This window comes from Lethenteron reissneri, chromosome 8, assembly GCF_015708825.2.
Source record: "Lethenteron reissneri isolate LAM-NWPU_2019-01 chromosome 8, ASM1570882v1, whole genome shotgun sequence".
NCBI lineage: Eukaryota > Metazoa > Chordata > Hyperoartia > Petromyzontiformes > Petromyzontidae > Lethenteron > Lethenteron reissneri.
In genome coordinates, this window is record NC_083786.1 from 6,087,528 (window position 1) to 6,158,347 (window position 70,820).

Genomic DNA, 70,820 nt, shown 5'->3' on the forward strand with positions numbered 1-70,820 from the left:
AGGTATACAAAAGAAAAACGTCTAATTATAGTTTGCAGCCGGGACACGAAAATAATGGGACATCTTTCTCAAAAAGAAAATGGGCATGCAGCCCGACTGATCATAGAATGACATCTCCCTACTAATAGGTATATCATATTATTGGTTCTTTCGGTAAAGTCACATAGAAGGGAAATAATAAAATAATAAAAATTCAACAATATTATTTCCCTTCTACGTGACTTTACTGAAAGAACCAAGAACATGAATCCCTGCAGTCACGAAAGCTTTAAATAAAAAAAATAGGTATATGATTGATTCCAAGTAAAATGTTTCCTTTGCCAAGTTCAATGCACTGCTCGATGTAAGTTTGTCAAGTGTCAATGTTGTTGGCACGAACACGAATCTATCTCACTTGTTTGTGTTCTTTATTTATGTTACGTCCTTTAACAAAAGTCACGGTTAAAGAAATTCCATAACCAAAAAGCAAACAGCTCTCAACTGGGCCTTCCTAGTGTCCCACACCAGCTGAAAATCTTGTAATGTGATCAACTCCTCCATGTCAACCTTGCACTGCTTACCAGATCCAAGTTAAACTGGATTATTTCTCGCACAATGGATAAATCACAGAGTTCAGTAATTCAACAACTCACTCCTCCAGTCGCTTCTCATTAAAAACTTTAATTGCTCCATGATGGAGTTCACCATCGCCACCGGCTGCACACATTGTTCATGATGGCAGGGGTACGAGGACGAGGATCACGGTCATTTAAATCGGCGTTGTTCAACCGGTTGTGTTAATGCGGCAAGCGAATGAACATTTCTCACATTGTATGGCGGGTTACGTAAGACTAAACAAAACATTGGGCATAATGCTACCAGCCTGCAATGATTGCAAGAAAAAATCTTCCCAATTTGAATCCGGATGCTCAATTTTGGGCTCTGGCAGAGCTGTGCGACTCTTCATGCGAGGCACCACCGACCTGCGGGAAGCGGATATCTGAGCTACCCGACGCACTTTCCAACCCGCCCTGCCACCGATAGTAACGTTCATTTCACGACGGTCAAATTGATAGTTTTCCGAGCTTGAATTTAGTAAAAGTAAAATGCAAAACCGGATTTAATAATGGGCTTTTTGAATGTAATAATTGTTTACCGAGCAGCAACTCGGTACACTTGATGAAGCCAAATTAATCACCGCGGCATCACCAAGGTTGAAGGACACCGATGCAAACGAGCCCGATGCACACGCGATGCCGAAGATGAATAGATTCTGGAATGACCGAGTCAGCAGTGCCGCTCTCGTATCCCATTAACTTAGTCGCGCCGCGTTGAATGCGCATTCCAATTCGCGTTTCATGTGAGCACCTCGCATCAGCGTAAACACTGTACCCCACGAGCTCAGTGTTTTTTTATATATATAAAGAAACTTTCCATCAACGAGAAAAGAAAATAAAAACTCCTTGGGATAAAACTCGGCATGCAGGTGATGTATCACAGAGTGGCTCGAGCAGACACGTGGCTGTGTACCTCGCCATCGATCGCATAACCCCAGCTTCCACCACCCCCCTCTCCATTACACTCGCTTATATTTACCCTTCTGAGGTTGCCACCTGTCCCGGTTTTCCCAGGACATGCCTTTTTTGTTGGTCGCTGTCCTGCGAATATCTCCGAGGCTTCCCACATTGACATTAAATGTCCCGGTTTTTGTCACTCGCATAAAAAAAACCACCGTTTTAGACGATGCATCTCCGTGTAGTTCTCCACTATTCTGACACAACACGATATTCTTATTCCTGCGAGTTCTGGCTATTTTGTCATTCAGGAGGTGCCAACCGTAGAGGTCCCTGCTCTCCCTCACACCCCGCTTCCCACAACGAACGCCGCCCCCTCTGCCCAAGCCATGGAAGACGTGACCTCTGTTGACTCTGGTGGGGGGAGGAGACGTTTTGTCGCCACTTGTGAAAAAAGCGTCAGCTGAAAATAACCTCAAAAAAATATCTCAAAACTCAGCACAAATTTCTTTTTTAAAGCCCCAATTTTTTTAAAGGTAAAACTTGGGAGTAGTGATCAGTGCAGCACGGAGAAATTTCGATAGTCACATGGGCAGCCAGATTCACAAACCCATGCAATTATTAGATAGGGTTGTGTGTAGGGTGTGCGTATGTGGTGTTTAGTGGGGTGTATTGAGATATGTGCAGGTGCAAGGGAATGTATGTGTGTGTGTTAAACAAATTATCTGGATCTTGATTGAGGTCTGCCCCGAGACCTCCTACCGTTGAGCCATGGGACACAATTCACATGGCCTCAAAGTGCAACGAGCCAATACCAAGCGCTGTGGTCATGTCACCGTCACTGAGTGTCGAATGGCGGCCGTTGTTGTTGTTGTGGATGGGTACGCGTGTGGGATATACAGAGGTGTAGACAGCATGTGTAGACGTAATGTGTAGAGCCTGTCGGTGAATGTGAGTATATTCACGTTTGTGGATATGTGTGTGTGGGCCCTGCGTTGTATATGTGGGTATCATGATGTGTGCGGGTTTGTTGGGACTGAATGGGGTTGTAACGTGGAGTACGGCTGGACAGGGTGCGTTAAGACTCGAGAGACAAAAAAGCAGTCCTCACTAACGCTTGGTCATAATCAGCACAGCAGATGGAACCAACCCTGAAAAACACAGCACACACACAGAAACATGTCACTTAGGAACTGCTCCAACAAGACGTTCACATTATTTATTTTAAATATACACTAAGTCTGTGTAATTCATCCTACCTACGGACAGAATACTCTGGGCTTTAGTCATCCTAATTTAACTGGGATAAGCAACGGACAACAACTGCCTCTGCTCAGAATTTGCCAGGTCCCACTTACACAAAAGAAAGATCCCATCTCGACAGCATTTTAAGTAAAAAAAATTCCCCATTAAGAATGATCGCTGCCAAACGTTGACACGCGCGGTGTGGCGCGGGGACACAACGTATGTGTGTGGGCCCTGTGGGGTATATCTGGCGTCGTGGTGACGTCACCGCCACTTAGTGGCGAATGGCGGTTGTTGTTGTTGTATATCTGGGTGTAACACGTGTGGCAGCGCGTATTACCAAGCTCGGAGAGGGGCTTCTCCATGTCTTCGTCGCCGAACAGCCTCCGCGGGAAATTGGTGAGCAGCACGAAGGGGGTCGCCTCGTCCTGACGGTGCAGCTCCACAAAGAGCCGCACCGCCGCCAGCGTCTCCTTGGCCGCGAACGACTGCATCAGCTGGCTGCCGTCCGGCATGCGAACCTGGGCATCGCGCGGGCCGCGGGGGACAGGGCAGGACCATGGTGGGGGAGGGGGGGGGGGTGGCTCACGGTCAGGAGAGGACTAACCAGTCGGGCAACCGGGTGCAGAACAAACGCCGAAAAAGGAGCCCGCGTGGAAATCAAGCGTTGTAATTATTGTGTTTGACAATTAAAACATAGTCAGGAAAAAAAATACATGCAATGTTTAGTAAAACGGACTACGCGAATATCGTGGACCAATACTGTACAACGCATGGTAGCATCACCATATCGTGGTTACTGCAGTAAGCACCTGTATGCGGCACTGATCGTAGTCACGCTTGGGGGGGGAGGTGGTGGCGGTGGTCGAGGTGGGTGGCTCGCTGGTGGCAGGGGGCGCTGCAGTCCCCGCAGCGGGGACCGCCTCCGCTCCAGTCGTCTCTCCGAACTGCGCGGCGACAGCGACGGTGTCAACGTTTACGCAGCGCACTCGAGAGCCAACGAGAGCCAACGATCGACAACCACCCTGTAGACTCCTACATTTCCTTGCCTTCCTCTCTCGAAGCTCACCTATTCTCTGTTGCCTATTCTCTTCCTCTTCCCTCCCCTCCTTTCCGTCCCTCCACTACCCCTTTGTGATCCCCAAGTACTTGTGGGTAGTTTTAGGGAGTGGTGGCACAGCGGTTGGTGTGCTGCGCTATGAACCTGACAGAACGAGTTTCATTCCCGCCCATGGCCAGCACCAGTGACAATTATCTGAACTGGTCTTGGGCCTCCCCGAGGTCGACTCAGCCTCAAACGAGTAGCTAGTACGGTGTGTCAACATCGCCACTCGGGTGACGTGCTGGTCTTCATAGGTGTTCGCTAATAGCACTTGCCCCTACAGTCTAAGGGGATCTTTGTCTTTGTACAGTCTGTTCTCCTATAATGTGGTAGTTTTGTTCCTGAACGCTGCGTTATTGTAAAATCGCGTTCAAATAAATAATAAATAGGGTAAAGCACAGTCTGCGATAACACGAGATGTGTATGCAGGCTGAAGATAGACTGAAGCGCATGGGTAGCATCTAGAAGCATCCAGCAGCACCTCGCCTCGTGTGATGCTACACCGAGGCAGCCGTACAACCGCTTGATCCTACTCGCGCGACATAGTTACGTTTACTCAATCGCGTTTTATCCAATTTGCATCCGAGTTGTAAAAATGTATTCCCTAATACATTCGTCGCGTGAAATACAATTCGCGTTATAAAAACATGCTTCATAGGAGAACAGACTGTATGTGTGTGTGCATATGTAATTCTATTCGCCAAAATCAAGTCCTACGAAGATGCCGCCACCGCAGAACTCACCTTCCTAGCTCTCTCTTCCCTGTCGCGAGCGATCTTCTCCCGCACTCGCTCCCTAACAAAACACAGCAGCAGCGATCTCATCATCAGCAAACAAGCAGCGACGCACTCGCCGCTCTCACGGATAGGCAGGTGGCATAGTAAAGGCAACACAGGTACACGGTGAAGGGAAAAAAGAAACATATAAACTCAGGTTTAAATCTCCCAGCTTCAATGGGCGAGTAAAAATAACAATAATGATTTGCAGGCTTTGTCAATCCATTGCTAGATAAAGAGGGCTGTTTAATCATACTTCACCACGCTGGTCAGTGCGGTTGGTGAAGGCGGGGAGCATATGCATGAGAACAACAATGGATTTTGCGACAATGCCCTCTGACTAATTTAAGAGTGACCTTTGAACCTGGTAAGCAGCTGCCCTACACAGCGATGACCGCGGCACGCTGGGCATGTGCGTGTGCTCGCGTGTATCTGGGTACACTGGGGAGCCAGCCATCTCAGCCAGTCAGCCCACAACACCTGGGTCTGTCCCGTTCCATCCCTACCAGCCGCGAGGCTTCCACACTTCACACAAAAGCTTTCAAGTGAATCTGTCCTGGGACAAGCGCTGTGATGACACCGCCATCACTTCGTGGTGAATGGTGGCCATTGCCATTGTGTGCGGGCACATCTGTGTGTGCGCACTTGTGTGTGCACGTGTGAGTGTGTGCACGCGTGAGTGTGTGCGTGCGTGTGGTAGTTAGCGCACTGTGCTACGAAACCGGTGAACCGAGTTCGATTCCCGCTCATGGCCAACACCAATGACGATTATCTGAACAAGTCCTGGGCCTCCCCCAAGTCGACTTAGCCTCAAATGAGTACCAAATGCAGTGTGCAAAATCATCGCCACGGGGGAGACAACAGCGGCCGAGCATGGTTCTGGCCACTCACCCCCTCGTGGGACATGCCGGCCTAACACCACTTGCCCCAACAGTCTATTAAGGCTATACGGAGGATCTTTGTCTTTTTGTGCACGTGTGTGTGCACGTGTGTGTGCACGTGTGTGTGCACGTGTGTGTGCACGTGTGTGTGCACGTGTGTGTGCACGTGTGTGTGCACGTGTGTGTCTGTGTGCACGAGGGCCGCTCTCACTTCGCCATCCTCTCCTCGTCCTTCTCGCGCTTTCGCTCCTCCACCAGCTTGCGCATCTCCTCCTCCTGCATGCGCGTGCGGATGCTCGCCAGCTCCTGGCCGTGCTTGCGCCGCTGCTTCTCGCGCTCGATCTCCTCCTGCCGCTCCTTCTCCTCGCGCTCCAGACGCTTCTGCCGCAGCTTCTCTTCGAGTCTGTGGCGTGGTGGCATTACGGATGTCAACGTACGTGCGTGGCGCTCAAGGCGTGTCACAATTACCCCCCCCCCCCCAACCCCCTGGCAATCTGATACTATCCTCACGATTCAGGGTTGCGATTCCCTTTAATAATTAGTTTTTGTCTCCAAAATACTTCCTAGTTTGCTTCGTGTCAGTTTTGCTGTCTCAGTTATACAGCCTCAATCGCTTCACTTCGTTAAATGTAGCAGCAGCAAATCATGTACACACGTTTGCATAAATCGCAAATACTAAATTTTCCACGTGCACTAATATTAATGAAAAGCGTGTACCGTGAGCTCAAGAACCTGAACTTCCTTTTTAAGTTCAAATTGTTCGAGCGTTGAAATCGCTGCTGCACATAGAGAGATGCCGCCATCTACAGCTACCTCCTCCATAAGTGGAGAGTCAAGGTGTCTCCTTGGACCGAGGTGAATGCAACCACCACTCACTGTCCACTGCTCAACACGCACACTGGGACTCCACAAAGCAACATCACTCCCGACTGGCAGGCTGTCCGTCTGGGAAACATACGCCTTCATAATTGCACTACGCGATAAGAATTGTAAAAATGTACTCAATTATAATTATTATAAACTCATTGTCGTTTTTAAAATGCCACACGAAAGCAGAACACCACCTCTGCAGCTGCTGCTGGCGCTCCTCCTCGGTGAGCATCTTCTTAGGCTCCTGTCCCTCGGCACCGTCCTCGGACTCTGTGGTTCAGGCATATTCACCACACCGTGGGGACGCTGCGAGACATTGCACCGGCACCGCGCTTGGACTGCACCGCACGGTGCAGCCGGGCAGCTCAGGGGTTTAGACCAGCACCGCCAAGACGATTAGAATCGAATCCGGTCGAGGCAAGGACCCGATCTCGTGCACCCTGCTGCACCGTGCGCCGATTTGGCGAGTGCAGCGTTTCTCAACTCTAGTCTGCTCAACTCCCCCCCCCCGCCATCCACCGTTTCGTGACGACCAATCTTCTGTTCTTATATTCAACCTGGCATTGTCCCCACTGATGTGGCAGGTCTACCTTCCCAACCCTCTTCCTGCACTCCCTCCCATCCTGCGATCATCCCCATGTCCACTCCACAGTTGTTCACATCTCAGTGCCGAAACTTCCCGGGTAGGACTGGAGGAGTCACGGCGCGATTCACCCTCGTCTACCGGTGAACCATAAAATATTGGGCAAGAAATTAAGCCCCGGTAAATGATGGAAAGCTTCACCGTGGGGAATCCCAAGAGGGAGTCGTTAAAGGGGCTCATTAGAGGGCTCGTTAGAGGGCTCGTTAGAGGGCTCGTTAGAGGTGGTCATTCGAGGGCTCATGAAGAGGGGATCCTTAGATGGTTCGTGCGAGTGCTCGTTAGAGTCGTGGTCAATACCTCCGGGATCCCCGTCCCCCTCTTGGCGCTGGGCGGCGAGTGCCGACTCGGTGGACAGGCTGAGTGTGGGCGGCGTGGCCGCCGCCGCGGGGTCCACGACATTCCCCTGGGGCGGAACGTACGGCTCGTCGATGTCCGCGTCCTCCGAGTGCTCAAACAGCCTTGGGGGGAAACGAGCGCGGTAAAGGTGCAGCCCTGCAACTGCTCGCTCGCGCCACTGCTAGTGGAAGGTCCTCTAGCGATTCCCCTCTTGGGGGTTATTGGCCTGCTTTTCCATGCTAGAAGAGTAGCTCGTCTTGGAAGAAGTGCGAGTCCCACAGTTTACTCCACCACACACGACCTGCCGATTGACTGCGGTGAACCAATCTACACTGTTGGGTGGACAAAGGGCAGAGCATTTAAGAAACTTGCGTCATTGTTTCTACTGCCGCGCCGGGAGATCAAACCGGCAACGTCCGGATTGAAAATAAACTCGCGCGGAGAGAAGGGGGGGGGGGCCCTCCGCCTGTGTATATCCCTTCAAGTCCAGTATGCTAACCAACACACCACGGCAGCCTCCTGGGGAACGCACAAAGACAAATATCCTCCATAAAGCACTCAATAGACAAATTGGGCAAATAGTGCTGGTTGTCTTCTTTCCTCTTCCAAGCCACGCATACCCAATTATTGCAAGAAGCACAGAATACAGGAACATGGCCCCAGGTGTGGTTAAACAAATGTGACAAACCGCTGGAACAACAGCAGTGGAGTTTGTGCTGTGTTTCGGTGTTGTTTGGCACGCTGTTAGACACCGTGCCGAACTGTCAGAATCTTTATTTATGCTGGAGGAATCCGATGACCTATGAAGCTCTTTTTCTCAGATGTCCAGCAGGGGCTTGTCAGCAAGTTACAACAACAGCAAACAATACAACAACACGTGTGGAAAACCAGAAAACACATCAGAGGGCTACTCGGCACAACCGCGAAAACCCATGCAGCAGCATTACAGCAGTGGATTACTCGTGGCTGATGATGACAGTGGTTTTGCGCGACGTACCAGTCCATGGCGAGATTCACTCCTTGGTTTCCGGTCACCGCCAGCGCTTTCTCTCTGCACAAACATCGACAAGTCGTTATCCCAGATTGTCGTCCTCTTCTCTGCGGTCACAGCACTCCACTGGCAAGCCAACAGGCTCACGAACAAATCCAGAGCGCGGGTCGACTCGGCCCAGTATTCATTCGGGTCTGATAAAATAGCTACCACTTTAAAGGAAGTCACCAGCAAAATCACGAAGCACAACACCAATTTAAAATGGAAGTGGCCAATAACACACAGAGCAAAGTCTATGGGTCTCCATGCGAGTCTCTATTTGAGTCTCTGGGGCACTATGCAAGTCAATTGGTCTCTATGCGAGTCTGTCCGTCTCTATGTTGGTAAATGAGTCTCGTGCGAGTCCGTGAGTCAATATGTGAGTGTACGGATCTCTGTGTGATTCTACGGATCCCTACGTGTGTCAATATAATGCAATGTGGATTTATAGAGCGTATAAATGTGACCACACCTCGAGACGCTGTACAGGAGCATTGTTATTTTGTACAGAGAAGCAGGGGAATAATTGGGGAGGTCTTAAATTTGGACTTCAACGGGGGATTGGAGTCCACAGCTCGGAGGGCGTGGGGACATTAATTTAAAACCTCAATTTAAAGCTTTCGCGACTGCAGGGATTCATCTTCTTGGTTCTTTCGGTAAAGTCACGTAGAAGGGAAATAATAAAATAATAAAAATGAAACATAATAACGGCTGCTTGCGTTGTGGCCGAAACGTCGTGAGAATTATTTTATTATGTTTATTTTTATTATTTTATTATTTCCCTTCCACGTGACTTTACCGAAAGAACCAAGAAGATAATTTAAAACCTGATCACGCGGCCGGGTTCGTGAGGGGGAGATTTGCCAGGAGATGAGTTTCCACTGCCTGCAGGGTGCCCAGGTGAAACAAAAACTAAACGACAGTATATTTTTTATTTACCAGCTGAGAACCACTGATATATACAGCTGTTTCAGAAGCGACCTGTTCACAATTGATAGCTCAACGAAAGTGGCTTATCATGTGGAAATCTATAGCAGTCAAACACTCTAAAAGCACGCTGATTCTAAATTTAGGACAAACCAAAAGAACCAGAGAAACATCCACATGACCACGGGGAGAACATGCAAACTCAAAATATACAGCAGGCGTCAGGGGTCGGGATCGAAACCACGACCCCCTGTATACCAGGCGTGGGATTTAACATTTCTTCTTTGGTTCTTTCGGTTAAGTCACGTCTAAAGATAAAATAATAAATTAAATAATAGCATATTACGACGTTTCGATTGCAACACAAGCAATCATCATCAGGCATAAAAGAAATAGCAACAAAAATCTAACTAGAAAACTATAGACAGACATTTAAAGCTTTCGTGACTGCAGGGATTCATCTTCTTGGTTCTTTCGGTAAAGTCACTTCCCTTCTACGTGACTTTACCGAAAGAACCAAGAAGATATAGACAGACATACAAGCTCCAAATTTCAGATTTAACATTTCGCCACCAGGTGAGTGGAGGGTGTGGGGGGAGGCTCACGCGCGGTTCCTGGGGAACCCCATCTCCATGAGGCTGTCGAGGGACGTGGTGTCACACATGGTGCCGGGATCTCAGCGCCCACCCCGGGGGGCGGGGGTGCAGTCCAACACGCTGCTAGGCCCTGCTGGTGAAAGCGACACGGGGACATGGAGCAGCGTCAAACAATTTGTCATATTCTGAGCAGTGATATGCGAGAGGGTTAAGAGGCCCGGCCTTGCAATGACTTGCCACTGCGGGTACAAGGGGCCTCCGCTAAAGGAGGTTCTAGAAAGCCCTCCCGTCCCCCCTCTCGAGGGTACTTGGTCTACTCTTCAACATTGGCCAAACGAACTGGAAGAGGTACCCACACGTGTATCTTACCAGGCGCGACCTGGCGATCGAGTGTGGTGAACCCATTCACACTGCTGGCTGGACATGAGCGGGTGGGGAGATTAAAGAAACGCAACCAAAGGATCGAACAAACGACCTCTGGATCGCGAGCCGAGTGTGCCCCGACTATGGCACCGCTGTGGCAGCATCCCCCGGGTCACCACCAATATACGAGCTGGTTTCGAGGCATTAACAACACAGCAATCCACTCGGCGACGGCCTACAAGCCAGAGCCGCTTTCACCGTTCCATCTCCACGGTGGACGTATCCACCACAGTACACGTGTCTCACTCCTCGGCTGCTCACACCATTGTTGTTATTATTATGATTGACTCTTGACCATCCAAGGCATCACCGCTTCCCGGCCTAACCCCGCTCATCTTCTCGAGAGAGTTTAAACAACTGCAGTGCACGTGGCGGCATGAAGCTTCTGTTCCATTTTCCTCGTGGACTCTCAATACCCTGAGACCGATCGGACGGAACTTAAACTCGCGCGGGGAGAAGAAGGGGACGAGGGGGGGGGGGGGGGACGAGGCCTTCATGTGAAGTGGCGAACAAGAGTTCGGGCGGCGGTGACAATTCCACGTTTATATGGCAAGAACCAGTCCATCCATAAGGCCAACACGTCACCTCCACACCTGGTGTCCCGGGAAACCCCCCGGCGCGTCTTGCTCACCTCACTGCGGTATCCTCCTCGTCGTCGTCGTCGCCGTCGTCACGAACGATGACAACAGACGAGGTGGTACCGACCCTGCTGATGATCCCACAGATGACGATGAACAATGACGGTGATGAGGAGAGGCGCGAGGTCGGAACACGAAGAGCCCGGTGCTCGGTTCCGCACGCGTTTCCAGCCGGATGGGGAAGCGCGGAGGACCCGCGGGGGAGTGGGGGGGGGAAAGATCTCGCGAGACTCCGCGCGAGACGACGCAGTCGCGTTTCGTGACGTCATTGGTGTAACCAGAGGATGCAATGACGTCAGTGTAATCAGAGGCGCATTTATGACGTCACGTTCCGCCATGACGTCACCCCCCGTGTTCGGTCCCGCCTGCGACACCGCACAATGACGATGGTCAACGTGACGTCATCGCTGGATGGCGCGTCCGTCAAAATATTCAACATGATGCTTCAAAAAAATGTTAACACTTACATGGGACTATCGTTTTTAATGTATAAATAACGTATTATAATACACTATAACATGATAACAAATTTATGTTAATAGTTTCAAAGAATCTCCCACTTACATTTTTATTTAAAGCTTTCGTGACTGCAGGGATTCATATTATTGGTTCTTTTGGTAAAGTCAAGCAGAAGGGAAATAATAAAATAATAAAAATATAAAAAATAAAATTCTCACAAATATTTATTTTATTTTATTGTTTCCCTTCTACGTGACTTTACCGAAAGAGCCAAGAATATAAGTCTCCCACTTGTTCACCATCAGCAGCACATTTCTCGTGGTATTGTTGCAAAATTCTCAGAAGTGTTAACTTCTGAAGCACCATGCACAGCCAACAATGCTTTCTCTATATTCTTTGGGTCTTTCGGTAAAGTCACGGAGATGGTTCAAAGAAAATAACAAAAAAAACTCCTTTTAAAAAGTTTTTTTTTAAACAACGATTTTATTTTAAAGTGCACTAAAAAGTAAATAACTCGATTGGACAAGGGGGGAGTGGGCGACATCTTGGGTACAAGCCAGAGGTCGCAATCGGGTACCCGATACCCGCACCCTACCCGATACCCGTACCCTACCCGATACCCGTACCCTACCCGATACCCGTACCCTACCCGATACCCGTACCCTACCCGATACCCGTACCCTACCCGATACCCGGCTACCCGTACCCGGCCGGGTACGGGTACCCGTTTGCGACCCTGGTGCGGCCGGGTACGGGTAGGCCGTGAGTCACTGGTGAGTCACCGTTTATAAATGAAATAGCAACAAAATCTAACCAGACAACTATAGACAGACATATAAGCAGACAGATATCACCAAGATACGTAGAGAGAGAGCAACACATAGGCACACATATTGCTTGTGTTGCAATCGAAACGTCGTATGCTATTATTTAATGTATTATTTTATCTTTATACGTGACTTTACCGAAAGAACCAAAGAGTAATTCCTGCAATCACGAAAGCTCCAAATTAAGATTGAGCAAACCGTTTGTCACTCATTTCCCAACGTCTTGTCTCTTCTCACAATTCAAGTTCCTAGAATCAACCCACCCGCGCCTGCAACATGGCTTCATCCCAGAGGTCGCAATCAGATACCCGATACCCGTACCCTACCCGTACCCGGCCGAGAACGGGTAGGGTACGGGTACGGCCGGGTACGGGTAGCCCGTTTGCGACCCTGGTGCGGCCGGGTACGGGTAAGGAATCAAAACCCGTTTGCGACCTCTGTTACAAGTGACCCTCGCTCTGGTGAGGGATGGTGAGTGTTGGAAGCCTCCCCTTTGCCACGTGGAGGCGCCACATAGTCGGGCAAGGAGGAGACACAGACCACAGCGTGGGGGGAGGGGGGTGAGAGCCGTGACGCTAACGTCGGTGGCAAGTGATAGCTGGGCCTCCCCTAGGTCGACTTAGCTATAAATGAGTACCTCGTGCAATGAATAAAACTTCAGCACTGGGGAGACAAAAATGCGGCCGTTCGTTGTTTTCCGGCCACACCACCCTCTCGTGCGCCGTCCCTACTTTCAGCCGACAGCACTTGTCCCCAACAGTCAATTGCAGGCTACATGGGGGGACTTTGTCTTTTGTGCCATGCTAGTAAATGTGTCAATGTGTTATAATAATTTATAATTATTCTACTTGTTTATCTAGGAGAGCATCATTGAGTCTCAAGACTCTTTTTTTGCAGGAGGGTCCCGCCAAGTTTTTTCACAGTAGGGAGCGATGGTGCCGCGTGTGCGATCCCAATTGAGTGATTTGTGGGGTGTAAATGTTTCATAATTGGGAATGTTTTGGCAGTACCAGTTCCACTGTGTGTGTCTGTGTGGGTTTAACTATAACGATAATCCGCGTGTGGATACTGACCCCGAGCAATGCAATTATCAGGATCTGGAGAGAAACAAACATTAAAGAATCGACATTTTGCTGTCTCTATTGTACAGTTTTGTTCGCCCCATCACCCTAAGTGGAACAGAATGTGATCCGCATATCACCATCACATTCGGCCGTGATCCATCCACTGCTGGATGAAGGCCTCCTCCCCAAGCCACCGCCATCTCTCACGGTGCCGGTGCGATGTAACGATCCACCAAGCACCAAGCTGAACATGAGCGGATTTCATCGCTCCATCTTCCTCGGTGGATGGCCTCATGGGCAGCCTCTCGTCGAGATATATCCTCCTGCCAGAGCGCACTCTTCCTAGATGTCTCACCTGTATATGCTCTCTAAATCCACGTCTTCAAAAGAGATTCCGGGGATGTCGCTCTCTATGACCTCCTCGCGCACCGTCACATCTTTTGTTCCATTTTCTAATTTAAGTGTCCGTGTTTCTGACACATCATCGGACGTATGCACTGATTACAATCTTTGCCGTGCATAAATAAATTTACACCTCCCGTCTCCCAGTTCACTCCCCTCTCGGCTCACCCACCCGCTCAGCTCACTCCGCACACCTCACTGAAGTGAGCAAGTTGTGGTTTTTCAAATTTGTTCTTTCCGAGACCGCCGCAAATTGGCAAAACAATCCAAATTAGCTGCTCCGCCTGCAGGAAAGTGCGTGCCCGCGCGCGCGTGTGTGTGTGCGGTGGGTGAGCATGGTCGTGTAAAGTCACCAAAATGCGTGGTCCGATTCTAATAAGTTTATTTTCAGGAACATTTTTTTGCAGAACTTGTTATGACGCCGCGACCACCTGCGGAAATGTTTCTCGTTCGCGTGGAAATGTTTAACAGCGCCTGGACGGAGAGACAGTCTCATGCGAGCTTCGAGTCTCTGACTCTTAAGAGGGATTTGAGTCTGGATGGGGCTTGGATGGTGAATCGCGTGTGTTTTCTGTGGGTGTTCAATTGTCCTTCTGCCACGTGTACACTAAACATTCATCATACATTGGCCGAAAAACATTTAAAAATAAACACCCGCATCGAAGTCTGGACCGCACCGCCCTAATCACTAAACCACCGCTCCCTCGAACGTACACACATACACGTGCGCACTGCGCGCAGTGACGCAATCGCAACGCGGATTTTTCCAGGAGATCCGAGACTCGTCGGGCGATTGGTCACTTTTACGGAAGAGACTCTGACTCTACGGAACACAGTCGACATCACCCCCCACCCCGCACTCCACATGAACGGTCCCCATAGGCAGACTTCAGCAGTGACTATCCTGTACTACTGATGAGTCATAATGACGACAAAACCGCTCCACAGTTATCCGGCTCCAACAAATGCTGCCTGTCAGTCGGTCACATTTGTAAGAATGTATGTTTATGGTGACTTGAGGCAAGAGGATAACAATCCAGTTCTTCAGGAATCGCTGACGGCTTCTTGGTTCTTTCGGTAAAGTCACGTAGAAGGGAAGTAATAAAATAATAAAAATATAATAAAATAATTCTCACGATGAAAATTATTTTATTATATTTTTATTATTTTAAAACTTCCCTTCTACGGTGAGAATTATTTTATTATGTTTTATTTTCATCATTTTATTACTTCCCTTCTACGTGACTTTACCGAAAGAACCAAGAAGATGAATCCCTGCAGTCACGAAAGCTTTAAATCGAAATTTGAATCGCTGACGATTGTGTTGTTTGCATAATGCCCCAAGGCTGAGTGCAGTTCGCACGGTGTCGAGCACCAGCAGCCTCAGGAGTCGCAGCTATCAGAATCAGATTCTTTATTTAGACTTGAGAAGGAATCCGATGAGCTATGAAGCTCTTTTTCACAGATGTCCAGTAGGGACAGCTGAGCAAGTTACAACAACAAACAGTACAATACGGACAGCAAGTGGCTCATTCAACAGCAGCTGCTCTAGCGGGACGGAGCCATCGCCTCCGCCGAGACGCGAGCTCCAAAGTCCACATCGGCCGCTTCTGGGCAACAATTAAAGTCACCCGCTCAGTCCCTTTAGTCCAGGCCAGGTGTAGAACCCACTGCGTGTGGGAAGGGGGGGCGGAGTGATTAGCGCGCTCCGCTATGAACCCAGCGACCGTGCTTCTGAGTTCGAGTAAGTGGCGAGTAAATTATGAAGCTATGCTACTCTTGCCTTGCGTGATGATGATGCTGGCAGCAGCAGCGGTGTTGTGGTTCAGGAGCTCGATGTCAACAATGTCGAAGTCTGCTGCTACTGCTGGCCACGACGGGAGGGCTTCAGCAGAGAGAGTGTTCGTGTCGTTTTGCTTTTCCTCCTCCTCCTCAGTGTTTTTGTGAAGCTCTGAACAAGAATTCCCCCCTCCGCGAACAACAGCAACAAAAAGCCAAACAAATAACCCTGGACAGATGCTTGAGGCAAGGCTTCGGTGGTACGGCCATGTGATGCGAAGTGAAGAGTCATCAGTGGCCAAGACTGCCGTGTGTATTGAGCCAGAGGGCCGCCGTCCACACGGACGTCCGAAGAAGCGATGGATGGATCGAATAAAGGAAGACATGAAGATGGTCAACGCATCCCCTGAAGATGCCCTGGACCGAGCCAAATGGAGAAGACAATGCCGAAAAGCGGACCCTGCGCCACAGCGGGAACAACGCTCGGAAGAAGAAGAAGAGATGCGCCTGTCATCTGGCGCTTTGGAGGCGAGGGTTGGTGGATCAAGCAGAGATTTGTGAAACTCCCCAAACCTCGCCGGGCTGCGAGATGGCCAGAAGAAGTACAGTACAACAGCTGCATTGATTGAATCCATCTGTGCGGATATCTCGAGTGTGTTCCCCTCGTATCTGCAGTGAGGTGTTCTCTATGACAGGGCTCTCGCGATGAACGAAGCTCGCCCGTTATTGTATCGGGCTCGTCGAAGGGCATCGCTCTTCCAATATCGTTGCCGTTGAAATTCCGCGCAGAGAACGCAGCGAGGTCGGAGATGTCTCGACGTGTCGAGCGCGTCTCAGCCGAGAGCCAGACGAGACGCGCATACGAGGCGACGTCACCGATGAATGAATCACCCCCCCCCCCCCCCCCCACATTGACGCAGGCGCTCGGAGGCCCCGGGGCGCGCCAACTCGCTCACTAATCTCCTTGTCCCGCACGCAGCAAAAAAGCTAATTCAACACGGACTCATTCATCAACAAGCTCAACAGCCTTCATCATCAGCAGCAGCATTGCATTGATTATAATGGAACGCCATAGGCTTCATCATAATCGTCCAGACCACCACCTTCATCATCACCCACGCCACCACTTCATCATCAAAGACAAAAATCCCCCGTATAGCCATTTAAATGACTCTTGGAGCTAACGCTGTTGGCGAGCACCTATGAAGGCCGGGAGGGTACACCACGCCCGGCCGCCTTTGCCTCCCCAGTGGGCATGTTTACACACCACACCAGGTATTCATTTGAGCCTGAGCCGACCTAGGGGAAGGCCCAAGAACGGATCAAATAATCGTCACTGGTGTTGTCCGTGAGCGGGAATCAAACTCGGGTTGCTGGGTGGGGGGGGAAATGGAACTATCGCTCCCGACATCATCATCATCAACCTCACCACAACGCACAACCTCCATCACAGCAGACACCACCATCACGCCGCTGCCCACTACATGTTCTCTCGCCGCTATCACCGCGCGCCAGGGGTCACGACGGCATAGGGGTGGGGGCGGGGGGGGGGCACGGGGAGGTGGGGAGGGGTAGGAAAGAGAGGAGGGGTGGATGTGGAACAAGGGGGGAGGGGGGGGGAGAGGGGGGGGAGAAGCAGTGGCGGGGGGGGGGGGGCACGGAGCAGTACAGAGGAAGGGGAGAGAGCGGTGGTTGGGAGGGCCCCGGTAATCCCCGGGGGTCGCTGCCCCACATCGCTCCCAGAGGATTAAAGCGGTGGGGGGGGGGGGGTGCAGCCGGGCATGGAATGGCAGTCCAGGGGAGGGGAGGGCAGCGCAAGGCAGGGGAGGGTACAGGAGGGCAGTGCGGAGGAGGGCAGCAGGGTCCGCGTCTTGGAAATGCGGCCAAGTGTTGCGGGAAATGACGCAACATCGGCGTCTTTCCATCACACCCACATCACCACCCACATCACTCCCATCACCCTCATCACTTACATCACCCACATCACCCACCACCCACATCACCAACGACCCCCATCATCACCCATCACCCCCCATCACCCACCATGTCCATCACGCGCATCACCCACCACCCCCATCACCCACCACCCCCATCATCCCCATCACCCACCATCCCCATCATCCCCACCACCGCCTCGCCCATCCAGCGTTTCCACGCCGCGAACTCAGGCACCCCCTCCTCCGCACAAAAGTTCCCCGCCTCATGTCAACCATCCCCCACCCTCACCCCCCACCCTCACCCACCCACCCTGACACTCCTACCCTCACTCCCCCCCACCCTCACCCCACCCCCACCCTCACCCCACCACCCTGACACTCCCACCCTCACTCCCCCCACCCTCACCAACTCCCTACTCACCCACCCCCTACTCACCCCCACCCCCCAACACTAACACCCCCACTCCCCCACCCTCAAACCCCCGCCCACCCCGTACTCACCCCCCACCCTCACCCCCCACCCTCACCCCACCCCCTACTCACCCCCCACCCTCACCCCACCACCCTGACACTCCCACCCTCACTCCCCCCACCCTCACCCCACCCTCACCCCACCCCCACCCTCACCCCACCACCCTGACACTCCCACCCTCACTCCCCCCACCCTCACCCCACCCCCTACTCACCCCACCACCCTCACCAACTCCCTACTCACCCACCCCCTACTCACCCTCACCCCCCAACACTAACACCCCCACTCCCCCACCCTCAAACCCCCGCCCACCCCGTACTCACCCCCCAACCTCACCCCCCACCCTCACTCCTCACCCCCACCCACCCACCCCACGCCTTCCTCCCCCGCCCCCTCCTCCCCGTACACGAGCACGTGATGTTCCCTTGTGCGTGAGCGCACGCCAACAGCAAACACGCGCGCGTACGTACACACACAGAGACACACACACACAGACACCCACACAGAGACACACACACAGACACACGCACAGAGACACACATAAAGACACACACACACAGACGACACACACATAGACACATATACAGACACACACACAAAGACACACGCACAGACACACACACAGACACACACACAGACACACGCACAGACACACACACAGACACACACACACAGACACACACACAGACACACACATAAAGACAAAGACCCCACCCCCCGCCGTGTAGCCTTTAACAGATTGTTGCGGCAAGTGCTGTTAGCGACCACCTTTATGAAGGCCAAGACGGGCACACGAGGGAATGCGTTGCCAAAAGTACCACGCCATGCCGCCTTTCTCTCTCACTTGATACAGTAAATCTGGCTGTGACGGTCCCACCTGATGACGGAGACTTGTGTTGCCTCCGAAAAGTCGTGATTTATTATTTTATTTTTATTATTACTTTTATTCATTTTAATTTAATTATTTTTTTACCTACGTGACTTTACCGAAAAAAACCTAAGAGTTTTTCTCTCTCCAGTTTCTGAAGTTTACTCGCCGTACCAGGTACTCATTTAAGGCTGAGTCGAACTAGGGCAGGCCCAGGGACCGGTTAAAGATATTCGTCACCGATGTCAGCCACGCACACATAGACGCACATACAGACATAGAGACATTCGGACAGACACGCACACCGAATTAAACACACGGACACACTCAGATACGAACAGACACACGGAGACACACACACACAACAATCGTTTAGACATTTGAGCGCAAGTGCTGTTAACGAGCACCCATAAAGGTCGGAATGGCGCACTAGGGTCTGGTGTGACCAGCTCCCCCACGCCGGATCAAGTGCTGTTAGTGAACACCTTTGAAGACCGCCACGGCACATGAGCGCGTGGGTGGCCAGCATCACACCCGGCCGCCTTTGTCTCCCCAGTGGCGATGTTTACACACATCAGATGCTCATTTGAGGCTGAGCGGACCTAGGAGAGGTCCAAGACCGTCTTAGATAATCCCCCTTGGTGCTGGCCGCGAATGTGAAAAGCTCGGGTCGCCGGGTTCGTAGCGCAGCGCGCTAATCGTTGCTCTACCGCTCCCGGCACAACGCACTCATCCAATCACACAATTCGCATTCACGGACGGTAACACACAATGGCACACACACATGACGTCCGGGTCAAGGTGGTCAACGTCGCTCACGACTCCTCCCCCATCACCCTCACCCAGTTGCTGCGGCGCCGACACCGCCCCAAGAACAAAACACAAACGTTGAGCCACCAGCTGGCCCCTGACTTGCTCCGCTTCCAACAATTCGACTTTAAACTTTCGTGACTGCAAGAATTCATATTATTTTGTTCTTTCGGTGAAGTCACGTAGATAGAAAAGATAATGTAAATTTTTTTTAAACTTTTTTTTTATTTTTTTTTTCATTATTTTTTCTATCTACGTGTCTTTACCGAAAGAACCAAATAATATGAATTCGACTCTTAATTCGCCCGGCGCCTATATGGCGTCCACCTCGCTGCCCCCACGCACCCCCTGTGCAGGGGAAACTTTCTCTTTCCCCTCCACTCGCCCCGCTTACGGGAACCCCCTAACGGGGCAAGAGGGCGGGTGGGTGGGTGGGGGGGTCGTGAGAGTTTATTATGGTGATCAAGTCTCCAGATTCTCCTCCTTGCTACGCAACCCCCTCCACCCCCCCACCCTCTCCGTTTCCACCGGGGTAGAGAATCCAAACGCACACTCAACGGTGCCTTATGTCTGCGCGATATTTTACGATGTACCGCGTTGACGCAGTTGTTTTTGTGCTGATTTATATTCGCTTCATTGCTGTAGTTTATTTGTTTTGATTTTTGTCATTTTGGGTGACCCAGGTCACCGTTTGCAATCGAGACTCCTCTATCCCTGGTCTCGTGAGTTCTCACCCTGGGTCAACAAAGGAAACCTGAAATCTGGAACAAACCTCCACTCGGCCTCCGCCTCCCATCACCAAATGAACTGTTAACCGCCTCGCCTGGTATGCAGGAGGTCGTGGATTCAATCCCGACCTGATGCCTGCGTAATGACGACTTGATACACTTCTCTTGAGATAGCACACTGCAACACCCCAGAGTCTCCCGTGTATCTCCCTTATATATAAACCGAGCCCACGAACCCCCTTCTCGATCATTCTCGCCGACTCCGGTCGCTTGCTCCACCGGAAGACTCCACCGTCGTCTTCCGTCACCTGACCACGCTCCCTTCTCAATCATTCCCGTAGCCACCAGTCCCTTCGCACTCACAACTAATACCCCTGCCATTACCTCCCGTGGCCACGAGTGCATTCGTATTGTCGGCTGGCATCCCTGTCATTAGCTCCCGTGGCCACTAGTCCCCTCGCTCCGCATGCAGGCTCTCCTGTCATTACACCTGTATATTTGGAGTTTGCATGTTCTCCCCGTGGTCAAGTGGATTTTTCTCCGGGTCCTCCGGTTTTTTGTCCCTGCTATAAATTTGCACGTGATAAGCCAGTTCGTTGAGCTATCATTTGTGGCCAAGTCGCTTCTGAAAAAGTAGCCTTTGCTGGTAAAAAAAAAACAATAAAAGTTTTTTTTAACTCTTTTAGCGCGTGATGGTAACAGCAATATGTTCAGGAACTCGACGAGGTCTGCTCGCCATGACGAGAGGGCTTCATGAGAGAGAGAGAGCGCGTAATTTTACTGCTCCTCCTCCGTTGAAGCAGCGCAGACCACAGTGGTTTATTTACTCTATGGTCCAAAGTTTGGGTTGCACGGCCCACACTGTTGTTGTGCCATTAATTTTCCATTGATGACGGGATGTGTGGTGTAGCATCGGGCTGCTGGTGTTCTCGTGAGGCTGATGGTTACAACAGTGTCTTTGAAGAGGAGGAATGTCAAAGCCACGAGGTTGCGGCGATGTTTGGGTCTCGAATGAGGAGGGGTTTATTATTATCGACGTCCGCGTTGGTGTTCCACTCTGTTTACGCAGCAGCAGCAGCGTTCTTCCGGATCTGGGTGGTGAGATTCTCGGATGGTGACAGCAGCAGCAGCAGCGGCGGCGCAATCCCAGAAGGGTATGGGATCTGGACTTGAGTAGCCGGTGACGAGGTGGCATTGTTGAGGTCTTGGTTGATGGTGAGGTGGTTGTCATTGGCAAGTAACCGTGTGTACTTCCGCGCGGTATCAGACTAGCTAGAACCCTATGGAGGATACATTTTGGCGCGGTAAAGTTAATGATTGCCCAGAACCGACCCCTCCCCCGCGGGTAGGGGGGTCTTACACGCAAACAGAACTGTGACCATTAACCCCGCGAGATTGGGGCTCACGCGGGCCTCAAACTGACACCTTGCAGCACGAGTTACGATGCCGTGATAGACGCCCACGACTCTGCTGGGTGTCCGCCACTGACGCAGCAGCAGCTGAAGCAGCAGTAGCTGCAGCCGTAGCTGCAGCAGGTCCACGCGTGTGAATATGTCGGCTTATGCTACAGCTGGGGGATGGAGGGCTTCATCTAGTAGTGGATTGACAATGGCTGCTGATGACGACCCATATACTCATACAGAGACCCATAGACCCACACAGAGACTCATAGACTCACAAAAACCCCATATACTGACACAGATACCCATAGACACTCCGGGCATGTATCTTTGTTCATGTCACACACACCTAAAATCCCATCTCTTCACAAAGTTTTGGAGTTACTCTCCCATCTCAAGCACAATGTGATGCTGAGCAGCCGGTTCTTTACGATAACTTCACTTGCGATTACACTTGACTCGTGTGTCCCTTGTTTGTTTACATATTCGGACTATAGTCGCCCTATTTCTGGTTAATGTCCAATGTTTCTGTGGCTTGGCCCGGTAACTTGTGCCGAGTTCAACCTGGAGGTCATCTACCCGAGTCGAAATGCACTGCAGGGAATTCGTGTCTGTACACTCGTCTCAATTCCTCATCGTGTAGCGCAGCAGCAGCAGTAGTTGTGTTTTGTTCGGATTTTTTCATTAGTTTTTTTGCTGTAGTCATTGTTGGTGACCCGGGTCACTCCCGCAAACGAGACTCATCTCCTGGTCTCTTGAGTTCTCACCTGGTTCAACAAACGGCTCTTGATACTTGAACTCACCCACCACTCAGTCCCTCATCCACCCAATCACTCACCTGCATGCCCACTTACCCACTCACCAACTCACCAACCCACTCATCAACTCAGAGCACTTGAACCCTCACGGAAAAGAGTCTTGAACCTCGGTAAGCATTTTCTGGACAATACGTGGCATTATAAACTACTTTTGTATAAAATAGCAGCACGAAAATAGTTGTGGAACATAAAAAAAAATCTTGATTTGAAGCTTTCGTGACTGCAGGAATCCATACTCTTTGGTTCTTTCGGTGAGTCACTCACTCCCACCTGAAGACGGTTGCTTGTGTGGCGATCGAAACGTCGTGATCTATTATTATTTTTCTACCTACGTGACCTTACCGAAAGAACCGAAGAGTACATTATATTAAAGTTAACGATTCGTTAGGTGACCCAGGAAAGCCATCCTGAGTATCAAGACACAGGAGGTTCCTGTTCGTCTTGCCCGGTCACGTGCTGATTGCCTCCCCACGTGGCTGGGGTGGCCAGTCATTTCTTTGTGGATCGATACATCGCAGAATCTCGAAAGATGGCAGCGGCTTGGGGAGGCTTTGAATCGAGCAATGGATTGATCATTGTTGATGGCGATCGTGATGATTTGAATATTTCGAACACGTGGCCAGAGAAAACTCACACGCACGCATGGGTGGGGTCATAACTCCACTTTTGTAATCGGTGCTGCATGGTGGCGGTGGGTGGTGGCGGTGGTGGTGGTGATCATACTTTTCCAATGGGACAGACGCACATGCATTGCTGCGTACACGGTCCGTGACCAATCAGGAAATGTCACAGTCCAGGTGGCTACGGACGTGGCTGAACGTCATTCGTGGCGCGTGACCTGCCCCCCCGCCACCTGCGTTTCTAATGACCATGGCCGTAACCTCTAGAGAGGACGGGGTCACGAGTCATATGCAGCGGCAGCTGACTCGTCACGGATATTTGGCATTTTTGCCGCCCACCCCCCAGCACTTCAAATGTCATTCCACTCGCGCTATCGGCCTCGTGTGTCACGAGAGGAAGTCAGGAAGTAGCATTCGGACCTATCGCGTCACCCTGCTTCAGGGAACGGCCCGCGGAAGCAGATATTACAGAACTACTTCGGAGATTCCTCCCAGTGACCTCTTATCTGTCCACACTGAGAGATGGTCATCATGTTTAAACGGAAATGTTTTATTATTATTTTTTTGCAACAGTTACACACGAGTTACATCTCGCGAAAGGGAAACATTTCATGCCGTGCTGGTTTTGTGCAGTCACTGGCGGCCGGGCGGAGACCGTGAACTCACTGCGGTCGAGTCACGTGCGACCCAAACGCGGGGTCGAACCCACGTCTTCAGAGTTGCCGGCTCACTGCTCATACCGCTGAGCCACCCAGCCTCCTGGCGTTTGTTGTTTACTCGTCATCAGCAGACATGATCTATCCACTGCTGGACGAAAGCCTCCCCGAGCCGCTACCATCTCTCACGGCCATGCGTTAATAGACGCGATTGGAATGAAGATCGATATCTCATGTGTTCCGTGTACGTACGTGTACACGTGTCCCACGTGACGCCTGCAGCGTTAATCGCTCAGCACGCCACGCAGGACGTCTTTAACAATTATCGTGCAGCGTGAAACGAGTTAATTTTGTATTTGAATGGGGAGGAGAAAATTGGTAAACGCAGAGAGACCTGGTTGCGTGGTGGTAGGCCCCGATGCCTTGAGTTTGGGGGGGGGGGTACTCTGCCCCATTGGCTCTCTGGACCCCCCAATATTACCTTCCTCATGCCCCACAAGAAGAATATATTATCGATTAACCATTAGCATTTGTTCCGAGCGAGCGACGTCAAAGTTGGCTCTATTTCTTCACGAGCACAGACTTTGCCAACGTCGTTCCTAATTCCGTGGGTCTAAACATAGTCTCGCTCTCATTCCGGAGTGGGAGCTACATCTGGAGGATGTTATCTGCAGCAAAAACAACCGCGCACGCGGCGCACACGAGCCTCGTTTGATCCATAATAGAGGTTTTGGTTGTTGTTGTTGCGCGTGTGTTATTTGTGAGGAAACTATTTAAATGAGCATTCTTGCTGTGTGACGAGCCTTCTAATTTAGTTACTCGTTCTCGATATAGCCCGGCCAGAGCACAAACAGCCGAAGCACCGCCCCCCCCCCTCGCTATTTATGTCCCCGAGCGAGGCGGGGAGGGTGCACAGTGCCAGTCTGGCCCCAACGCACGGGCCTCTCACTGCGCCCATTCATCCCCTCGCTCCCTTCGCTGCCCAAATTAACCCCCTTCTTTCTTTTTCCCTGCGAACGTGACTCACAGCCCAATGTTATTTGTCCCAATTATTAATTACGTATGTTTCATAATCACCACTATCATCATCATCATCACCCACGTGGCCTCTGACGGACTGTTATCAAGTTAAGTTGTGCGTAAGTTAAATTATAATAATAATTCACAATTCCCTGAATTCTTTGGAATATAAGACGAAACGGAAACTAAGACGCACCCACAACCCTAACTTGTGTCCGGTGGTGTCGATGGAGTTCGATACAGATCAGGTCACCAGATCTACTCAGAGGCACGGATCGCAAGACCTCCCGAGTGGGGTGTGGGGGGGGGGCAGTGCCGTCATGTCAAGGTGTTATAAATAGAGCACCCCCCCCACATTCATCCCAATAAACATTCAGTGTGAAATTCTATTTATCAATGAAACATCAATTTCCGGCATCTCAACGGCGATCGGCCCCTATACACCCTCTGCCACACCTCCCCGCCTTGGATCCACCACCGCTCCTACCGGATTATAAGACGCACACCCAATGTTTGGAGCGATACAAAGATGATAAACACACACACGTGCGTGCGTGCGTGCGCGATGATAACCACACAATGATGGGTGCTGATGAGAGCGGACGGGCGAGAACAAGGGCGGAGTGGCAGACAGAGAAGGAAATTCGTCCACGGGGGTTGATCGCCGCGGAGACGGAGCGATGAAATCGGCACCCACGTGCAGGTGACGAATGGCGGCGTGGGGAGGAGACCTTCATTCAGCAGTGGATTGACCATGACGCTAAGAGACGCTGCCGTGGCGAGATGTTAACTACCTCGCCTGGTTGATGGGAGATCGTGGGTTCGATCCCGACCCTGACGCCTGCTGTATATTTGGAGTTGGATTTGTTTTGTCCGGGTCTTCAAGTTGTTTTCCTCCACATTCACAATCAACGTGCGTTTAGAGTATTTGGCTGCTATAAATGTCCCCGTGATGAGCCCACTTCGTTGAGCTATCCTTTGTAATAGCCAGGTCGCTTCTGAAAAAAATATCTACACACCTCAGTCGGTGCCTTACGTGGTAACATTGAAACAAATATAGTTTATTTTAGATCTTCTTGGTTCTTTCGGTAAAGTCACGTAGAATGGAAAAAAATTTAAACATAATAAAATAAGCAGCCGTCCTCAGGTGAAGAACAGGTCTGTCGAGACCTGTTCTTCACCTGAGGACGGCTGCTTGCGTTGTGGCCGAAACGTCGTGAGAATTATTTTATTATGTTTTATTTTTATTATTTTATTATTTCCATTCTACTTGACTTTACCGAAAGAACCAAGAAGATGAATCCCTGCAGTCAGGAAAGCTTTAAATCGAAATTTATTTTAGATCGTCACCCAACCCCAGGATGTCGCGGGGGTTCCTGTGGTGGATTGTGCGCGACTCGTTCTCTCGCGCCGCTAGGAAATCCCTGCGCGCGTGCACGCGCGCGCGCGCGTGTTCGTGCGCGCGCCGCGCATACCCACGCCTAATATGGGCACGTACGTCACCGTTTCCGGGCGGACCCCTCGTCTCTTAAAGGGGGCAATGGGGGGGGGGCGACACGTGGGCGTGGGGTCTTACTGCGTTTTACACGAAGGTTATATAAGCGCACACAAGGCAAAGGCGGAGACGCGCCGCGTATAGCCTCAGCATAGTGTCGGGGCAAGTGCCGTTCGCGAGTACCGATGAGGGTCGGCACGGCACGTACGACGGGGGTTGGGGTTGGCCAGAAGCACGCCCGGCCGTCTTTGTCTCCCTCGCGGCGATGTTTACGCACCGCACCAGGTACTCGTTTGAGGCTGAGTCTACCTAGGGGATGCACGAGACTGATTCAGACAAAAACGCTGCACTGCCGCTCTCCACAGTCATTTGCACTCACACGAGACGTTCAGACACAGGCAAACACACACGCACATTGAGACGTGGGTACACACACAACCACGCCCCTACAGACACACCCAAACACACTTAAAGTCAACGACACAACTTCCAACAACACAGACACACACGCAACCACCCACACTCAGTTACACAAAGACAACCGTAGAGAGACGCTTGGGATCAAGTGTTGTTAGCGAGCGCCTATTAAGGCCGGACGCGGGGGGGGGGGGGTGCCCGCCACTGCTACACCAACAACACAATCACGTAGGCAACTCACACACAGACACCAAGACAAACACTTGGACACTCAGATTCCCACCCCTGCCAGGCACACAGATACATGTTCCAGTATTACCCGAACAGACTGTTGTGAACAGACTCTTGTTAGCGAGCACCTATTAACAGACGCTTGTTAGCGAGTGGCACCTATGAAGGCCAGAAGGGTACACGATCGGGATGGGGATGTCTACACACCGCACCAAGTACTCATGTGAGGCTGAGTCGACCTCGGGGAGGCCCAGCACCGGTTCAGATAATCGACACTGGTGATGACCGTGAGCGGGAATCGAACTCAGGTTCGCCGGGTTCGTAGTGCAGCGTAGCGCTAACCGCTACCCTACCGCTCCCCACGGACACGGCTGGGCCGTGAAAGCCACCCCCAACTCCCCCATTTGCGTCATAGGAGCGGGGCCCCGCCTCCCCCCTCGGTTGCCGTTTGGAACAAAAACCCGCGCCCATTCCTCGAGCCTGAATCACTCCTCGCTCGCTGCTCGCGCACGCGCCGGAGGAGGAGGAGTGACGGCGTGGTGGCGTGGCTCGGTCCAGGAACTCGCGGCGAAATTTTGTGGACTCCGTGTTCTCGGGACTCGGAGACTCGTGACCCACGGGCGGACCGGCTCAGGTTCACGAAGCGGGCTGCCGACACGCGGTCAAAGCCGAAAGGATTCGGGGATTAAGCCTCCGGCTGCAGCCCTCACCTGGAGGCTAAGTCGCACCTTGCCAGGTAGGGAGAGAGAGAACGGGGGAGGTGGAATGAGTGAGCTGAAGGAGAGCGAGTGCAGGAGGGTTGGCTCACAGCTCACCTGCTGCACCTGGTAGGGGGGGGGGGGGGGGCGAGATCGTCGTAGAAGAAGGAAGAGAGGAGATTTGATAGAGAGAGAGAGAACCTGACGTCTCACCTGCGCGCAGGTGTGAGCGCGGTCATGTTCCGGGACTCGGCGCGGGAGTGCGAGAGTTCGTGCAGCGGCTCCCCGGCAGCGTCGCCATACCTGTCCCCCGCCTCCAGCTCCTCCTCCAGCTCCTCCTTCTCCTGCAGCCCCGCCCTCCCACAAGGCGCACAGGTGAGACCCCCCCTCCCCCCGTTGTAAATGTATCACTCTCTTACAATCGAACTGTATTAGGTGCCAACGTTTCGGGCAATGGCCATTGTTTGCAGGTCTCGAAACCGGGCCCACGTTTACGGTCCAGGCTGACCCCTGTTCCATCACCCACGTGGCCTAACTGATGTACTAACGACCTGGCAGCTGATTCGATTTTGGTCACGATTCGATGTTGTAGTTACGTGTTATTGCCTTTAAATGCCGAATTCGTTCGTTTAGTCTTTAGGAAAAAAATATCGAAAAATATCAATAATCGATTTTGCCACGCGTGATGCCAAGCGTGTCGACTACCTCTGGCAGCTGCTGCTGCTCCCTCTGTCTCTCTGACTCACAGCGCCAGGCCGCGTGGCAGAGCGTGCTCGCTACGCGCGTTCCATTCCCATCATCCCCCGGGGACCGATAAAAAACCGCACCACTATGAGAAGAATGTTGTCTGAACAGGTGGAATTCCGTACATCTCACTACCGCGAAGCTCTCCGTAGGGTTGGGCTGGTTCCTCTGCCTGTCGCTCGGCACGCAGTCCGACGTTTCGCTGCACGTGCTGGGAGCGTATTCAGCAACCGAGATAACAACTAGACAGAGCAGATACACAGGGCAGGACACGGATCGCCACAATTTACGCAACAATATCGGGCGCTCCTTTTGTGAATTGGAGAAATGTTCCAGCACGTGGTGGAGCGAAACGTCGGCCACGCGGTACAACCCGCATATACACGCGGCAGCGTCTCTACGCGCACGGGCATGGTCGACATCTCGTGGTGTTGTTCCGTGGTAGGGGGTGGTGGACGCGGACCGTGGTTCGGCTCGGCTCGATCCACCGGGGCTCTCTGCGTGTCTCGCGGAGCCAGAGGTTCTAGCAACGGAAATATCCGGCTGTGGAGTTCGGTTCACGCGACGACGAGCAGTGGGGCGGGGGGGGGGTGTAAGAGGCGGAGCACGTGGGTGGAGGAACAGGGGTCGCCGTGACCTACGGCTCGGCCCTGGCATGGAGGGATTGGCGGGGACTGCCGGGTGTGGTCACGGCTCCCGAGTGTTGAGTGGTAACCGGGTGTAGCGTGGTGTAGGTGTTGTGTATCGGTGGTGCGGTAGTTTGATGTGGTGGTTGTGGTGGTGGTGGTGTGCTCGTGGTGTCGAGTGGTGTGCGGTTTAGTGCGGAGCCTGATGGACTGGGTTAGCTGTCGGGGTAGTGTGGGTGTGCTTATGTGGAGCGTGGTGCAATGCGAAGCGTGGTGCAGGGGTGTGGTGATGTGGTTTTGGGATAATTAGGGGGTTGGTGCCGGGTGGAGTAGTGGGGTAGTACGAAGGGTGTCGCGGTGTAGCGGCGTTACCGTCGGGGGGTGTCAGCCGTAGCTGCGGTGGAGCGCTGCGCAGCCCAAATCCTAATGCACATACTTCATCTCGTGGGAGAAGAGGATCAGTGTTCAGTATTAGACGGAGGGTTGGGTGGGGGGGGTGGTCACCGAACCTAGGGAATGCGGGGGAGTGAACGGGATCTGCACCCCGCTCTGAGCGAAACTTCACCACCCACGCTCACCCGGTGGTGAGCAACCCGGCTCAAGGACGCCCCCCCACCCACCTCCACCAGGTGCATCCGACCCCCCCCCCCCTCCCCAGGTGGGTCCTCTTCCTATGACAACTTCCCCCGCGCCTCCCAGCGAATCTCAATAACGATCTCACTCCGGGCGCCCATGGGGGCACTGATTATTCATTCATCAGCAGCCATGGTCGATTCACCGCTGGATGAAGGCTTTCTGCCCTAGCCGCCGCCACTGTTCATTAATTCGCGTCCGTTACCCATCGCGTGGTGGGGAGGTGGGGGGGGGGCAGCCGAGGGTTGATGGGGCTAGGGCAGGGTACGCGTCTCGCGGCCAGAGGGGGACGATGGGCATCGGACAAGAGCTCTCAGGAGGGAGTGAACGCAGGATCGTGAGAAGTGGCGACGGCGTTGGGGAGCTGTTCACCCAGCAGCTAATTGATGATGGCTGATGATGGCGATGAAGTGCTTCTATGTCCCCACGTGTATGTCTCACCGCCTTCAACAACCCGCACTGACCGGCGTGGTGAAGTATGGTCAAATTCCCACGACCCGCACGGCGTGTGGAAGCATTCAGCAGTGGAGTGACTCGCGGTTACCGGTTCGCAATTCCACCAGTGGCCGCCGCCTCCAAGATAACGGTGATCGATTAAAACATCGATAACATTGCGGCGAGTGTAGCGACCTCCAGTGGCTGGGGGATCACGTGACCCTATTACATACAACACATTCGCATCGCGACGAAAAAAACCCATTCGATTCTTGCTCGAGCACGTGATTCGAACGCGAAGCTCGTCGAGAGGTCCAATAATCGATCATTAATTGATAATCGATGCTTAGATGCACCGGGACACACAGCGCAACGCGGTGGACACGTGTCCGATGACGGTGATGAACTGGCGGTTACGCAACTGTCGGGTGCTCGTCGGCAAAGAACACGGCAGGCTCTCTCAGCCCACTTTACTTGACGTCACAATTAGACACACACGGAGCCTTGCGGTCGGCGCCACCAGAACAATCTCCCCCACCCACCAGCCCCCTCCTCCCCCTGGAGTGCCTCCTATCCACACCACCCCTCGCCTCCGCACTGGACCCGTCCTGGCAGCTAGCAGCTTCAGGGTCGGGACCGAACATCCGCGAGCACATCTCTGGAATGTCATAAAGCGACTTGCGCAATGGACTGTGGTCGCGGCTTGGACCACGTGCGCGCGAGTGGCGGGGCGGTGGGCAAACATCGCCGCTCGGGACACGGAGGTTGGCCCGGCGTGGTGCTGGTCGGCCACAATCTTCGTGTGCGCCGTGTCGTCTTTCATAGGTGCTCGCTAACAGCACTTCGTCGCAAAAAAGCTGTTTTTTTAGGCTACACGGGGGATCTTTGTCTTTGGTGTGTAAACATCGCCACGAGGAAAACAAGGGTGGCCGGGCGTGGTGCTGGGCACCCATCCCCTCCTGTGCCATGCCGGCCTTCGTAGGTGCTCGCTAACAGCACTTATCCCAACTGACTGTTAAAGACTTTACGGGGGATCTTTGTTTTTGTGATGGTGTGAGTGATTGGGGGTGTGTGATGGCACCTGGGTCTGTCCCGTGAACGCACTTCACGTGGCGTCAATGTGCACCTAGCCTGGCACAAGCGCCTTGGTGACGTCACTGCCACTTAGTAACGAATGGCGGTTGTTGTGTGATGGGGTGAGTGTTGGGTGTGTGTTGTGATTCGATGTGTGATGGGGTGAGCTGCATGATGTGGAGTCTGTTCTGTGTGTGTAGGAAACTGTAGGATGGGGTGTGTGTGATGACGTGCATGTGTGTGCCAACTGCTGTAGGCACAGTAGGGGACACAGGTGGTGCATCGGCCAGTCATCTCAGTCAGTCGACCCGTGGCACCTGGGTTTGTCCCGTGACCTCCTGCCAGCGGGCGTTCGACACTTCACGTGGCTTTAACGTGCACCTAGCCTGGCACAGGCGCCGTGGTGACGTCAACGCCACTTAGTGGCGAATGGCGGTTGCTGTGTTCATTACTGTGCATATCTCTGGGTGTTTTGATGTCGATGTACGTGTTGAGGGTGTGTATGTGTGTGTGTTTATAAGAGTGTGTGGGAGTGTCTGCGAGTGTAAACATGTTTTGATCGTGTGTGCATGTGTATGGGGAGTGGTGGCGCAGTGGTCGGCGCGCTACGGTACGAACCCAGGAACCCAAGTTCGATTCTGACAAACATCAGTGACGAATATCTGATCCGGTCCTAGACCTCCCCTATGTAGACTCAGCCTTAAATGAGTACCTGGCGCGGTGAGTAAACAACAGCACTAGGGAGACAAAGGCGGTCGGCCGTGGTGCTGATCACCAATCCGCTCGTGTGCCGTGCCGACCTGCCTTAATAGGTGCTCGCTAACAGCACTTGCCCCAACGGCCCGTGTAGGCTATACGGGGGACCTTTGTGTGTACATGTGTGTGAGCACGTGCTCAATGGTTGTGTAATGAGGGGTGCGGTGGGTCGCGTCACGCCCTGCACGTAATCATCAGTAAATACACAAAGGCAACGAACCCCCGTATAGCCTTGACAGACTTTTGGAGCGAGTGCCATTAGCGATCACCTGTGAAGGCCGGCATGGCTCACGGGGGGTGACCCACACCACGCCTGGCCACCCTATTTCTCCCTCGTGCTGATGTTTACAGACCGCGCCAGGTACTCATTTGAGGCTGAGTCGACCTAGGGGAGGCCCAGGACCGGTTCAGATAATCGTCACCGGTGTTGGCCGTGAGCGGGAATACTCAATAACCTGGAGGGGGGAGGAGGGCGAGGACCGGCTCAGATGAATGTCGCTGATGTTGGCCGTGAGCGGCAATCGAACTCGTGTCGCCGGGTTCGTAGCGCTAAACTACCACATTCACACACAGACACGCACCCCCCCACCCACACGTCGAGACAGACTGACACATGGACACAACGCAGACTGCTGCGAATTCTGGCAGAACTCCTTGCGGTCCGCACGGCGAGACGTGGGAGGTGGGGGCGGTGGTGGGAGGTGGTGGCGGTAGCGGGAGGTGGTGGCGGTGGTGGTGGGAGGTGGTGGGAGGTGGTGGCGGTGGCGGGTGGTGGTGGTGGGAGGTGGTGGGAGGTGGTGGCGGTGGTGGGAGGTGGTGGCGGTGGTGGGAGGTGGTGGGATGTGGTGGCGGTGGTGGGAGGTGGTGGCGGTGGTGGTAGATGGTGGGAGGTGGTGGCGGGAGGTGGTGGGAGGTGGTGGGATGTGGTGGCGGTGATGGGAGGTGGTGGCGGTGGTGGGAGGTGGTGGCGGTAGCGGGAGGTGGTGGCGGTGGTGGTGGGAGGTGGTGGGAGGTGGTGGCGGTGGCGGGAGGTGGTGGTGGTGGTGGGAGGTGGTGGGAGGTGGTGGCGGTGGTGGGAGGTGGTGGCGGTGGTGGTAGATGGTGGGAGGTGGTGGCGGGAGGTGGTGGGAGGTGGTGGGAGGTGGTGGCGGTGGTGGGAGGTGGTGGCGGTGGTGGGAGGTGGTGGCGGTGGCGGGAGGTGGTGGCGGTGGTGGTGGTGGGAGGTGGTGGGAGGTGGTGGCCAATGGACAGTGAATTGTGTGGTGACCCGTCTTTAAAATTATTGAGTTTTTTTTTTCATTTATTTGGCCGTTAAAAATACGGCGCGACTAAAGTTCCTTGTTTTAGATGGTGCGTGAATAGTCCTGTGGAGTTACCAGCAGAGACGCTGGCGAGACAAGTCAGCGTGGAACTCACAAAGACAATTGTTCCTCATCTCCCTCTAGGACTTCTCGCTGCCCTTCGTGCCGACCCTCACCGCCGTGGCGAGCAGCCCCGACCTCCGCTGGATGGTCCAGCCCAGCGTCATCACCTCCGCGGCGCGGCCCCCCGGGCCCCCCATGGGCTACGCGCATCATCAGCCTCGTCAACATCAGCAGCTTCATCATCATCAGCCTCATCATCATCAGCAGCAACAGCAGCTGCAACACGCTCTGCAGGGGGTTCCATCGCGTCCGGGCGTCATCCGCATCGTGGCCTCGGCGCCCACGCGGAGAAAGAGGCCCGCAGAGGAGGTGAGTGTGGGACAATGCTGTCTGCTGCTTGAATAATAGAGATGTGACAATGCGCTCAATCCCTCCCTGTCCCGCCGTCCCACGATTCTATTTAGTAATCGGTGTAATTTTTTGTGTAATTGTTACCGTTTAGTTTTTTGTCCGTGATATTACCCAATCGCCAAGACGTCGCCGCGTTATGTGTTTCCCAGAAGTAGCTCTGTGATGTCCACTTCCGCGGTACGTTTGCTAACTCGAGCGGGTTGCGCTGCTCTGCGAGAGTTCTGCAATCGATTCTTCCGTCCCGTGACATAATACCAGTGACAGAGCCTCATCATCAGCCATGGTCAATCCACTACTGGATGAAGGCCTCCCCGAGGCACTGCCATCTCGCGATCCTGCGATGCGACCGTTTGCAACAACTGTCATAAATGTAGATTCATCGATGCATCGTTACGCGCCACATTGGGTACATTGGGTAGTCCTCGATGTTTTATAAACGCGCGCGTGACCAACCCGCCACGTGATGTGAGAAGATTGCTGGCACGTGGAGGGGGTTGCACAACACTGACCGGGGGTTGCGCAATGGCAGCGTGGGTGTTTGTGCAACGAGAGGGGAGGGAGCCTCCTGCGGTGTTACTGGAATCTCTGGAGTCTTGCATCACCTCCTCCCTTCCGAGCACCTGTGACCTCATACGAACAACAACACCACCAACACCACCACCACATCCTCCACGTCAATGTTCACCAACACACTCACCGGCTTCATCTATCACACTCACCACACGCACACACTCACCATTCACATACACTCAATAACAAAGACAAAGATCCCCCGTATAGCCTTAACAGACTGTATGAGCAAGCGCTGTTAGCGAGCAGCTATGAAGGCTGGAACGGTACACGAGGGGGTGGTTGGCCATCACCACGCCCGACCGCCTTTGTCTCCCTAGTGGCGATGTTTACACACCGCACCAGGTACTCATTTCAGGCTGAGTCGACCTAGGGGAGGCACAGGACCGGTTCAGATAATCGTCACTGGTGTTGGCCGTGAGCGGGAATACTCAATAACCACACACAAACTCTCCCTCACTCCTCGCCCTCTGCTTCCGTACTGCGGCGCCGACACCGACCCACCAAAAAAAATTAGTCGCCAGATTCGACTGTTTGCTGCGCATTGCCGCTGCCCACTCGGGCAGCGCGCCCCTCTCCCGCCCCCTAGGAAAGGGCCACCGGGGGGTCCCCATCCACCACCACCCTTGCTAGAACGCTATCACTCGCGTGACAGACGTCACACTCGCACGACCCCACACCTCAACCCTTACCCCTCACCCTAACACTCACCCTAACACTCACCCTTCTCCTTCAACCCTCTGCCTTCGCCTGCCCAGCTCAACCCCGAGGAGGACGAGAAGCGGAGAGTGCGGAGGGAGCGGAACAAACAAGCGGCGGCGAAATGTCGACATCGGCGTCGTGAGCTCACGGACACCTTGCAGGCGGTAAGTCAACCCCTGCTCCCTGCACTGCCTAAACCCTGCTCCCTACACCCTGCACTCCCTACACCCTGCTCCCTACACCCTAGTCCATGCACTCACTACACCCTGTTCCTTACACCCTACTCCATGCACTGCCTACACCCTGCACCCTACACCCTAGTCCATGCACTCGCTACACCCTGCTCCTCACACCCTAGTCCATGCACTCACGACACCCTGCTCCCTACACCCTAGTCCATGCACTCCCTACACCCTGCTCCCTACACCCTAGTCCATGCACTCCATACACCCTGCTCCCTACACCCTAGTCCATGTACTCCATACACCCTGCTCCTCACACCCTGCACTCCCTACACCCTGTTCCCTGCACTGCCTACACCCTGCTCCCAGCACTCCCTACACCGTACACTTCCTACACCGTGCGCTCCCTACTGCATCTCTACACTCCCCTACATGCTGTCGCGTGCTCCACCGCGGAGCTCACTGAGTTGGGGGGGTCCCTGTGCCCCCTCGCAGGAGGCCGACAAGCTGGAGGAGGAGCGCTCGGCGCTGCAGTCCGACATCCGCCTCCTGCAGAAGGAGCGCGAGGACCTGGAGAGCGTCCTCAGCGCACACCGCGCGCTCTGCCGCCTGCCCCCCTCCACCGAGGAACCCGACGGCTCCCCGACTCCTGCAGGAGACCCCCAGGACCTCCTGGAAGAGCAGCGGCAGCAGGAGCGGCGGCGGCGGCGAGGGGATACCCCCCGGGGTCCCGACCCGACCCCCCTCGTCGCCGTGAAGCTGGAGCCCACGGAACTTGCGGATGAGGTGGCGAGGAACCGCGCGTCGCGTCTCTCCTCGCCCGAGCACCCGGGCGGGGAGTCCCACTCGTGCGCCACCTCCTACCGGCGCGGCAGCGCGGGTGGCGGCCAGGGCAGCCTGAGGAGCGCCGGTCGGGGCGAAGCGGCGGCGGGCGCGCTCGGGTCGCGAACGCTGCTGGCGCTCTAGCGAGGAGAGGGGGGGGGGGTACACGGGGGGGGGGGGGGTGTCGCGTTTACACGAGTCGAGTGCAGCAGGGCTTCTTAGTTTCAGCTGGGGCTGAGCTGCGGAAAATATTTCATGAGAAATGAAGCCTTTGCCTGGATGTGTGGTGGTGATGATGATGGCGCGGTGGTGTTGTTTTATAATGGAGACGAATTATTGAGAAGTGTGGTGGGGGAGGGGGGGCAAAGCGCCTCCTCGCTCAAAGTCAGGGCCGGCGGTCGAGACGCGTGACGGAGTGGCAGCCGAGGGATGAAACGCGTCAGTGAGGTTCTACCACCGGGGAGGAGATGGAGCGATGAAATCCCGCCCCCCCTCCTCCCCTCCTCCGTTGTGGGTTTCTCTCGGTGGATTGTTACATCGCCGGATCGTGAGAGGTGGGGACGGCAGCTCGGGGGAGGCGTTCATCCAGCGGTGGATTGAACATGGCCGGTGATTATTTGCTGTAACAATCACAATCACGCGTCGCCGTCTGTTTGTAAAGCTAAAAGGGAGAACGCATTCCAAAGGCCAAACTTCTGACCTGTTCGTGCAGTGCGTGTGCGCGTTTGTTTTCTATGTAATACGTTATGTAGTGTACGCTTAATTTGCTTACAAGCGGGGAGGGAGAGAGGTGGGGGGGGGGGTCATAATCTTTATTGATGAATGATGGCGGCAATGAGGAGTCTCGTGCTGATTGGAGTGAATTAGTCATCCGTGCGGAGGAGATAGCGCACCGATTCTAGGGGCGCGTGCTGAGTCAGCGGGGCTGACGCCGTTTCGCCTGACGACTGGAAGACGGACGGGATAGTGGTGGGGGGCCGTGGCGTATGATGATTACCGTATTCTCTACAGTATAAAGACCCCCCCCCTGTATTTGAAAGCAAAGGCTGTGGTAGGGGACCGTGGCGTATGATGATTACCGTATTCTCTACAGTATACAGACCCCCCCCCCCTGTATTTGAAAGCAAACGCAGTGGTGGGGGACCGTGGCGTATGATGATTACCGTATTCTCTACAGTATACAGACCCCCCGCCCCTGTATTTGAAAGCAAACGCTGTGGTGGGGGACTGTGGCGTATGATGATTACCGTATTCTCTACAGTATAAAGACCCCCCCCCCCCTGTATTTGAAAGCAAAGGCTGTGGTGGGGGACTGTGGCGTATGATGATTACCGTATTCTCTACAGTATACAGACCCCCCCCCTGTATTTGAAAGCAAACGCTGTGGTGGGAGACTGTGGCGTATTATGATTACCGTATTCTCTACAGTATAAAGACCCCCCCCCCCCTGTATTTGAAAGCAAACGCTGTGGTGGGGGACCGTGGCGTATGATGATTACCGTATTCTCTACAGTATAAAGACCCCCCCACCCTGTATTTTGAAAGCAAACGCTGTGGTGGGGGACTGTGGCGTATGATGATTACCGTATTATCTACAGTAAAAAGACCCCCCCCCCCGTATTTGAAAGCAAACGCTGTGGTGGGGGGCCGTGGCGTATGATGATTACCGTATTCTCTACAGTATACAGACCCCCCGCCCCTGTATTTGAAAGCAAACGCTGTGGTGGGGGACCGTGGCGTATGATGATTACCGTATTCTCTACAGTATACAGACCCCCCCCCCTGTATTTGAAAGCAAACGCTGTGGTGGGGGACCGTGGCGTATGATGATTACCGTATTCTCTACAGTATACAGACCCCCCCCCTGTATTTGAAAGCAAACGCTGTGGTGGGGGACCGTGGCGTATGATGATTACCGTATTCTCTACAGTATACAGACCCCCCCCCCCCTGTATTTGAAAGCAAACGCAGTGGTGGGGGACCGTGGCGTATGATGATTACCGTATTCTCTACAGTATACAGACCCCCCGCCCCTGTATTTGAAAGCAAACGCTGTGGTGGGGGACCGTGGCGTATGATGATTACCGTATTCTCTACAGTATACAGACCCCCCGCCCCTGTATTTGAAAGCAAACGCTGTGGTGGGGGACTGTGGCGTATGATGATTACCGTATTCTCTACAGTATAAAGACCCCCCCCCTGTATTTGAAAGCAAACGCTGGGGTGCGTCTTGTAATACGGTAGCTGTGTGTAAGACGATGTTTGTGGAACGGTAATGGCACCGAGGGACACAGGTTTGGAGTGCGTCTCACTTTTTTGTCGGCGACTCTTGTAATGCAGAGAACACGATCATTCTTAGGCACGTTCACGATGTGGCAATTGATCGATTGGAATCGATTCGCGAGATACGTGGAACCGAATGGCGCGAGTGTAGAATGTCTTAAAGAGCGTGCAGTGTTTAGAATGTATGCGGATGTCTTTGCTGATGCTACGTAGTATACAGTTCTCGTGCAAGCGGACGAGTCCCCGGTGAGACTTGATTTACAGAGAAAAATGCAAACGAGACGATACGAAACGAGTCCGGGAAACGTCCCCAGTGGGCGAAGAGGCTGTTGCAATTGAGCGTTTCTATTAAATAGCTCTTCTGAGATTTGATTTACAGCGAGATGTTTTTCACACGTATTAAAAATGTATATATTTTTTTGTTCTCATATATATACTGTACACATTTGTTCGGGCCTCCGCACCGTCAATCTGGACGGGTTTGGGAACTCCTGGACAGGCAGTGGCTTGGATGCTAATTACAAAAAAAGTACAATAATTGTCTTGACAGCACAGCCTGGTGACCGACGGTCAAGGTCCCAGGCCTCGAGAACAGCCCCGTGATCCGCCTCTCCACGATTGCCGATGTTGCTCCATGATCTACCATCTGAGTCGTAACGCGCCGTACGCGCCTGATGATCTCTAAACATGCCCGCCCCCACCCCCCGCGTGGCGTAAAAAACAGCGTTAATTAGGAGAGATCGCATGGAGTAAAATAGCGCCCTCCTGGTATACGCCGGGGCGTCTCGGTTCCTCTCAACACATTTAAAAGGGAACCCCCATTGGCAGCTGTCCCTGTGCACCACAAGGCGACTCGGCACCAGACCTGGAAACGGGCATTAGTCTGCCGGTAATTAAGTAATTTACGGTTACGCGCTGACTCCAATTAAAACGGAGCTCACGCGCGTGTGTACGCCCGTCTCAGGTGGTGCAGAGATCGTTCCTAATGTGCTTCAATTGGCATTCTATCACGTCACAGGAGCCGGGTATAGCAATCATCCGGCGCGTGCAGCGCGTCACCGCCGATCAGGGTTGCGATTTCCGCATGGAAAATGCGGAAGGAGGGTTCAAATTTTCCCGCATTTTTGCTAAAGTCAACCGCAAACGGTGGAAAGACTACTCCTATGACCGCGCGCTTTTAACAACACGTTAATGCGTTCTATTGGAAAGGATACATCATGTACATGTGCTCGTAATCACGGCTCCGCATTTGAATAAAGTATGTGGTTCTTGTGCGGAAATGCGGAAATCATATATTCATTCCAATCAGTAACTCAAAGCCCTACGTGATGCTGGGCCTTGCATGTATCCTTTCCAATAGAACGCATTAACGTGTTGTTAAAAGCGCGCGGTCATAGGAGTAGTCTTTCCACCGTTTGCGGTTGACTTTAGCAAAAATGCGGGAAAATTTGAACCCTCCTTCCGCATTTTCCATGCGGAAATCGCAACCCTGCCGCCGATTCAATGTGTCTTTGGACGGGATATTGGCAACCGCGGAAAGGGGTGAGTCGTGGTGGGTCGCAACGACTGGCGTTTATGAGAATCGCTGGATCGGAGCAAGGAGGAGTCCCGAGTCAAAGGCTCGTCGCCACGAGTCTCACTCGCATCGCCCCGCGGTCGCTGATTCTGAAGCCATCGTGGGGAGGTGGGGGGCGGGAGGGGGAGGTGGGGGGAGGAAGGGGCACCACTTTGGTTCCAGCCTTTGGGCCGCGGAAAGCGAGCCCCGCGGGTCTGCTGCTGATACCAAAAATCAAACTCGCCACATTCGCCACAAGCACTGCCTTTGAAAGAAAAGCTGTTTTTGTATAAAAGGCGACGGTTATAGGCAAACAGGCCTCCTTCACGGTGCGGCCAGAGAGCACGAGTGGACGTTGCAGAAACGACACTGATGTTGTTTGTTCATAAAACAGCGGATGTTGGTGGCCCCTGCTCATTGTTGTGGGGTGATCGTGAGCAGCGGGAAGGCGTTCGGGGGACCCGTGAACTCGAACATTCCAGATGCCGGTCCCCAGACGCACGAGCGAACCTCGTCAGCAAAGGTTAAGGGTGTCCTAGAAGTCGAGGGTGGTAAAGTACGGGATAAGATGTATACTGTATTCCCTTTTGTGATGATGATGAACGACGATGATGATGGCGGTGGTGATTTTGTCTCGTGTTATCTGTTTTTTTTACAAAATATATAAATATATATTTTATATATCACGCTGTGCCGTCTGAAGGTACAACACGTGCTACGCGCAGCTACGACGTGACGCTGACGATGGTCAGCGCGCTGAGCTTAGCGGGGGGTGGGGGGGGGCGAGGTAATTACTCAATGAAGCTCAACGCCTGTTTACAAGAGGAGCGTGGCACATCCATCCCGGAGCCGGCAGGACGCGCGCGATGGCACCCGCGCACGAAACCTATTCGCGACGACCACTCGTCCATCGACACGATCCAGACCGGAGCACCGACTCGGAGCGGCTCACTTGGAACTGTGAATAGGCAGGACTCGTCGTCAAGGGTAACCGCTAAAACGTCGGACGGGTTGTAGCGCACACGTTGGTCGCCATGACGTCCGACGTTTCGCTTAACGTGCTGGTAGCTTCTTCAGTTTCTCATGGTGCGATCGCTGCTGATCAAGGACAGTCGGGCACGGGATAAGAGATGCACTCCTCTCCACGACGATGATGTCTAGGGTCGTATGTTGTTTATGTCGGTGGCATCCCTCGTGGCTTACCGTATTACGCTCTGCGTAGCATCTCAGTTTCCAGCGTGTGGATGCGAAACGTCGGACACAGGGCCGAACAACAACAACAACAACACGATCTGCGCGGTGCAGCACGGAAACACGTGGCCGGGGGTCGGGGAGTCGCGCTGATTGCCCGATCCGAAATCACAGAATCGCCCCGCGTGCCCTTGTCGCCCTCGGAGAGATCAATCGCCTCCTACTTGTTGACGTGGTCGCGTCACTTCTGTTCAATCAGACGTATCTCCTCTTTGTTCGTTGTTGCAGCGGGGCTTTTTCAAACGCTGCATGCGCCGTGGTCCAAAATCCTCAAGCGGTGCCCTCTGTTCGCGTCTGCCGAACGGAGCGAGAGCAGCGCTCCCCTGTCAGTCCACTGCTGGATGAGGGCATCGCCACGCCGTGCGGCTCGTGCGGCTTGTGTTGACCGACTCCCATTGACCACGCTGGGCAGTGCGGGTTGCTGCAGTCGGGGAGCATAGCACAGTACAGTACAACACCAGCGGGTGTTCTGCGTTGCCCGCAGCGCGCTCCCCGATGCTGCACAGCGACAAGCCAGGCACGTCGCGTTCAGTTCCGCTTTGTGGGAAACCAACATTCATTGTCCAGTGGATATAGAGTATTGTTTCGTGTCATAGGAATGTGGAATTTCCAGAACTCGCTCGGGGCCCGTCAGAAACTCGCACGGCTGGTTTGCGCGTGAAGAGAAATGGACACGGGCCACGGGAAAGCCAGCGTGTTTGGCCAATTCCAGGAGTGTTTTACTCCTTGTTCACCTGAAAAGAAAATACCAGAGTGTCCGGAGAAACCCCTCGCCTTAACGAGGGGTCCGTGGGTTCGTGAGCAGCCTGCAGAGGTTCGAGTGGTGCGGATGAGTGGGGGGGGGGCGGCTTGTGGGGAGTGGGAATTACCGGCACGCTGCCTCCTGCACATTGACGTTACGCGACTCCGACAGCGCACGTGTTCCCTCCTGTACCTTTACACCGACTAATAAACGCGAGACTGAAGCGGAGACGCTTGCCCGAAAGCTTTTCGTTGCAAACGAGGCTACGCCGCCACCTCGTGGCCGCGCTGCGTAATCGCAGGGGGCCCGCGGTGCGAGCGTGCCACTCATCTCAAGTTCAGTAAAACCCAAGGCGCCTGGGTCTGTCATGAACGGCGGTGGTTGTTGTTGTTGCCAAATCAGCCTTAAATGAGTAAACCTGGTGCGTTGTGTAAACATTGCCGCTGGGGAGACAAAGGTGGTCGGGCGTGGTGCTGGCCACCCACCGCGCTGTTTCGGCCGCAGTATGTGCTCGCTGAAGGCGCTTTCTTCAATGGTCTCTGTACGGCTGTCGTAAAGGGGCATCTTTGTCTGAAGCGTGCGTGCCAAGGAGCGCCCGCAGAGCAGAGAGAGCCACACAGAGACGGTGGCTGGGTGAACATCTGTCAGAGAGTTGCATTCTTGGGAGCGGCGGCGCAGTGGTTGGCACAATGTGCTCCGAGCCCGTTCTGGGCTTCCCCTAGGTCGACTGGGACTTAAACGAGTACCTGGTTTGGTGGCAATCAGCACCTCGTACTTTCGCATCAATTCGCAACCCAAGCCGACAGCACCTGGCAAGCCTTGGACGTGGTGACCGACCTTAGCACGACCCTGGCTCAAGCCTGTTTAGCATCTAACGTGCTGACGGGATGAGATGAATTCCGGGTGATTCGGTCCATAGGCTGCATTGCATCATCACCGTACGCACATCAAAGATCCCCCGTATAGCCTTAATAGACTTTTGGGGCAAGTAATGTTAGCAAGCACACACACACAAAGACAAAGATCCCCCGTGTAGCCTTAACAGACTGTCGGGGCAAGTGCTGTTAGCGAACACCTCCTCCCTTCCGAGCGCATGTGACCTCATACGAACAACAACACCAACACCACCACCACATCCTCCACGTCAATGTTCACCAACACACTCACCGGCTTCATCTATCACACTCACCACACGCACACACTCACCATTCACATACACTCAATAACAAAGACAAAGATCCCCCGTATAGCCTTAACAGGCTGTAGGGGCAAGTGCTGTTAGCGAGCACCTATGAAGGCTGGAACGGTACACGAGGGGGTGGGTGGCCAACACCACGCCCGGCCGCCTTTGTCTCCCCAGTGGCGATATTTACTACACACCGCACCAGGTACTCGTTTGAGGCTGAGTCGACCTAGGGGAGGCCCAAGACCGGTTCAGATAATCGTCACCGGTGTTGTATCGAGCAGACACCGCTAGGGATTGCTGCATTAGGGCTTAACATGTGGTCAGAGACGTATTAGGGTTCATTATGGACAGACGTACAAGGGTCACGGTTCAAGATTACGGGAGGACAGGGTTCAGTTTGATCAAGTTTGGGCATTAAATTTCGATTTAAAGCTTTCGTGACTGCAGGGATTCATCTTCTTGGTTCTTTCGGTAAAGTCACGTAGAATGGAATTAATAAAATAATAAAAATAAAACATAATAAAATAATTCTCACGACGTTTCGGCCACAACGAGGAGACCTGCTCTCCACCTGAGGACGGCTGTTTGCGTTGTGGCCGAAACGTCGTGAGAATTATTTTATTATGTTTTATTTTATTATTTTATTATTTCCATTCTACGTGACTTTACCGAAAGAACCAAGAAGATGAAGTTTGGACATTGTTAGGAAGATTTATGTTTTGCCAGGGTTAGGTTTAGACGAGGGTAATGCTTGTTATGGTTAGTTATGTTAATGGTTAGGATTAGGCAGGGGTACGGTTTGACTGGTGACTCGGGTTATGCCCCCACCCCTTACCCCGCTCTCCTCCCCCCCCCGCCCCTCCTCCCCGGTCACAGTGACCCAGGCTGCTAGCCAGGACCCACTACTCCCCATGCCCGGGTACATTTAAAGGCGGTGGAGGGGAGGTAGGGAGGGTCTGGGGCTTTGGCGACATTCACCAAACGAGGCCCGGTGGCCTGGGGCCAACGCTGCCAACAGAGTGTTGTGTGTGCATGTACATGATGTACTGTATGTCAGAGATGTATGGGGGGCGGTGGTGTAGCGGTTAGCGCTGCGCTGAGATACGAACCCGGCGACCTGAGTTCGATTCCCGCTCACGGCCAACATCGGTGACGATTATCTGAACCGGTCCTGGGCCTCCCCTAGGTCGACTCAGCCTCAAATGAGTACCTGATGCGGTGTGTAAACATCGCCACTGGGGAGACAAAGGCGGTCGGGCGTGGTGCTGGCCACCCACCCCCTCGTGTACCGTTCCGGCCTTCATAGGTGCTCGCTAACAGCACTTGCCCCTACAGTCTGTTACAGGCTATACGGGGGATCTTTGTCTTTGTCTGGGTGTGTTAGTGTGTGTGTTAGTGTGTGTGGCTGGGTGTGTTAGTGTGTGACTGGGGGTGTTAGTGTGTGTGGCTGGGTGTTTTAGTGTGTGGCTGGGTGTGTTAGTGTGTGTCGCTGGGTGTGTTAGTGTGTGTGTGGCTGGGTGTGTTAGTGTGTGTGTCTGGGTGTGTTAGTGTGTGTGTCTGGGTGTGTTAGTGTGTGTCTGGGTGTGTTAGTGTGTGTGTCTGGGTGTGTTAGTGTGTGTCTGGGTGTGTTAGTGTGTGTGTCTGGGTGTGTTAGTGTGTGTGGCTGGGTGTGTTAGTGTGTGTGGCTGGGTGTGTTAGTGTGTGTTTGGGTGTGTTAGTGTGTGTCTGGGTGTGTTATTGTGTGTCTGGGTGTGTTAGTATGTGTGGCTGGGTGTGTTAGTGTGTGACTGGGGGTGTTAGTGTGTGTGGCTGGGTGTGTTAGTGTGTGACTGGGGGTGTTAGTGTGTGTGGCTGGGTGTGTTAGTGTATGACTGGGTGTGTTAGTGTGTGTGTCTGTGTGTGTTCGCGTGTGTGAGGCTGGGTGTGTTAGTGTGTGTTAGTGTGTGTGTGGAAGCTACCTGGTCTGTCGCTCCGCACGAAGCTTCAGGTCTTCTCGGCCACGGTCATTCCCTCCCTTCTCTACGCTTGCGAGACGTGGACCCCCCTGGTGGAGCATCTTCGCCGGTTGGAAACATTTAGGCTGGCCTGCCTACGATCCATCCTGGGTTTAACCAGGCTGGATTGTGTGAGGAGCTCACAAATCCTTGAAAGATCTGGGCAAAGTCCCATCAGTGAGCTCCTCCGGCAGGCAAGGCTGCGTTGGCTGGGTCATGTAGCCCGCATGCCCAGCCACCGCATGCCTAAACAGCTTTTGTTCGGCCGGATCGAGGGGGCTAGACGGGCGCGGCACGGGCTGGAAAAGAGATGGAGTGATGTGGTACAGGAGGACGTGGAGCTGAGTGGACTTGCCGATGACTGGTACCAGCGGTGTCAAGATCGGCCTCAGTGGAGGAGGCTCGTGAAGGACGCTACTGGGCAGTTGGAGGCAGTCGCCCTCCAACAACAACGGAGGGCGGAGGAGCGACGCTCACAACAACGAGCGGAGCGCCGGGTGGCTAAAGCACAGCAAGTTGGCACAGTAGGGGGCACAGGTGGTGCATCAGCCAGTCATCTCGGTCATCTCGGTCAGTCGACCCGTGGCACCTGGGTCTGCCCCGTGACCTCCTGCCAGCGGGCTTTCGACACTTCACGTGGCCTCAAGGTGCACTTGGCCTGGCACAAGCATCGTGGTGACGTCACCGCCACTTAGTGGCGAATGGCGGTTGTTGTTGTTGTTGTTGTGTGTTAGTGTGTGTGTGTGTGTGTTAGTGTGTGTGTTATGTATGCCGATGAGTTGGTAATAGCTGCTCATTCAGAAGAGGAGTTGGAGACGCTGCTGCTGAGACTGGAGCGTGCCACTAAGAGGTGGGGCCTTACCATCAGCCCCACCAAAACTAAGCACCTGCCTGGGTATTTTGTACCATCGGACACTCCACCCCCACAACTCCCAATTGGTGATGGGGCAGTTGTGGAGAGAGTGGAGAGTTTCCCATACCTGGGCAGTGTGCTTATGACCGGCTCCAGTTTATCAGCAGAGGTCTCACTCCGAATCAGTCGAGCGGCAATATCTTTTCATCGGTTGCGTAACGCTGTGTGGAAGCTACCTGGTCTGTCGCTCCGCACGAAGCTTCAGGTCTTCTCGGCCACGGTCATTCCCTCCCTTCTCTACGCTTGCGAAACGTGGACCCCCCTAGTGGAGCATCTTCGCCGGTTGAAAACATTTAGGCTGGCCTGCCTACGATCCATCCTGGGTTTAACCAGGCTGGATTGTGTGAGGAGCTCACAAATCCTTGAAAGATCTGGGCAAAGTCCCATCAGTGAGCTCCTCCGGCAGGCAAGGCTGCGTTGGCTGGGTCATGTAGCCCGCATGCCCAGCCACCGCATGCCTAAACAGCTTTTGTTCGGCCGGATCGAGGGGGCTAAACGGGCGCGGCACGGGCTAGAGAGGAGATGGAGTGATGTGGTACAGGAGGACGTGGAGCTGAGTGGACTTGCCGATGACTGGTACCAGCGGTGTCAAGATCGGCCTCAGTGGAGGAGGCTGGTGAAGGACGCTACTGGGCAGTTGGAGGCAGTCGCCCTCCAACAACAACGGAGGGCGGAGGAGCGACGCTCACAACAACGAGCGGAGCGCCGGGTGGCTAAAGCACAGCAAGTTGGTACAGTAGGGGGCACAGGTGGTGCATCAGCCAGTCATCTCGGTCATCTCGGTCAGTCGACCCGTGGCACCTGCTGGGTCTGCCCCGTGACCTCCTGCCAGCGGGCGTTCGACACTTCACGTGGCCTCAAGGTGCACTTGGCCTGGCACAAGCATCGTGGTGACGTCACCGCCACTTAGTGGCGAATGGCGGTTGTTGTTAGTGTGTGTGGCTGGGTGTGTTAGTGTGTGTGTCTGGGTGTGTTCGCGTGTGTGTCTGGGTGTGTTAGTGTGTGTGTCTGGGTGTGTTAGTGTGTGTGTTAGTGTGTGTGTGTGTTAGTGTGTGTGGCTGGGTGTGTTAGTGTGTGTGTCTGGGTGTGTTAGTGTGTGTGGCTGGGGGTGTTAGTGTGTGACTGGGTGTGTTATCGTGTATGTCCTGAACAGTGTTGTTAGCAAGTGGCACGTATGAAGGCCTCCACGGGTTGGTGACCAGCACCACTCCCCTAGTGACCATTGCTTACAATATCGTACCAGGTACTTTTTGGAAGCTGAGTCGACCTAGGGGAGGCCCAGGAGTGGTTCAGATAACCGTCTCTGGTGTTGCACCGTGAGCTCGGGTTCACGGTTCGTAGCGCAGCGCTCTAACCGCTGCCCATGCCGCTGGCGCCGAGCTAAGGTGAGTCGTCTTCGTTCAAATCTAGATTCAGTTGTCTTCGTTAGTCGTCTCTGGAACCTGAAAATTCGGTCACAGTTCCTATGATCACTGTTTCATTGCTTTTATGGCTTTATTTTGGTGATTTTCGAAAAGTTTTTTGGTTTGGCCATGTTTGGTTGTTGTAGTACAGAGTTAGACTGATTGCCTTAATCTAAGTTGTTTTGTGGTTGTTGTTTGACTTGCATACCACTGGGATTTTTGCACACAGTGTTGGTGTACGGTGCTTTTCCTGCAAAATTTTGCTGTCTTTCTTGGATTTTCTGTTTGCACATAGTCACTTTAAGATGTTTTCTTGTTCATGTTTTTGTTTTTTGTTTGTTGCAGTTGCACCCGATTCAAGAGCCGAATGGCTCACAGGGCTAGACCTAATACATGAACTTGAACTTGACACCCTTAAAGTGAGCCCCCGACCTCTCTTGTCCAACCGCACTGCGATAGGCGACGCGATTCTAATCCCTCGGTTCGGGGGTGGGAAACTCGTGTTTAATGCGTGGCCAAAATAAACGTAGCGCACTGCCATAAATACAAACAAGACAATACGGCCATTGAACCAAGGTGTATAAGTATTTACATATATATTTACCCAAAGGTCACAAGGAGTCCGGTTACCTTTTCAAGAGAGTCCTACAATGGGACATTTGGCCAACACCAATTGTCATTGAACCAAGGTGCCCTTGGTTCAATGACCGCTGCACCCTACGCCTCCCTGCAGCCGATTCGTCATTCGCCTTGACCCATTCTCCACCGATCCTGCGATCCGACTCCCACGATTCAGTTCCGCGATGATGGGAGACCCCAAGTCAACCTCCGCTTGGTGTGAGTCGATCCCTCCTGCCCCTGCAAACAGGCAGCCGTTACCTTACTCCCAGCCGTCCATGCTGTCGACTTCAAGTCCCTGCTCAAATCTCGGCTCAAGAACTGTCTTCTCTTCTGCCTACAGCGATCTCGAATTGAATACCTATAATCTCAGGCAACAGTTGGAGGCAGGGATGGTTTTTTAAAAATATTTGTAATCGTAGAATGCGTTGACGTCTGCCGAACAAGTCGTCCGTGAAAGCGAGCTTCTTATCCCAGTGGGCTTCACTCTGTGGGAAATAAACTTCTGTGATCACAATAGTATAGCTTTATTGACACCAGGCATAAGCCTGGCGTGCATCTTATCCAGAGAATGTGACACTGTCAATACTTGTGCGAATCAACATCTGCATGATGCACATGCCACTGCGTAACAGCGCGTCCCGAGGTCCAAGAATAGATTGTATTTTAACTTGTGGTTTCGTCACATTATTCCAAAGGTTACCATCTTCATAGAATGTGCAAGCAGTTGGCCTAACGAATCATAAACAGTCGACTGTATTTATTCATTAAGTGTCTAGTCAAGTCACTCGGACGAGGTGCATATATTTACCCAAAGGTCACAAGGAGTCCGATTACCTTTCTAAGAGGGTCCTGCAACGGGACGTTTGGCCAACAGCAATTGTATTTTTGTATGTCATTTGCTCTGGGAGGAAACCCCATACAGACCGGGTGAAAACGTCCTCGCTGGACACACAAATCGCCCGTGCCAGGTGTCACACCCAGGCCGTTCTTGCTGCGAGGTACAAGTGTTACCATTGCAGCTCCCTGTGTGAATGAGCGCATGGTCTGTTTCCAACCATGGATTGGTATTTAAAGACGCCAGCCAATTATAGGACAAATTCTCGCACCTGCCTTTGTTACACGTGAATGAACACAATTTTAAAGTTACGATCAGGCGCGCTGCAGGAATGCCACCAATACGTCACTCCCCTATACATTGTGTTCGCATGTCACCAGCGATGTCACAAAAGCGCTGACCTTCATGGAAACGCGTTTTTAATAAGCGTCAATACTCGTCTCGGACAGCCAAGGACACAACGCCTAGATGAAGGTCTTGAAACGATTTACCCGAATCGTTGACACAATACCACTGCAGCCTTAGCATGGAGCGAGATGTATGCAAATTGAGATTAGTTACGGTGCCAGATAATCTTGAGCTCAAATCAACGAGGCAATACCACATAGGAGCCCGGGCACAATCTAACTAATCTGAGGGCCGCACGCATTTTCAAGCGTTGGCACCCCAGGCTACTCTGCTCGGGTCCGCATGTCCTTGTCGGTTTACATTAGTACACATATCACCCAATGTTTCTGAAACTTAATTTCTCTGCGATCAACGTAAACAGGCTTCCCGAGCCAACTTACGCTATAGGGAATTAAATGTTCGTGAATTTCTCACGTGACCAGAGTATGGATTCCTGCAGTCACGAAAGCTTCAAATCAAGATTGACCGTTTATGTTTTTGCTCAGAATCCCATTTGCTTCGTTGTACTTTAATTTTTGGCTCTTGTACGTTTGGGGGCCCATGTCACTCTTGCAAATGTGACCATCCTTGATCTTTTCTCAGACTTAACACAAACTTGAAATATTCTAACGGTGAAGACTCATTTTAGCAAGATTTTGACAAAGGACTTGTGGCAAGGCGAGGCTTTGGCTATATTTCCACATGGTCGGGTTCTATTCCCAGAGTTGTCTTTCGGGCGAATTTTAACAAAGCACATGGTGCAGCTTCCACGACCGCCAAGGCCACCGAGTGGCATCGTTTGCGGTCACCCAGGTGCGCATTTCCCAAGCAGTGGTTTCGGTCCCACGAAAGAACGAGTCAAGCTAGTACACACAACTCGGTGGCATTAAAAGCATAATTAGGCGACAATTTTGGCCTTCTCTTCCACACTGGATATACCCCCCCCACCCCCCGTTTGGAAATCACAAGTACCCACATAACCCAACCATTCTGCTTGCCGATTAACTCGTGTCCACATTTACTGTTGGGAAAAAGAGCAGAAATCAAACTTCCGTTCAATCCCCAACCATTGCTCGAGCGAGTTAATTCTGCAAGATTCTTCTTCCACCCACACCAGTTTAACCCCCCACCCCTAAGGTTGGCCTCATCCAGCAGGGGATTGACCAAGGATTCTGTATATTCTGAATTCAGACTGCATCAACTTGAGCGTGGACCATGCTGAATATTAAAATCGTTGTCCATTTCCAAACCTCGAAGTATAGTAATTCGTGGGGCAAAAATTGACGTGACACAATACCAGTGCCGAAAACGCATAGCAGCAGACACATTGTTCAACAGGCCAGATTTCATTAGCACAATTTTTTATTCAGACAGAAGAGACTGCCAAGCAGCTCGGTTTACTCAGTAACGCAAACAGGCAAAATTTTATTTGTGAAGCATTCATAAAAGAAAAAAAGCACTTTCTTCCTTTATACCATCACCGACCTAGAAGTACATTAACTACAATCAGCAACACCGTTTACGATTATCAAAAAACACACAAGTACTCGACTAATAATAGCCATGCCACCAGTTGTAAGCCGTGGATGCAGGGGTGAGAGGGAAGGCAGGCGAGTGAAGAGGCCTGGTAGCACGAGAGAATGCAGAATCCGGAGTGTGGTGGCACGAGATAGCCACGCACGTTGCAAGGCAGCGGGGGGGGGGGTGTCATGCCTGTACGGGCATCATGCGGAAGCGATGTACGCAGCAGCTTGTGAGCCTGCGCTCTAGACTACAACAGCGCCAGCAAGGGAGGAGGGGGGGCAACGGTGGGGTGCGTGACTCTCGTGCTGGCGAGCACCACGCACGCAGTGGCGCCTTCTGCCACTGCGCGTTGTGGGATCCGTTCTGGTTGCGCACGCTGCGGGTATCAGATAGCGTCTATGTCGACATCTGCCTCCTCCTCCGCCTGCACTGGCTTCTTGATGGTTTCCACCTTCAGGTGGGTGGTCTTCTCATCGTACACCACCTGAGAAAATGATATGGGGCCATTAAGCTCTATAGTCAATGCTATGCAGCACACAAGTGATTTAGTTAATCGCACGGAACATTATGTTGAATGCAGTTGTAAGAAGGCCACGAGGTTTGGTGAGAATGAATCACGTCTCACAAACACGGTAAAATCCTCCTGTTTCTCTCCCTGCCTTAGTAATGGCCAAGCGATGGAAAAACGCTTGACCACTTTCGAAAGCAGGGTTCGCGTGGCCCTTAACACGCGTCGTTGCATTAGCCCCACACCCATGTATACGTGCACGCGCTGCTCGAACCTCCACATCCTTGTCATCGTCGTCTTCATCGTCCTCGCCATCCTCAGACTCCTCCTCAGCCTCTTTGAGCCAGTTGACAAAGGGGGCCGCCTTGGTACGGATGTCCTTGGCCAGCTCTTTCGACACGTATTTCTTTGAAACCTGCACGAATGTGCATGCATCTCATTAAGCATGACGCTCAGACACCATAGTTTGACAATGAGTAATAACCAAACGTATAAAGTGGGCGCACTGAACACCCGAAGTCAACTATGAAGACCAGGTCTAACGTAACATAATCTGGGGCCCTTTCCAACAGCTGTCATTCAAAAGCCGGTGCGCCACCCTTACCTTATCGTGCCAGCCAAGGATGGCCTCCTCCTCCAACAGGTCCGAGTCGTACATGTCCTTGAGAACGTGCGCCACCTTGGGCAACAGCTGGTCCCGGTGGACGCGCACCACGCACTCAAACCCACCCAGAAGGTACTTCTGGGCCTTCAGGTTGCGGTGGCAAAACTGCAAAGACATAGCCACGTGATCAAATAAAAACATAAACTACAACATTTGAGGGCACAGATTATGATGGGTGCAAAGGCCTGCAAGTGTCGGGTGTGCTGGGTGCGGTGGCCTGGCCAAGCAACGGTGTGTCTTGCGCCCACTCGCAGCGGACGTACACGCAGGAAGTGGCGCTTGTACTTCTTGAGCTGGTCGCGGATGTTTTCGTTGAGCAGCAGCTCTGACAGGATGAGTGGCGCCATGTTGCGCACCTCCAGCCGCTCTGCCTCGGCCACCAGCTCCTTGTCTGCGCCCTCGAGGACGCCCTCATCGCGCTTGTGCTGCACACGCCACAACATCGCCACCGAGCAAGATGAAACATTGTGGCCATAATCACAGCGCTTACCCCTCCACTTTCCAGTCGAATCCCTATCAGTTGATTACCACTAGTGGCTGTGTTTCAAGCCACTTATGTTGAGGACCATCCACAAGACATGACCAATTAGTCTCATTCATCTTGCATGTGTTAATTGACCATATATAGAGGACAAAGCAGTTACTGATAATATGGCTCAATAAAAAAACTATTTATTGCAAAAAAATGTTGGTTTCTGTTGCTCATCATTAGCAACGAGGCCCCTGCGCTCAGTAATCGTGAATTCAAAGAAGGATTTTCTATCACCAACAAACAGGATTAGTTATAAATTAAGTATCCATCTCCCATTACAAAACTCACCATTTTTCAAAGGTTGCAAGAATCCAGCTAGTGCAATGTAGAGGGGGGCACCCGTGCCAATGTCTGGTACCTTGACAAAGTCATAAAAAATGTTGACCCTCTCCTCCAGGGGCTTCTCCAGGTCATCGGTCATGGTGAGAATCTTGGCGTGCTCACTCATCTCGTCCATGCGGCGCCGTTGCGCCTCCTCAGACGTGTCATCACACCAGTCGTCGTCATCGACTGTGCCAGCCTGCATGCATGGGTGAGGCCTCGTTAAGAATCATGTTTTCACCTCGCCTAACCAGTGCTCACAACTCACCCACAACCTGCCCTGATAAACAAGCCTAGCTATAGCCACATACATTCCAGCCCCAAATAAGCCCTAACACAACCCCCATCTCCGCTCAAATCTCCATCCTACCCACACAATATGCACCCCGATGACAGCCCTCGTAAAGGCACCTACATCTCACCTTGCCCAGCGAGCCTTCGTAAGAGCCATTTATTCCATGTTGCCAAATGAGAACATGTTAAGACAATGGCGGAGCCAGGATTTTCAGGTAGGGGGGCAACTCCTTCAGCAATGACAAATGATAGGAGTTGTCAGTAAGGACTTGTCCCTTTGCTTTTGATTCGACGCGTGTGCGGCGATGGCACAAGACACCGCCATCACTGTCCAAGTCGAGGATCCAATACCTCACCCCTGCCACCTAGCAAGCGGGCTCTATATACATCCGCAAACCAGCCCTTTCTAAAGAAGCTCTCGTAAAACACACCTACACATCTCACTACACAAGCATGTGCCCATAACCCACACTCGCCATGCCTCGCAAGACCTGGTTTGACCACACAACCCACCCTGTGTACAAACCTTAGACGACCCACCTCATTACAAACATCCATACAATACAGCCAACGTTTGGCTTGCGAGTCATCAGCCATCTCTTTGAGCGCTCGCCCACGTTTGTTCTAGAGGGGCAACAATGCTAGGTCATAATTAGACCTGACGATGCGTAGTTTTTACCAGCGTATGCACCATTACATGACTGGTTTGCGCTGGCCAAGCGGTTTTCATCTCAGGGGCTTTAAAAAACAATGGTTCCACCACAAACACAACTAATCTGTATTCTTTGATTCTTTCGGTAAAGTAACAGTAGATAGAAAAAAATACAACTTTCCTGCCTCAGGTCACAGAAATGAAATGTTCAAAACATGACTTGGGGGGATATTTTCTGTGTTCCATTTAAATAGAATCCAAATACTGAATTCACTGTAAAGGATTTCCATACCGAATCTTTGAAATGCAAATCATGCTACCATGTGCATTTCACTATAGATATTACTTGCAAGAGGCTTTTTCGTCTGCGAGTCGCGAAGATTGAGATTTACGCCAGTGACCCACAAAACGCCCCCCACCCCTCCCCAGTGCCCAACTTGACGGCGCCACTCACCACCTCAGGGACATCGATGTCCTCTCCGTTGGCACGCTGGTTTGCGTTCTCCGCCGCAGCGCTCGAGACTGAGCCATTCTTCTCGCCTTTTCCTTTCTTGCTTTCCTTCTTGTCCTTCTTGGCCGTGCTCTCGCTCATCTCTGTTCACACAACAAACCGTCAGTCAAAATTCTGAACCCATTCCCCCGTTCAAGGTCAGACTTGCCTCTATTCCAACTATAATTCACTGCCGTCTACAACTCATTTTCAGCTTGCACTGCGATTGTTTTGTCCAGAACCACCACTCTTTTGTACAGCCGAGACACTTGTATTTTGACCGATTATGAATTCAATGCAATTTGGGATTGTAAACCTGAATGTTACTGCATCGACAAGACTATACTGCATTCCCTATAGTAACGTGAAGCCAATTTTTACACGACCACATACTAAATTACCAACATAGCGCTACAATCTCAGCATGTTTTAAAAGTCCCAGTAAACAATGCAGCAGCCTCATGTGAAGAATTTGTTTACCGGAGCATGTTGTGTCTGCAAATCTAAATCCAGTTTACCAGGCGGGTTCTTGAGGATGAAGGTGCAGAGCTTGTGTTTTGTGTCCAGCATGCCACGGTAGCCACATGCCTTGCAGGATTGACTGATGGTCTGCTTCTTGTGGTTCACATGCTGTTGCATAAAACAAAATATTTATTGAACACGCAATTGTTGCGAGGAAGCACATAAAGGCTTGAACAGCAAACAGGGGGCCTGTGTGGTTCGTACTACACTGGCCACCTTCACCACCCATAATGCTGGAGTGTAAATGGCTAATCATACGCCCGCTTCCCACAATATTTCCACGATTGCTCTCATTGCACAACATACAGCAGCTTGCCTGTCTGAGCAAGGCAGCCTAAAGCTGTTTGACAGTCACTGCTCTCATTTTGTAATGATATTGGTCAATCTAATCTGTTCTTCGTGATCATGTGTCAACTCAAGATTGCTGTCAGATTGTCAACGTTATTTTCCACTCCGTAAAGTGACGAATATCCCCGAAACCTCCTCAGCCACCCCCCCGTACACTCCCCTCCAACTCCACCCCCAACAACCACTCACCAAGTCAGTCTCAGGGTTCTCACACTCTGGGCAAAGGACGAACTTCTTGATGAATCCGTCGAGCATGTCCTGCAGGCGGTTCGACTCGTGCGAGCCATTCACTATGTAGCGCTCGTTCTTAGCGTCAAACTGGGTCTGTGCCCCCAGCTCGCAGCCGAAGTACTTGGTTGGATCTGCAACACGTACAGGGGGAAGGGGTGGGAGTGGTGAACAGTTATTGTCAGGTGGACGACTGATCCACTGCGGTTGGAAGAAAATGTCTGCGTGCAAGTTTCACGTGCAGTTACACAGATCCACTTACATGTTGGAGGCCGATTCAAAGCCTTGGCAACATCAACCATGTTCACAACCACTGTCTTGATGCCATTTCCCTTTCCTTCGACCTGGAGATGGAACAGTGAACGCAGGTCCAGCAGACATGTGCATTAGGAACCCAACATTTTAGCAAACGAGTACCAATTACGCATTTAACCATAAGAGGTAACAATAGCAAAGAATTCAACATTGTGTGCAAACTCCAGCACAAAGGGTATAGGCTAAATTAGACTACTAGTCAACACGCAGCCAGTGACTGGTCTCAAACAGAACCATTGACTAGTTGCTTTGTTTAGCAAAACATGTGCAAAAGTGTGAATTGGGTTGACATTCACATGGTACGTTATAATATATACACGTGTATAATTGCTAGATATAGAACGGCCAAACTGAACAAACACTAAGTTAAGCTTTCTCAAATTCAGGTGACGGTTATACCCAAACGTTTTCAATGTGGACAGCCACAGCCGTATTCGATTCATCTTTAGTTGTTGATTTGTGCTGGGCCAAGGATAGCAAACTGGCACTGCTGGAATGGCTAGCCTGACATTGGGCAATTACATTCGTGTCATGTTTGAAAAAGCTAATTTTAACAAACTCCAAATAATCATGTTGGCACTGCTGCAATTAACATAAATCCATATATCAATTGGTCAAATATATCGCTCGCTTCTACATTCCAGTAACATACTGAACATCTGTGAAAGAGCTTTAAAAGCCCATGGTATTCCTCCAGTACAAATATTCCGATTCTGACGCTAGTGGGTCTCGGAGTCTCACTTCACCCATCACACCAGCGTGTCTATGCCCACACCCCCAGCCCACCCAGCCCACCCCAAACCGACCTTCGCTATAAGTCGTGGCATCTTGTAGCGGTAGAATTGGTCGGACACGCTGCGATTAACGTTGAGCGCCATGGCGAGTGGGGGCGCGCGGCCAACGGCGGGCTGTGACTGTTGCTGCTGCTGTGGCTATTGCTGTGGCAGTGGCGGTAGTAGTGGCGGCGACGCTGGCGGGCGTGGGGGGGTGGGCTGAGCGGCTCTGCTGCGGCGGCTGCTCCTCTCCGGCTGCGCGGCTCGCTCTTCTTACTCTGCTGCTGGCGCTGCGTCTCGGCGCTCGCTCCACACACACAGCTGACGCGGAGCCTCGGCTCGGACATGAAAATCTCTTCCGCGCCGCGGTGGCTCTGCCCAAATGCGTCGCCTCTCGCTCCACTTCGGTTGCAATGGCTGCCAAACAGCTCTGTTGGAGGGGGGGGGAGAGAGGACGCGTGGTGGGAGGGAGGAGACGGGGTTTCGACGCGACCCGACGTTATTATGCGCGAGCCGCGTCACTGCGGATGCAGTCCGCTGCTGCTGAAATGGCCGTATCCCCTCCCTCTATACGCGCCCATCAACTCATTAGGAGGCGGCGCGTTGACTCATCCATTGACGCATTTAAAAAACGACCCTTTTCACTCAAGTATGCATAAATTACTTGCTAGGTGTGATATATGCCGATTGCATGCCGGTGACGCACAAAATACGGCGGCATAAGCAGAGCTAAACGTAGTCAAATTGAGGCGAATCCTCGACTCCCGCGTTAGATGGGTGATTAACTTCATTGCACAGATACCTGTACACGATGCGCGATTTAATCAGCCCATACTAAAGTCGTTCACTTTCGTGCGCATAGGCATTACCAGTTTATACATATAGGCGCATGCACTGATAAAACCATGCAAGTACAGGTAGATTAAACCACACGTTGCAACGCTTAGGACTTGACAAAGACGCTATACATCGAAACCGGGGAGACCGTGCTAGGCACATGTACAGTACACACTGCGGAGAATACCACGTGGGTGCGGGTGGATTGGAACGAAGGGCCCTCAAGACTTTGCCCTTGGGAGTGTCTAGACCCACGTGTAGACATGTGGGGCCGACTAAAAGGTGGGAGTCGTTTCCCGCTTGGGCTGGGATTAAACATGATCGACAAGTATTTTAAGGTACAGGTTGGTAAAAGCCACCCCCACCCCCATCAACACGGCTATATACAGCAGGGAGGTCAATGACCACGTTATAGGCCTAGGGCGGATGATAAAATACTAACGCATTACGCGAAACCACATTTTGAATAGCAAGAATTGAGACAAAGACTACGAGGTGTTAACAGATTAAGTGGAATGGAGGCGCGAAAAAGGGGCGAGAGAACTTTAGGGTTTGGCGAGTCATACAGCAAAGATGACCGATAAGGTGTGGGGGGGGGAAACACGTGGCACGAATTCGTGTCCGTACAATGGACAAGAGCAAGGGGCGTGCGCTCACCCAAGGCCGAAGACTGGATTGCACACGTGGCCGAGTCCGTGCGCACGTTTTACACACACCACGTGGGCGAACACAATTGTCTTTTGTTTCAGGAGTACACGCGCCAAGAATTCGTTCGCCACAGGAGAATATCTCGGTTACACGCGGTCGGGGTCACATGAGTGGCGACGACGATGGGAGGCGATGAGGAACGATATACCACCTACGCACACCTCGCTACGAACCGCGGCGTCGTTCAATCCCCCATCCGCTCCGCATTAAACACTTCTCTCGACCCCCTTACCCACCACCACCCCAGCCCTTTAACCCATCCCGCACCGAGGTGGACTCAGCCTAAACAGAAACAAGGACGAGCAGCCGCTCACGTCCGCCTGCGTCATGCAGCGTGGACGCCACCACCACCACCGCCGCCATCTTGTGCGGAGGCCTCCGGCCATGTTGGGTCGCGTCGACGACGAGACGCGGTTACCCCCTCACCACCACCATCACCACCCCCACCACGACGTTAATAGCCGTCGCCTTCAACATCAGACCTCTTTAACCACCACCGGTCGCATCTCGGGCGAAGCTTTTCTTTAACAAAAACCGCGAACCGTCGACAGCGCGCGCCATCACGAAACACGTCGAAATCAGCCGCGAAGGGGGTCGCGTCAACAGGCAATCGACGACGAAGGCGTTAAACGACGGCTTATCCTCCACGACAAACGCGAGCGAGTTTCATTAATAAACCGGGGGGAGGGGTGGGGGGGGACACGTACCGTGTTCGCAAAATAAAGACATAAAACCGCCGGGTCGCGCGAGAGCGAGGAGACGGAGGCAGGAGGCGGAGGCAGAGGCGGCTGCTGCGGCTGCCGAGGTCCCGACGCGCGGCTCCGTGGAGCAGAGAGAGGGGGACTCAGACCTGCGGCATTAAACAACCACCAATAATTACCTTGGGAAATTAATTCAGTTAAATATCATTAACGGACGTGCTTGGTCAAATACCGAGCAGGCGCCATAATAACAGGGTGCTTGAAAGATTAACACAAATTGAGGAGAAAAAAAAATATTTAAAATTAAAAACCTGGTGTAAAAAAATACTTGCAGAGATATCGAATTTCCCTACAATGTTTAAATATAAGTGCAATAGCGAGATATAATAATAATAGAGCGCGTTATGCTGCTGAGGGGAAGGAGGCAGAGCTGCGGCTCTCACCTCGGCGCGGGGCGGGGACTGAGCGCGGGAGGGCGCGCGAGCCCCGGATATGGCACCGCGTGACGTCACCGCGGGACCGGACGTGACGTAACAGGGCGGGGCGGTGGGGGGAGAAAGCGAACGAGGGCGGTCGCGCGCGCTCTCTTCCAGAAGTTTCCCGCGCAAACTCCGCCCCGCCCCCCCTCCCCATCGAGACCACGCCCACTACTCTCTTCTCCTCCCTGCTATTGGGGCTCCGCCCCTTTTGCTGGGTTAGAAGGCGACGCACCGGATTATAAGACGCACCACCAAACTTAAATTTCGATTTAAAGCTTTCGTGACTGCAGGGATTCCTCTTCTTGGTTCTTTCGGTAAAGTCACGTAGAAGGGAAGTAATAAAATAATAAAAATAAAACAATACAATTATTTTATGTTTTATTTATATTATACAATTATTTTATTATGTTTTATTTATATTATTGTATTAATTCCCTTCTACGTGACTTTACCGAAAACACCAAGAAGACCACCAAACTTGTTAAACCACCTTGGTTTAACACACCTACACACATGTACCGCATAATAAAACGCACCCCAAACGTTTAACTTTAGAATGCATGGTTAAGTTGCGTATTGTAATCCGGAGCATAACCGCGTGACTCTATCTGCATGGGCAGTTGATGTGTTGCTCGTGCGTTTCGTGGGGAGTGATCTGACCAACAAGCGCCCACGAGGCAATGGGTGGACGTCACCCGCCACAAATCCGGCTGGTGACGTCATCCGCCACTAATCCGGCTGGTGACGTCATCCGCAATGAATCCGGATGGTGACGTCACCCGCCACGAATCCGGCTGGTGACGTCACGCGCTGATGTACACGGTGACGTCACCTCCGCACCCGCGTTGCGCGGGTGGGGGGGGTGGTCAGCGTTCAGCCTGATGACGTCTTCCCGTTGTCACTTTAGCGTGTATGGTGACGTCAACGCTTCAAAGTGTTGAGCACGTGGGTTGGCTTTCGAGACCAATATCATAAGAGGTTTAGTTGAGTTAGATCGTGTAAATATAAATGTGTCGTTAAACCCGCCACCACCCGACACAGCCAATTAGTAAGGTTTGTCACGTAAACAGAACGTGCCAATTCGTTACGAGTAAAGCCACAACATTTACAATCTGAGTACGACGTTTCGCCAGTAATTACAACCGGCATCATCAGGCAACAGCCAGATTGCGTTGTTTGAGGGACTCTTCATCAGGACCCATACCTCTCAACCCCTTATCAGTTCTTACCGTATTACAGACCAATTCAGAGCTTATTGGCCACCCTGGGCCCTTTTATATCTCAACGTTCATCCTACAAAGTCCCATCACCAGAGAAAAGTATCAAATGTTAAAGGTAGCTCTACGATTAAATGGCTACAACAATGCTAAAATTAACAGCATTGAATGTCAAAGCAAGATCGACCGAAGATCGAACAGCAATACTGCTGAAAGCGATCAGGTTATTAAAACAATTAAATACTATATATTGCAGAAGTAATTAACAAATTAGCTAAAGTTTTAAAAAAAACTAAAAAATCTAAGTAAAATTTGACATGGTACACAAAATAAAATAAAAACAGCATCTTGTACTAAAGATTAATTTCCTAAGTTATCAACAGAAGGTGTGTAATCAATCTAGATTGGAAGTTTTCGTGACTGCATGGATCCATACTCTTTGGTTCTTTCGGTAAAGTTACGTAGATATAAAATAAAATTAATTAAATCACGTTTCGATTGCAACACAAGCAATCATCATCGGGTGTGACAACCACACCAAGAACATTTTTACTGATGAATTGCTTATGTGGCAGATGCTATATTGGACAGACGGGACATAACAGCGTAAAACTACACGAACACCAAAGAAATATCAAATACTCTCAGACACAACTGTCGGCAGATGCAGAACATACTTGCCAAGGACACTCAATTGATTTTGATAACGTTGAAGTGTTATGTAAAACTAATTATTACTGGCCGAGACTAATTCTAGAATCCATTGAATTGAGAGACAAATACATGTAGTTTTAACCCCTCTGACAGCTACAGGCTGAGTGCGACCTGGAAGCGTATTATTAAGTAATACATCTTACAACTGCATTCCTTATAGAGGAAACACATGCTAATTAACTAATTACTAATATTTAATTACAATACCCCCCTCCTCCGCCTCTGAGCTCTGCATCTGATTGGTTGAATGATGACCTACTCTTGCTCTATTTAAGACCAGAAGCAGGTGGATTGCTTCACTATTCTGGCAAATCCCCCGATTCTGGTTGATGTAATTACCAGCAAAGCGTAATATTCAAATTGTAAATGTTGTGTGGATTTACACTCCAACACACCGGTGGGCTGAAGTAGTAACTAATTGTCGCGTTGTTTACGTGACACACATTACTGGCTGTGTCGGGACGTGGAGGGTTACGACACATTTATACTTACGCGATCTAACCTAAAAACCTTTATTATGAAGACAAACATTTTGTTGTTGTTTCTCGTATTGAAACGGCTGTACGCCGTATGGACCTGAAATCTCAATTTCCCCTGTACAAGAATATGGTTAAACCGTATGGATTGACAGCTGATGACCTCAATTACCTCTCTTGACAAACTGAATGGAGTTCAAAAAAATTAACCCGTAAAAACAAAGTTTTTCACTATAAATCCTTTATATGCGTGGCGGCGAGAGTCCTCTCGTCCTCTGGCTTGAGATGGCTGCCACCATTAAGCAATTGGTAATTAAATATAATTTATTTTTTCCTAAAAAGTGTAAAATTTTTGAAAAAAATTTTCACGAAAATAAATTGTCACGCACAACGAGTCTGTGTGCAAAATGTCAGCTCGATTGGATCACGGGAAGTGGGTTAAAAAACGACCAAAAGATTTGCACGGTCGTAAGCGTGCAAGCAAGCAAGTGAACTTAATATAAAGGATTTAATAACTCGCAAACACTTTGTGAAAGACCCAACGCAGAAGATCACTGGATTTGATCATTCACGAAGCTCATGGTAGATGCGGATACCTGATGCATAAAAGTAAGCTTAAAAGCACTCCAGTGCGTGACTGTGGTCACCCAGGAGAGACCGTCCACAATGTATAACGACGCAATGCCCAATCCACAAATACAAAGGAGACATCACGGTGATACAACTCCGCTGATCCTTGGACGATGTTGCCTGGCTTGGCCACCTGAATGTGAAATTGTAGTTGTTATTCTGCAACAACATCAGCCACACGAATCAATGGCGAACCCATCTTCCGGAACATTTTGGATCCCATTGTTAATTGGGAAATTCGGCAATTTCACATGCCTGTCCCCGGCAAGAGAAGACTCATTCTCGCCTTAATGCGTATTTTCCTGCGAGATCGCTTGACGGGCACTGGCTCATTATTGATGCTTTCTTTACCACTGTGGTCAGCATTAATCATAATAGAACTTGTACCGCGCGGTAATTAACGCGGTGCGTTAATCGAGCCAATTAAATTGAAGATTGAGATTTCAGTGTGTGCGTGCGCACGTGTTACACGTGACGATGCCGGCGTAAATTGCATGATGCACCACGTGGCACGCGATTACCAATCATCGGGCGGGTGCAGCGTGGAACGAGTTAATTTGTATTTGTTAGGGGAGTTAATTGGTTAAACGCGTGGTGGGTCGCGAGGAGTTTGGGAAACCCTGCCCAATTCGCAGCTGTTCCTGTACAGCACAAAGGTGACTCAAGGCATGGCTCAATTATGGGCAAGCCTCCCAGAAGGGGGCCATAATTGTGAAACAAAGCAGTGGACGTGAGTGGCTCCAAGTGTCGATAATGGTTGATGACGATGATCAATTCACTGATGGATGAAAGTAGTGTTCGTCTTAGGGGTTGGTTGAAGGCAGTCGCTTTAAGCTACAGTGAACAGAACCATGGTACAAAGAACTACAAGCCGCGCAAGGGAATGTTTAAAATTTATTTATTTTATATTCCAACATATTTCACACGACCAAACTAAATATAAACACCCTGCCTAATGCAAACCAGGGTACACAATACTATGTACTATGCTCTGTGTGTGTGTATAACTGTGGCCCAACTTACATACACGTTGCACTTAACATAGAAGGCAAATAATTCGCAATCGGCTACAGACATCCCCTCAGCCAAATGGTGGTGGTGGCAGTTGCAACAAAAGCCACAGCTCTGAGATTGCGAAACACTGTTGCCACCAATGCCGTCCAGTTCAAGGAGTTGAACTCCTTTGTAAAATTATATTTACCAGGCATTTTGTCTGGATCAAAAACAACGATTTTTTTGTTAAAGGCCAGCAAGGCCAAATTACACTTCAAGTGGTTGTTAACTTGCCTCCGCAGTCCTAAATTTGGGACACCGCACCCCATTATAATCCCGACACAATTATTCTCAACACGTTTTATAATGAACACCTGGCCTTGGGAGGAGTCAAATTAATCAAACTATATAATCAGCCTCATGAGGAGTATAATCGGTGAGCCTCTCAGACACATACACGCTTCTGGTAAAAGGTAAAGCGGAAGGACCTGCAAATGCTTTCTCACACCACTGCTGGCCAAAAGACCTCCCTACGAGATGGAGCCTTAGTCGAAAGTCCTTTGGAGGGTATTTTGCCTACTTTTCCATGTTGGCCAGATATCTGAGAAATGAGAGTACCCGAACTTTACCCGAATAAACAGGGCCTCCTGTGGACTGGCTGTGATGTACCTATACTGCTAGATGGACAGAGGATGTGGGGGTTTAATAAACTTTACCCAATGGTTCAACAGCTGTGCTGGGAGATTTAACCGGCAACATCTCGGATTCTCAGTCCAGTGTGCTTACACCACGATGGCATCCTGACGCTTATGAACAGGGGTTTTTCTGGGACCATTCGATATTAAGTTGGTGCCATTTCAATTTCACTGCATGCACACCTTGATAAATTGCGACGAACATTACTTGCCTATGACCCATGAGACACTGCATCTTGTACTGGTATGCACAGTTAAAATGTCTAAATCGGTATCTGAACTGGCTATTTGGATATTTACTCACCATGTCAGCTCTTCGCTGATGTAGGGACATTGCCTGAAACGTTATTATAAAATTTTCTCAGGCAGTGTTAATGATTGTGGCATTTGTTTCCTGGATTGTGATCATGACAAGTCCCTTGGTGATTTGTTCCACTGAAATAAATATATATAAGTATGCACACTGTCTACACAGGAGTGGGCCACCTACATAATGTGACCGGCACTCACTGGAGTTTCAAATCTGAATAAATTACTCCACGAGTGAACGCAACTCTTCTTACTCACTGCACCCTAAATGTAAAAACTTGAAAAATATGTCAGTCTTGAATGACATAATCATTACAGGTTGTCTAGCCATTGCATTTTCAAGAACCTAATTTTCAATCACCGGCCATGGTCAATACACCACTGGATGAAAAAATAAACCCAGCAATTTTATGGTCCCAATCACCTTCCCCAATAAAATTATCAGCGTAGAGTGATCTGCCTGGGCAATGTGGGCACCTCATTGCCCGAGGCTGATCTCAGGCACTGTGACCACAAACTGGCCAAGAGTAAAATTTCATTCACCTCCACCTGGCACAGCCAATTTGTAAGGTTTGTGACGTGAACAAAACGGAGAGCAAGCCAACAACGTTTACAATTGAGGATGTTTTGCTGGTGATTACAACTGGCACCCTCAGGTATTTTGGCAGAAGTGTGAAGATGTCTTCCTGTTTTTCTGTCTTAAATAGGGGAAGGTGACATCATCAGCGTGTGCCTCCATGTGAGAAGGACCCAGAGGGGTTAATGTATTTGTATTAATATATATTATGTTAATATACAAATATACATGTAACGCATTAGGCTAGTCACAGTTAACATGCTTGATCTTGGGGAGACTTTCATCCAGCAGTGGATTTATGATAGCTCACGATGAAGGCAAGGGGCAAGGCAGGAGGGGACAATTTGTTCCGATCTGACCGGAGCAAGAGGTGTGAACAATCCTACATTGTACAGCCTATCCAAGGCAACGTGAAAACCGTGCACGTTTCAATAAATATGGTGTGTTGACACTTTAAGCTGCTCCTAAAAAGAAACATTCGGGTTCGAACTGTTTAATTATAGAATTGGTGCACTGCCAAATCATTTTAATTTTGCGCAATTGCTCGAGAGCTGTCCTCCGAGGCATCAGAATGCGTGAGAGACTCGAGACAAAATGTTTTAGGAGCGTTTCGGTACTAGCTTATTTTAGCCAAATTCAGAGCCATGTCTGACTAACGCGATCCATCAGGCAGCACGGATCATGCAGGTGTGTGCGGCAGGGGCTCGAGCGGCATCATACCTGGCCCTCGCTAGTTTAAAGCAACTAAACCCCCCGGCTACCGCCTAACGATCGCACTATCGTCACCTGTTCATTGCTAAAGAAAATGCATCAACACATCACTGACAGCTATCTTGTACACATAACACTTTACCCTCTACCACTTAATAAACATACAGGGTAAACCAGCCAGTTTACATTTAGTTTCATATACTGTACGTCTTAAATCAACTAAATAAATCAGTTCAGCTAACATTAATTGCCTATTGACAAATGCACTCTATTGCCCGACATTCGAAGCAACGTTCGATGCAGATACGTATAACAGATGTATATAATGTATGTGTGTTGCTGTAGATCTAGATACCAGACTAAAAAAAATGACTGAAGGGCAAGCGCATAAATCAGGAGGGAAGTGCAAAGGCATGCAAACGACTGCAGTTCTGCAGACGTCGTCAAACCGCATGCTCTGCGTCTTGATTTACGCAAAATTACCCCGCGTTATTAAGAGCTATGCAGCCAATGAGCCCTTGTGTGTCAGGCAAATAGAAATATGCAGAAGCGCAAAGTTCAAGCTATCAAAACGTCATAAATTTGAGTCGTTGCCCATTTTATAAAAATGAGGCAAATATGTCTCCACATTTAATAAGTTAAAATGTTCTGAAGCGAGGTTCTGGCAGCGCCTGGAACTGTAAGTTGCAAGAGGAGTCAGGTTTCCCTGAGGGTTTCCTATCAGAAGTGAACGTATTCAATGAAACTAAATGGGGAAAGTATCTTTCAACTGCCCGTACGGAACAGCAAAATCAATGCGTGAGGCTGGTGGAATGCCCCGACTGACTCTACGAGCTCCACAATGCGAAAATTTAGATTTAACTCAAGGGAAAATGTTTCTTTCGCTTCCAGACACCAACACCTGAGGCTTAGTTTCTCACTGAACAGTTTCCCGCTTGCTGGTAGTCTGAAGTAGGTGGCACATAACATCCACAGCCATAGGAAGAGGTTTACCGGTTGCAGAAACATTTTCTAGGTCGCTAACCCAAACAGACCTTGCTGCAATTAAGCCCTGGCCTACACGATTTGCTAAACCAACGTTACTGCTTCCACAGATAACCATTGACCCTGTTTGTGTGTTGACGTGCGTTTGTAGCTGCGCGTGCGTGCGACGGTGCCCTCCCATCTCCCCTCACGAGCCGTCGGCGGGGACATGCTCCTCGAATCCCTCGCTCTCTCGCACGAGAGCGCGCTCCAGGATCACGCGGCCCTCCTTGTAGCGTTGGTTGTCCTCGGTGGCGAACTCGTACATCCAGCCCAGCTTGCTGTTGCAGTTCTTGCAGCTCACGTCACGCACCATGTGGCGGCCCGTGAGCATCACCCGGTCCTGAACCTCACTGAACGACAGGTTCACCACCTGCCCGGGGCATGCGCCGGCACACAACGCAGGGGTCACTCATTGTCGGCGCTTTAAGGGTTACACCAATAGTTGATTTGTCTATGTTGCAGATGTGGGTGCTATAATCCTGGGTCTGAATGTCATGTCACCTATCACCCAAGGTCGGGTCTCAGTTTTTGTATCGTCGTTTCAGTCAATAAACCCATTACAGCTGAATCTGTTCCATGATGAAACCTCCTTGTGTGTAGGTGCCGTGTCCCCGAGTGTCGTTTCTCCCATTGGCCATTATGTATTATTATCTTAATGTCGTGTTCTCTGGGATTCATGTCTCACAGGGTATGTCCATCATGTCTCTCGGTGCATGTGTCATATCCCAACGTGTTCAATCATAACAATTTTGTACGCCATGTCTCTAATTTGTGTTTGTCATGCCTCTCAATGTAGTGTCATATCCCCCATTGTGTGTCTCATATCTCCCAGTGTGTTGGTGGTGTCTTCCAGTGTGCGGATCGTGTTTTCCAGTGTACGAGTCGTGTCTCCCAGTGTGCGGGTGATGTCTCCCAGTGTGTTGGACGTATCTCCCAGTGTGTGGCTCATGTTTCCCAGTGTGATGGTCGTGTCTCCCAATGTTGGTTGTGTGTCCCAATGTGTTGGTCGTGTCTTCCAGCTTGCGGCTCATCTCACCCACTGTGCGGGTCGTTTCTCCCACTGTCTGGGTAGTGTGTCCCATTGTGTGGATCGCGTGTCCTAGTGTGTCGTTTCGCTCAGTGTCCGTGTAATGTACCCCCACGGTGTGTTCATTCTATCCCCCTTTGTGTGCGCCATGTCTCCAACGAACTCAAAGACAATAACACAAGCGAGAGGTCGCATTTTGAACCCCACAATCGTATCCCGCAGTGCGTGTGGTCATGGGGCAGTACAAGTACTTTATTGAAGAGGAAGGCGCGTCCCGTGGCCCCTGTGAATCTCGTGGAGATAAGCTCGGAGCGGTTCGTCAGGATCGTATCGCAGTTCGCGCACGAGAAGAGCCGTGTGCCGCCGATGTGGTCCAGGAAAATGCGACCCATCCTGCCCGCACGCGCCACACAGCGCTGTTAGTTAATACGGTTATGAAACCACTCTTTGTACCACGGGAACACCGCGATCCCCCACCGCAGCCCAAACAACCACCGTCTCCACGCCCCCAGCTCTCCTTTGATCTCAACGTCAATAAGCGACGTGGCTCTTTAAAATGAACTAACAACGGTTTAGACATCACCACAGCCGCAACCACTCTCACAGGGAATCACAAACCAACATTAGCACATCCGCGTCGACGACATCAACATGACAGTTGCCGTTCGGCACAGCGTCACTGCCGCCCACGAAGCGGCTCGAAAGCTGCGAGGAGCGGGCAGACAACACACGGGGGCCCGTATGAAACCAGGCCGCAAAGGCCCCGCGCACGGCTGGGCGTCTCCGGGCGGTGTCGACTGTTCGCGCCGCGCCTCACGAACTCGCCTGGGAGCTGCGGATCAATGGACGCTCGCGTAATCTCCGTAAAGAAAAATAAATCCCAAAATATAAATCCCAGAAGTCGCCTGGCGAAGCTCTCGGTCCGAGGCGGCGAAGACGGCGTCGGCTGAGTAGCTTTGTGATGGCCGCACCATATAAGGCAACGTCAACACGATGACGTCACGCCCAAGCGCCGCGCCCATTGGTCGGTGCGCGTGCGCGTGACCGCGATCAGCTGTGAAAAATCCGCGAAAATAAACACGTGGGGGCGGAGCGGATTTGCGGGGTGGAGCTAGAGTGGGGGTATCAGGGACTCTGTGATCTCGACGGGGTATTTATAGAAATGCATTTATTTATTTTCTTCTTGCCGGATTGCCCAAGGAAACCTCGCCGAGTCTCAAGAATCTTCTCAAGCAGAGTCCTTCACTGGAATGGTTGGCCAGTGCCATTAATGAGTGACTGCCGTCCTCGTGTGGGAGGGAGATGGACTCGGTGTGATGCTAAATTTTTCGCAGCAGTGACCTTTGTTTGAAACAAATTAACTATGTAATCCTCCATAATAGAGGGTTTTGGGTTAAGCAAAGCAAACTCGGCTGTAATCCTCGCTGAATTTAAGGCAAACATAATCAGAACCCTCGTGCTGTGTATACAACTAAAATATATTTTCTTATCAGACAATTGCCTTTAGAGATAAATATTGATCATAATTTGTTTAAGCAAAGCAAACTCGGTTTAAACCTTCGGAGTTGAAAGGCTACTCTTCAAGAGGGTCCTATCGCTTTCAGATGTTTGGACAATTCCCATTAATGAGTGCGGGAGTTGAAATGGAACACTCTTTGTCCTCGTTTGAAACACAGCATATAACAAAACATTTTTTACTACAGTACCTACAAAAAAAGTCTCACTGAGTTGCAAGACTATCTGTCAGGAGGGTCCCCTGGCACCGAATGTTACGATTTGCTTACCTCGATAATAAACAATTACCACAATTCAATTAAATATTATTTTTGTTTAATTTTGGTTAATATCATCATGTCAGGATGAGTCGCAAATATTTGACGTAGAATTGGGAAAACATCGAATTTTACGCAATTCGTTCACATGTACCGTGAGCTTAAGGGATCTATTTGTAATAATTTAATCGGAGCACCGTCATAAGCCGGAACAGGACTCCCAGGGAGTGACGGACTTAGAGAGAAATCTGAAGGGGATTGTATGTGAAGTACCCGTCGAGGACGCTTGACAACGGAGTTGAGGCACACGTATATTTATTTAACAAGTTGCCAGTACAGGACAGCCCTAGAGGGGGTAGCGGCCCCCTCACCCGTATAACTCAGGGAATACCCCTAGCTATCCATAGCCTATCCCCTGAGTCCTCCACTAAGAGCTAGGGGAGGCTGTCTGGCCCGACACTGGTAATCGGGCTCGGTACCCGGAGTCCCAGAGCACTGGCTCTGGTTCACGGGACCACGCCACTGGCTCGAGCCTGATCCCGTGGGGCCCTGATAAGGGCGGCGATCAGGGGGAGTCCAGGGCTCTAGCTACGACGTCTTCCGACTTCTTAGCTTAACTATAACATAACTGACTAAGCCCATATAACGACCCCTTTTTATACCCAACCCTCCTTGAGGGGTGGGGCCCCGGGGGATCGTAACGCCGAACCAGCCCCCCCCCAGGGTGTCTGGCTCGGACGTCGCAGAGGGCATCTCCCTGTGCACACACGTAGCCCCGCCCACTGTGTTTCTTTCCCATAGGCTGCCATGCATAACGGCCCTCTCTCCAACGTCCCTACATCACTCCCCCCCGCATAGCTCGCAGCCGTCCCGGCTGCAACAATTTCAACAAATGAATCTTTACCCCTTGACTCCCCCCGTGTGTGCCCCATTTTTTTTTCCATTTAACAGAACGAGAATTAAACAACAACACTAACAATGCCCCTAAAGGGAGAACAAACCGACGCGCCCCCCCCCCCGAATAAATACGAAATCCGTAGAGGCAAGATATGTACATTTCCCGGAACCCTCAGCGCACGCACAACACGCACACAAGACGCACACACACACACAGCCATAATACAACAACGCGCCAAGAGCGCCACACGAACGCAGCGTCCAGCAACAATAGCACACGAAAGTGTACCAGAAAACGCAAAAAAAATAAAAAAAATTTTCTTCTTATTTTCGTTTCGTTTTCACTTCTTGTTCGCGTTCCAGTGTTTTCATAAGAGTCTGCGCATTTTAGCGCGCGTCCTTGCCGCAGGCCCGTCACAAGGGCCAACCTCAGATGGCGGACCATTCGGTGGCCGCTGTCCCATCCGAGGCGAGTCCGCCATTGGAGTGGCGGGACCCTCGGCATCCCCCGTGAGGGATGTGCGCGAGCCCGTCATTCCGGGAGAACCTGGGGGCGGGGCAACCGGCAAGACGTCAGGTGAGATCAACAGAGGCGGACCCTCCGGGTCGGTCGACCCCTCACATGCTTGGCCCTGCGCGTGTGGAGCAGAGTCCCGCACCGCAACGAAGGGTTTTAGTCTAGAGGGGTGAACGAACCACCGGCGCCTCCCCCACTTGATACGAACGCACT

The 70,820-nt window shown here is 51.7% G+C and overlaps 3 protein-coding genes, 1 non-coding gene and 1 pseudogene across 7 annotated transcripts; 1 reads left to right on the top strand and 4 right to left on the bottom strand.

The window, feature by feature from the left end:
- Positions 1–640: 640 nt before the first annotated feature.
- On the bottom strand, positions 641–27,976 carry UBXN1 (UBX domain protein 1). 3 transcript variants are annotated; one of them, XM_061579691.1, is made up of 11 exons: positions 27,875–27,976; positions 26,499–26,624; positions 9,909–10,032; positions 8,344–8,397; positions 7,308–7,468; positions 6,562–6,637; positions 5,709–5,900; positions 4,584–4,635; positions 3,551–3,685; positions 3,079–3,259; positions 641–2,644 (listed from the first exon to the last, which is right to left on the bottom strand). In XM_061579691.1, the coding sequence occupies exons 3-11, from the start codon at positions 9,965–9,967 to the stop codon at positions 2,604–2,606; spliced, it is 951 nt and encodes a 316-aa protein (XP_061435675.1). In that variant the 5' UTR covers positions 9,968–10,032; positions 26,499–26,624; positions 27,875–27,976; the 3' UTR covers positions 641–2,603. The 3 variants fall into 3 exon arrangements, with proteins under 3 accessions (XP_061435675.1, XP_061435661.1, XP_061435666.1); XM_061579677.1 differs by lacking the exons at positions 26,499–26,624; positions 27,875–27,976 and adding an exon at positions 10,954–11,179 and having other exon boundaries at positions 9,909–10,029; XM_061579682.1 differs by lacking the exons at positions 26,499–26,624; positions 27,875–27,976 and adding an exon at positions 10,954–11,179.
- On the top strand, positions 19,901–38,630 carry LOC133360790 (fos-related antigen 1-like; annotated as a pseudogene). Its single transcript, XR_009757298.1, has 6 exons — positions 19,901–20,001; positions 21,376–21,404; positions 27,885–28,036; positions 33,375–33,662; positions 35,033–35,140; positions 35,654–38,630. The product of XR_009757298.1 is annotated as a fos-related antigen 1-like (transcript).
- Positions 38,631–50,494: 11,864 nt separating this feature from the next.
- Positions 50,495–58,763, bottom strand: EIF5 (eukaryotic translation initiation factor 5). Its single transcript, XM_061579702.1, has 11 exons — positions 58,574–58,763; positions 56,355–56,751; positions 55,496–55,577; positions 55,195–55,367; positions 54,654–54,765; positions 54,100–54,239; positions 52,737–52,898; positions 52,110–52,271; positions 51,787–51,951; positions 51,457–51,597; positions 50,495–51,158 (listed from the first exon to the last, which is right to left on the bottom strand). The coding sequence occupies exons 2-11, from the start codon at positions 56,424–56,426 to the stop codon at positions 51,060–51,062; spliced, it is 1,308 nt and encodes a 435-aa protein (XP_061435686.1). The 5' UTR covers positions 56,427–56,751; positions 58,574–58,763; the 3' UTR covers positions 50,495–51,059.
- On the bottom strand, positions 51,256–51,385 carry LOC133339313 (small nucleolar RNA SNORA71). The gene has a single exon (XR_009754706.1). It is a non-coding gene; the product is annotated as a small nucleolar RNA SNORA71 (small nucleolar RNA).
- Positions 58,764–62,965: 4,202 nt separating the features above from the next.
- On the bottom strand, positions 62,966–68,496 carry YPEL5 (yippee like 5). The gene is made up of 3 exons (XM_061579714.1): positions 68,247–68,496; positions 67,673–67,814; positions 62,966–66,764 (listed from the first exon to the last, which is right to left on the bottom strand). The coding sequence occupies exons 2-3, from the start codon at positions 67,811–67,813 to the stop codon at positions 66,540–66,542; spliced, it is 366 nt and encodes a 121-aa protein (XP_061435698.1). The 5' UTR covers position 67,814; positions 68,247–68,496; the 3' UTR covers positions 62,966–66,539.
- Between the last annotated feature and the right edge of the window lie 2,324 nt (positions 68,497–70,820).

Excerpts from the sequence above, each read along its gene's own strand:
- EIF5 (XM_061579702.1), bottom strand. The coding sequence starts at position 56,426 with ATGGCGCTCAACGTTAATCGCAGCGTGTCCGACCAATTCTACCGCTAC. Across the intron at positions 55,578-56,354 it reads TGCCACGACTTATAGCGAAG|GTCGAAGGAAAGGGAAATGG; the intron begins GTCGGTTTGGGG and ends TTCCATCTCCAG. Across the intron at positions 52,272-52,736 it reads TTTTTTATGACTTTGTCAAG|CACAAGCGCGATGAGGGCGT; the intron begins GTACCAGACATT and ends TGGCGTGTGCAG.
- UBXN1 (XM_061579691.1), bottom strand. The coding sequence starts at position 9,967 with ATGTGTGACACCACGTCCCTCGACAGCCTCATGGAGATGGGGTTCCCC. Across the intron at positions 8,398-9,908 it reads GGGTTCCCCAGGAACCGCGC|AGAGAAAGCGCTGGCGGTGA; the intron begins GTGAGCCTCCCC and ends ATGTTTGTGCAG. Across the intron at positions 6,638-7,307 it reads GGGGGACGGGGATCCCGGAG|AGTCCGAGGACGGTGCCGAG; the intron begins GTATTGACCACG and ends CCTGAACCACAG.
- YPEL5 (XM_061579714.1), bottom strand. The coding sequence starts at position 67,813 with ATGGGTCGCATTTTCCTGGACCACATCGGCGGCACACGGCTCTTCTCG. Across the intron at positions 66,765-67,672 it reads GCGCCTTCCTCTTCAATAAA|GTGGTGAACCTGTCGTTCAG; the intron begins GTACTTGTACTG and ends TGCCCCGGGCAG.